The sequence below is a fragment of the Microcaecilia unicolor genome, unplaced genomic scaffold (genome assembly GCF_901765095.1).
Source record: "Microcaecilia unicolor unplaced genomic scaffold, aMicUni1.1, whole genome shotgun sequence".
NCBI lineage: Eukaryota > Metazoa > Chordata > Amphibia > Gymnophiona > Siphonopidae > Microcaecilia > Microcaecilia unicolor.
Genome location: NW_021963407.1, coordinates 34,704 through 103,309, shown reverse-complemented (window position 1 = coordinate 103,309; position 68,606 = coordinate 34,704). Strand labels below are relative to the sequence as shown.

The 68,606-nt window shown below is 41.4% G+C and overlaps 1 protein-coding gene across 1 annotated transcript; it reads right to left on the bottom strand.

Annotated features, from left to right (window-relative positions):
* Positions 1–9,072: 9,072 nt before the first annotated feature.
* LOC115459301 (vomeronasal type-2 receptor 26-like) lies at positions 9,073–58,196 on the bottom strand (the record flags this gene model as incomplete). Its single annotated transcript, XM_030189146.1, has 4 exons — positions 58,167–58,196; positions 13,000–13,101; positions 12,403–12,526; positions 9,073–9,668 (listed from the first exon to the last, which is right to left on the bottom strand). Coding segments are annotated over exons 1-4 (852 nt in total), but the record flags the coding sequence as incomplete, so codon positions are not given.
* Between the last annotated feature and the right edge of the window lie 10,410 nt (positions 58,197–68,606).

Below are 68,606 nucleotides of genomic sequence, written 5' to 3'. Positions count from 1 at the left end.
TAGTTTCTTTGTTTGCTTTCCCTTGTGTCTGCTTTAACCCTTTGTGTGCTGTGTTTATTTGGCTATTTTGAGCACTACTTCTTTGCTGACTTATGTATTTAGAAGCACATTTTCATTTTAGTCTGCTTTAACCCTTTGTGTGCTGTGTTCGTTACCTGGCTCTTATCAGCACTACTCCTTTGCTGATTTGTGTATTAGAAGCAGCCTTTCCCTTTAACCTGCTTTAACTCTTTGTCTGCTATGTTTGTTTCCTGGCTGTTGCGAGTACTGCTCCTTATCTGACTTGTGTATGTCCTTTCCATTTTGCTGGTTTTTCCCTTTGTCTCTAGTGTCTGTTATTTGACGCTGTGGCATTGCCTTATGTATTCCTATGTGTGGCTTCCCTTTATCCTTGAGTGTGTGTGACACAGCCTTGTGTGTCCCAATGAGTGGCATACCTTTATCCTTGAGTGCTGTGTGGCACAGTCGTGAGTTTTCCTTTACTACGGCCGTGTGGCCCTGTCTTGAGATTTCCCGATGTGATTTCTGTTTGAGTTCTCTCTGTTTGGTTCTGTTTGTGATTGAGTGGGTTGCTCTTCTGTTTAGCTGTGACTACTAGCACAGCCCTGAGTGGCCTCTCTGTTTGATTCTATTTGAGTTTGAGTGGGTTGTTCTTCTGTTTAGCTATGACTACTAGCCCAGCCCTGAGCTACCTCTCTGTGTGATATTCTGTTTGAGTTAGTTAGGACTATTCGTCCATATAGCTGTGGTTCTAAGCATAGCCCTGTGCTGTCTCCCTTTGTGGTTTCCCCTATTATCTTTTACTTGTTGATTCTACTATGTGAGCCTGAGTGGGGTTATCTTTTCCCTTCTGTTTCTTTGTGCCTGTTTGTAGGGTGTTTTGACCTCCTGTTTGTGGCACTGCTTAGTGCAGTATGTGAGCACTGATTGAGTAGTACTTGCTCAAGAGATTCTGTTCTGTTTCTTTTCCCTTCCCTCTAGTACAAGTGGGTTCCAGTTTGGCCTTACAGCCCGTCTGCTTGTCCTTCCTTTGTTCCTGGTTCCTGCATTAGTCAAGCTCTATTCCTGGTTTTTGCTTTAGCCAGGCTCTAGTTCTACCTTGCCTGGAGTGTGTACTGTTTATTTGCTATGTCTTGTATCTCATCTGGATTAAGTGTCTGGCCCGCCTCTGCTCTGTGCCTTCCCAGAGGTCTTGTCTGCTGCAGTCCTGTCTGCAGTCCAAGGGCTCACCATCCCGGATTCCATGACATTTATGTTCTGAGCAAATGTCCTTAAACCTTACAGTGCAGGTTAATGTAATTCCCCCTTCATCAGCCTTCATTCTCTTCCCCTTTTTTAAACTCTTTTTTACATTTTCATGTTATGACAAACCCAAAAGTGAAGTCAATAATTGAGATGTACTCGAGTTTTCATAGTCTGCATATACATGCAAGTCAGAAAATGTGTGAAGTATTGTAATGAGTAAATAGCTGTGTGTCTCTACAGCTAACTGACTGGTGAGGTGAAGTTAGGTCTTGATAGGGATTTGCAAATGGGAAATATTACTTGTCTTCATTATGTATGCATTATAATTGGTTAAGATATGTTGTAATGCAGCAGCAATAATAAATTCTACTTCTTCATACAAGAGTCCTATGTCTCAGTGATTTATTTTGAAAAGGGAGAGATTGATGGTAGATGGGTGAAAGGACAAGAAAGAAGGATAATACAGCATGGGAGGAGTGGGAAGTGTAGCCCCTGGTGTTCCTTGCCCCTGCCTGTGAATTTTACATTTTCAAATTGTTAAATATTTCAAAGATTTCGAATCAATAAGAGTGTTCTAATGTAAGAACTGCTATAAGACATTTTTACAATTACAGTAATTAATTTTAAATGTATAAATTTTAATTTTCTCAAAGTTAAAGAGTGCATAACTCAACATTCTTTTGATTCAGTTAATAAAAATAAGAACAGCATTAGCTTGGGGTAACTTTTGATCTCAGAGGGTATGGCAAATTTCTTGACCCTTTGACAGTTAACAGGTGTAATTATAGTACCTAAAAGTTGTAGATGGGAAGTAGGACATTAAAGATGACCTGAAAGCCAACAGGTTATGGTTTTGTTGATCACATACAGTTTTATTTTCCTATTACTAAATAGGTCAAGGAATCCTTTGACTTTTTGAATTATATTTACTGTTAGTTAAGAGCTGGATGACAGCACATAGATTGAAACTCATGGAAAAGAGCCAAATTCTGTCTGACCAAGCTGATAGGACTTGCCCTACTGTATTAGGTTATCAATAGAAATCAAACAAAATAAAACATGGAAAAGAAAATATGATGATACCTTTTTTATTGGACATAACTTAATACATTTCTTGATTAGCTTTTGTTGAATAAAAGCATGAAAGATGGGGAGTGGAAAGCTCCATGATTACAACAAGCTGTTTCAACACTAAATCTCCTGAGGCATGAGAAGAAGGTGACGGACATTAAACATCAGCCAAAGGCACGGCTCCAGAAAGTCTGTAAAGAAGGGGGAGCAATAAGGGAAAACAGATGTAGCATGTTCTGCACATGATTAACAGCGTTGTGGTATTCAGAGACTTGCACAGGAATGTTGTATGAGAGAATTAGTCAGATGCCAAAGAAGAATGGTATAAAAACAGAGTGGAACAAAGAAGTAGTAAGCATTCTGACTGCTTTGTCTAGATATGCTTCCTGAATACCTCCATTGAAGGTATCCGGTAGAAATGTAAATAAACTTTTTATATTAAATATGAAATTCGTCTAGCCTTTTCTTCAAAGTGGCGACCACGGCAGGACTGAAGATTTATGCCGCACACGGAAAAGAAAGGGCGAGACGAATGACAAATTAAGTTTTTGTTGTTAATGAAAGTTTTTACAGGATTTGGAGAGCAAGCGTTGTTTAAGCCTGATTTCTGTGTACCACTGATTTGGGAGTGATCAACCTACTGACGTGGACATACAGGTGACGACTCCTGGGCTTGCTAAAAATAAACGAGAAGACGCGAGTAAGCTTACATTGTGGACTTATTAGTGGTATATTTGTTTAGCTTTGTAGTTTTCTGTTTTGTATATTTCCTCTGTTTAGGTGCATTAGTATATTTTTGTAGATTGTGGCTTTATAGGAGAAATTGTAATAGTCAGAATAAAATGGAAGGGAAAGGGGCAGATAAGAAAGAAAAAAACCCCTGTATATACTTTGTATTTAGATTTAGATAGTTCAAAAAATGCACCCCTTTGCAGCATGTCATAGAATTATTCCCGTTAGAAAAAAAACAGATTGAAGAAACACATGAGAAATGGGTCAAATATGATGCAAAAGATTCTTTTTTGAGCTGGTCTCAGTATGGATCGTTTGATCGTCCAAAATTATTATCTCTCCTGAAATACATACAAGAAAATAAAAATAAGCAGAAAAGTTTAGAGAAACATCTTACAATTTGGAACTTATTTTCTGTAGCAGCAGATCTTTTTCATGCTGATGTAGATAGAATACAACAAGAGGCAGAAATGTATAAAAGAAATAATCCCCCGTCGTATGAATCTAGCAGGGACACGTTGTGCCCCCTAAGGGCGACTGATAAAAAATGAAGGAATCAAAGCCAAAGCGCCCTGTGCCATGCGCTGGGTATTCGGCTCTTGATGACCCCCCCAGTGATTCAGAAAGTGAAAAGGGAGGGGATAATGAGGACAGTGATGTGGGGACTAGAGAACAGAAAAGAGAAGCAAAACGAGTAAGAAAAAAAGAAAAGGGGAAAGGTAGCACAGAGGAAGGCAAATATCCCGATTTGAAAACTCTGGCTACGTCTGAAATGTATGATTTGGCCACACGGTGTCATTGTTTGTCTATGTAGATGATATTCTACTGTCTGCTGAGACTGAAGCAGAATGCCTAGAATGGACTAGAAAATTATTTTTGTTATTAGGAGAGTTAGGATATAAATGTAACAAGGAAAAATGTGTTATAGCTCAGTCTACTGTCACCTTTTTAGGACAAAATGTTTCTGCAGAACATAAGGTCATTATACCGGAGGTTATATCTATTTTAAATGAGACTCCGGTACCGCAAACAGTTACCCAGTTACGTGCTGTTTTGGGAATGTTAAATTACTGCAGACAATGGATACCAAATTATACACAAAAAGTAATGAGACTTTATAAACATTTGAAACTGCCCGCAGCCACACCAAAGACTCTGATTGTGTTGGACGAGCAGGATAAGATAGTATTGGCTAAGATTGTGAGGGATTTGTTATCCCCAGGACCCTTAGCAGTAATAGATATCCAATCACCTGTGCATCTGTGGGTAAAAGACATGGGAAACAGTTGGGCAGCTATGATTAATCAAATAATGAAGTAAATACACCAGTAGCTTTTTTATCAGGCTCTTTTAATCATGTGGAAAAGGGAATGAAAGAAATACCAAAGTTACTGACAGCTATAGTGGCTGCAGTAGGCAAATGGAGAGCACAAATGCCTTTTGTTCCTATTGTAATACATACCAACCACACGATTAAAACGCTGTTGAGCCCTAGCCAAACAGCATTGACAGCCACTAGATTTGGAAAATATCAAGCAGTACTTTTAGGACAAGATATAAGAATAATACCATTAACTAAAGAACAGAGAAATAAGATAGATCTGCTTTTTCCTGTCGATCAAGAGATTGAGATTGATACTATAGAAATCCCTACATTTCACTGTCTTACTTTTGAACCCTTATCTGATGGGTTAATATGGTTTACAGATGGAGCTTGTGAAAGGACTGTTGCAGGCTTTGCCTGCGTGCAGGTAGATGAGAATCTAAGAAAGATAATGCAAGTACAATATAAAACCCCTCCTGACCATACTGCACAGCATGCTGAACTTTTGGCTGTTATTACGGCCTTACAACACACTGATATGACTCAAAATGTCACCATATATACTGATAGTGGTTACGTTGCAAGTTCACTACAGTATCATATATTAAAATGGCAACGTAGGGGGATGATAACCAGTGCAGGTAAAAATTTACAACATTACACATATTGGAAATTGCTGTTTGAAATTTTGGCAAGAAGGGAACGTGAAGGTAGAAAAACTGCAGTTGTGTGGACCCCGGCCCACACTGAAAGGCCAACCTTTGAGGCACTAGGTAATGCAATGGCTGATGCAGCAGCAACGGAGGTGGTTAAGCAAAGTGAAAAGATTTTGTATAATACTAGACAGACACAGGAAGGGCCACTTACGAATGTAGATAAGATTGAAATGTGGCAGCCAGAGGAACAGGAAAGTGAAAAATGGTTGAAGAAAGGATGTATGAAATTGGGAAGTGAATGGTTTAATGAGGAAGAAGGATTACCTTGCATGCCAATGAGCCAGGCGATTAAGGTATTGACTGGGTGGCATGCAATCATGCATTGGAACAGAGAAACAATGAAACAACAATTTGAACAAAGATTTTGGACTTTGAAAATTGATAACTTGATTCAACAGGTTGTGCAAAATTGCATGGTATGTAATACTAATATACCTAAAAGAGGCCCTAAAATATCGCCTGGGACACTTCCAATACCAGAAGGCCCAGCAAAAGAATGGTATATTGATTTCACTGATATGATTGTTCCAGTGCAGGGAAAAAGATATTTGTTAGTTTGGGTGGATGCTTTTTCAAGGTGGATAGAAGCATTTCCATGTAAGAGGGAGACTGTGCATGAAGTTGTGCAATGTTTAATAACACATATTTTGCCAAGACATGGTTGTCCAACTAAAGTGATTTCTGATAATGGAACACATTTTAACAACGCTATTCTGGAAGAAATGGCAACAGTCATGCAATTGACACACAGAAAGATATCAGTGTACCGTCCTACCTCCAATGGACTGGTGGAACGATACAATGGTATATTGAAAACTAAATTGAGAGTATTACTGAAGGCTTTAAACAAGGAAACAGCAGGTAAACCATATACCTGGCTTGATTTGTTACCATTAGCTTTGATGGTTATGCGGGCTCAACCTAATACCCGTACTAAATTGACCCCATTCCAAATTCAGACAGGACGTCATTTCTTCCCAATGCAGACGGCAAGTACTGATAATACAGCTCAGTACTGGCAAAAGCTACAACCAATGTTGAACCTGACGAGTGATATGATCCGAACAAATGTAGCATCACAGGCAGGGACTACTAATGATGTTTGTGCTTTTAAAGTAGGTGATCTAGTACTAAGAAAGAACTTTATACATAAAACGTGGAAGGATCCTGTGTATGTAGGGCCTTTTGCTATCACGGCCCTTACTCAGACCGCTGCCCGTCTGGAAGGTCATACTTCTTGGATACACTTATCAGATATTCGACGAACTAATAATATTGAAATGGACAAAGAATAAACAAACATCATGTCCCTCAACATGATGGTATTGGGATGTTGTTGTTTGTTAATGGACAATGAACACATATGAGAATAAACTTGTTACAGCGGCCAAGATGTTGAATTTGACTGATTGTATCATATGTGCCCACATCCTTGTCCTTGCCAGCTATGATATATGGGACTACAATGATAAAGTTGGGTGGGCACCGTTATCCCAATAATACCTGTGTAAGGGATGGTGCAAACCTTCATTGGACAAATGAGACTATTTATAAGCAAGCCTTGCTTATGGACAAGTACCCACAGACATCATTTTGGTGTCTGATTAATAGTATGACAACTGGAAACATTCCCCCGATAAAGTGCAATTACACGCACAATGTTGTAACAGGTAATTGGTCTATAGAAGGAAGTACAGTGATTGTAAATGTCACAGCCACCAAAGAAAAGTGTGGCAATAAAACAAGCTGCAATAACACTTTAACTCAATGGTATGTAACAACTGATTCAAGGAATGTTATGCTTTTAATTTGTGTAATTTTTAATGCCACATCAGCTAATGAAAAGTAAGAATGAATGACAGTGTATTCCCCTTTGATGAAGCTCACTGTCCTATAAATTATATACCTCAAGAGATATAAATTTTGTACCCTAGTACAATTGAATCTGTTTAATGCTGTGTAACATGTGTATTAGCATGTTTGCAAAGATGTGCCAGGATGCTTTTAAAATGACAATGGTAACTGAAATCAGAATAGAACTTTAATATGTCAGCCAAAAATATTGAAAAAGCGTGCAGAAACTGAATGACACAAACAGGGGGGAGGAGATTTAGAAGGGAGGTAAAAAGAAACAGACTGGAGCTGAAACAGATGTATGAGTCCTGGAACACACCAGAACTCAAGGGAGGATTTGTTGAATAAAAGCATGAAAGATGGGGAGTGGAAAGCTCCATGATTACAACAAGCTGTTTCAACACTAAATCTCCTGAGGCATGAGAAGAAGGTGACGGACATTAAACATCAGCCAAAGGCACGGCTCCAGAAAGTCTGTAAAGAAGAGGGAGCAATAAGGGAAAACAGATGTAGCATGTTCTGCACATGATTAACAGCGTTGTGGTATTCAGAGACTTGCACAGGAATGTTGTATGAGAGAATTAGTCAGATGCCAAAGAAGAATGGTATAAAAACAGAGTGGAACAAAGAAGTAGTAAGCATTCTGACTGCTTTGTCTAGATATGCTTCCTGAATACCTCCATTGAAGGTATCCGGTAGAATTGTAAATAAACTTTTTATATTAAATATGAAATTCGTCTAGCCTTTTCTTCACTTTCAAAGGTTGCCCTTCTTCGTGTATTGAAACTAGGAGAGACAACTATCCCTATTGTACGAGAAGTTAACCAGTTTTGAATTATTCTTGATTCTACTCTTTCTTTAAAAAGAAAAAAAATTGTTGATCCTTGGTTAAAAAATAACGGTTGTAAGAAGACTAAATGATTTGTTGTCTGAGTTAAATTATAGAAAAGTAGTGCAGGCATTAATTATGCCATTAATTGACTACAATAATTCTTTACTTCTAGCAGTTTTGCTGAAACATTAACAGCACAGAATGCTATAGCTAGACTTCTGTCTAATACCTTGAGATTTGACCATAATTTCCCTAGCGCTACAAACATTTCACTGGTTACCTGTTGGTCTTGATTTTCAAAGCAGTAAAAAAATGAAGTCCCCCTGCCTTTGGAAACAGTACTGAGGGTGTTTTGTCCATCCTGAGCATTGTGCTCTGTAGAGAAACTTTTACTAGATGTTCGAGCTTTCAAACATATCAGACTAGATGATTACAGGCAAATAATATTTTCCATAGAGGATGCTCAATTTTGGAATATGTTTCTAGTACAGTTGTGTAGAAGGAAAACATACAGCTTCAAAAACAATTTTTTGTTTCAAAAGGCTCTTAATTGAAGATGGTGATAGTAATGGTGATTTGGTCATGCTAGAATGATTTTACTATTTATAAGAAGTTAATAGGTTTTAGGATGTCTTCATTTTAGCTATTTTTGATAAATATGTGTATAATGATATAACCCTCCTAGTATCTAGGATAGTGTGGTATAGAAACTGTGAAATAAAATAAATAAATACTGAGCAGATAGACTGTTTTGGAGCCTGGTACTATCTGTATAGGGGATGAGCATTTATGAGTAAAGAACTTATAAGTTTGACAGCAGCAAATACATTTTTACCATCCTTTGAAAATTTGCCTCAATGTTTACAGACTATTTTAAAGGTATTCAGAGTTCAAAATTCAATCATTTTTAACAATGTTGATCAATTTTCAACTTTCCTCATGGGGCAGGGACACAAGATCATGATAAATAAATCCTCCTCCTTATGGTATTTTTTAATGATATTTCTTTTCCTATTATATGTCCCCTTGTATTCAGGTCAGGTCTGAGCAGAATAATGTAACACTTGGGGATGAATATACAACCCAGTAGTCCAGCACTAGAAGCCAGAATTGCAAATATCTCCACAGCCACCATGGATTTGCCTTTGGTGCTCAGGTATGATGGGATGAAGGATACCCAAACACTACAGAACACCAGCATGCTGAAAGTGATAAACTGAGCCTCATTAAAACTATCTGGAACCTTCCTTACTAGGAAAGCCACACTGAAACTAAGAAATGCCAAAAAGAACATGTACCCAATCACTATAAAATGCTGTAGTGGACCCCTCATTGCACTGTAAAACCATCTTTCCAGTAACAGATTGTGTGTCAAATTCAGGGAACGGAGGAGAGATGAGCAGCCATACAGTGCATATCACAATTTCACCAGAGGTGCAGAGAAGAACTAGATAGGACACTCTTGTCCCAACCCATTTTCTTAAATTGCTGCCGGGCTTGTTGGCACCAAAGGCAATGACTACTGTAACAGTTTTTGCTAATACAGTCGAAACAGCAATTGTAAATATTATCCCAAAAGCAGATTGCCTGAGAAGACAGGTCAATGTCTCAGGCTGACCAATGAATACCAAGGCACAGAGGAAAGAGAACATGAGGGAGATGAGGAGGATGTAGCTGAGGTTCCGGTTATTGGCTTTCACTACTGGTGTGTCCTGATATTTAATTAAGATTCCCAACACTAGGACAGTGATAATGAATAAGAGAATAGAAATTGAAGACAAAGTTTCACCCAAAGGATCATCATAGGACAAGAAATCAATGTCTCTTGGTAAACACTCATCCTTCTTCTCACTGGGCCACCGATCTTCAGGGCAATTCAAGCAGTTCTCTGCATCTATGAAACATAATTTCTTAAGGATTAATTTGTAAATATTTCATTACCAACAAATCAGTGAGAGAGTTGGGAGAGAGTGTGAGGGGAGATATAGGATTTGAGGGGTGGCAGGGTACTGGGAGGGCCAAGGGCATCACCACAAATCTCACCTCAGGTGGCAGACTGACTTGGGCCATCCCTGTGCACAGATACACAAAGGTAAGAATGAAAGGCATAAATTAGTTGGGTCATTTTTTTAACAATAGTTTGCATATGCTTCCACTATAGAATGTGGCTGTTTTATTTTTCCCCAGCTAGGTCTGTGCACACAATCACCCCTATTCTATTAATGAAGCTCAAAACTGTGTGTATAGAAATATGGATATTTGCCCAATTTGTGCACACAATTTAACAGAGCAATGAGCCAATTAGTGCCAATAATTGAGTGCTAACAGTTGATTACTGGTCTTAATTAGCCACATCTAAATATTTTGACATGGATCCTTGTGCTAAGCGCTATTCTATAAATGGCACCCAATTCAGAATAGAGAATATTTATTTATTTATTACATTTGTATCCCACATTTCCCACATATTTGCAGGCTTAATGTGGCAAACATAGTACCATAGGTGTTTGCCAAGAACGGCAGAGAAACAAATACAAGGTGATATTGTGGGCAAGTAAAGGGTCCATTTCTTTCAGGCATAAGGGATCAGAGAGAGGGAAGGTTAAATAGTGTCCAATACAATCACTGGATTTGCTGCATTGCAGGGCGTTGGCACCTATGTTGGGTCAATAGTTTATGCCTTTCTAAATAGGTAGGTTTTTAGTGATTTCCTGAAGTTTAGATGGTCGTAGATTGTTTTCACTCCTTTTGGCAGTGCATTCCATAGTTTTGTACCTAAATAGGAGAAGCTGGATGCATAGGTTGTTTTGTATTTGAGACCTCTGCAGCATGGATAATGGAGATTTAGATATGTTCGAGATAATCCGGAACTGTTCCTATTTGGCAGGTCTATGAGGTCAATCATGTATCCTGGGACTGCGCCGTAGATAATTTTGTGGATCAGGGTACAGAATTTGAAGGTAATGCGCTCCTTAATAGGGAGCCAGTGCAGTTTTTCTCAGAAGGGTCTGGCACTTTCGAATCGGGTCTTACCGAATATCAGCCTGGCTGCTGTATTCTGGGCTGTCTGGAGTTTCTTTGTGAGTTGATCTTTGCATCCCGCGTAGATTCCGTTACAGTAATCTGCATGGCTTAATACCATTGATTGTATTAATTTACAAAATGTTTCTCTGGGAAGAAGGGTTTTAGGCATTTAAGTTTCCACATTGAATGGAACATTTCTTTGTTGTGGAGTTTACTTGGCTTTCAAGAGTAAGGTTGCGGTCAATTATGACGCCGAGTATTTTTAAGTTATCTGGGATAGGGAGGGTATGGTCTGGGTTGTTTATGGCTGTGGGGGTGAGCTTATTGTATTGAGATGATAAGACAAGGCTGTGTGGTTTTTCAGAGTTCAATTTCAGTTGGAAGAAATTTGCCCATGAGACCATTGTGTTCAAGCCGAGCTTCATTTCATTGGTAATTTCTGCCAAATCATATTTGAAGGGAATATAGATTGTAACGTCGTCTGCATAAATGAACGGGTTGAGGCCTATGTTGGATAAGGCTTTGGCCAGTGGGATCATCATTATATTGAAGAGTATTGGTGATAGTGGAGAGCCTTGAGGTACTAGGCAGTCAGATTTCCATGGAGGCGATATGTTTGAATTTGATTTTACTTGATATGTTCTGGTGGTTAGGAAACCTTTGATCCAGTTAAGTATATGTCCACCAATCTCGAAGTGATCTAATAGTTTTAGTAGTATGTTGTGGTTTACCATATCAAAAGCGCTTGACATGTCAAATTGGAGGAGGAGGATGTTTTTACCTGTGGCTATTTCCCGCTTGAATTTGGCCAGAAGAGTGACTAGTACAGTTTTGGTGCTCTGAAGGGGGCGGAATCCTGATTGTGACTCATGTAAAAATGAGAACTTGTCCAGATATTCAGTGAGCTGTTTGGTAACTAGGCTTTCCATCAGTTTGACTACTAATGGGATGCAACTGGGCGGTAGTTGGTGAGATCATTTGTTTTTTTTCTTGGTGTCTTTTGGTAAAGTGGTGAGTAGGATGTTGCCGTATTCCTCAGGGAATAAACCTTTTTGTAACATGTAATTTAGAAAGTGTGGTCCGCTAAGAAACAGTTGGGTGCAGATTTAAGTAGATGGTGGGGGCAGATGTCCAGTTTACAGTGGGTATTGGAGAACCTATAATTCGCCTGTGTGACTGATTCAATGGTGAGGAGAGCAAATTTTGTCCATGTATGGTCTGCTGTGTATTCGCAAAAGGTTGGGTTCATTCCATTGATGAAGTTAAAGTTATCGAGGTCGGTAGTGTGCTGAGGGAATAGTGTGCTAGAGAATAGCTTTCAGTGCTCAATCTTTGGCACCTGAATTGGTGCCATTCACTGAATCTAGTCCAATATGTGTTGCTACATAGAATGCTACATTGTTTCAGAAGCTAAGAGGCCATAGCCAAAAATTACCTTTATTGCATAAATCTGAATATTAAATATGATGTAGGATGCATAGAAATATTTATCATCTTGCTATATCAATGTATTTTCTAAGTTTCCAGTACCTATAGATGTATATCTGGTTCACATCAACATTAGGTATTTTATATTTATAAAACACTGTGATGTGTTTGTCTACCTGTGGTATTAGAATACATCCCTTCAGAGCAGGGGACACAGTCAAAGCAGCAGACCGGCTTCTCAGGATCAATGACTTTCCTGTATCCAGGAACACAGCTCTCAGAGCACACAGAGCGGGGGACCTAAGGAGAGGAAGAAAGAGAGAAATAGTCATATTCCCAATCAGCAGTTGCCTCTCTCTATAAGAGAGCTTGTCTGCTATATCTGCTTCCAATACTTCTGATGTACTAATGACAACATGCTAAATATCCCCCGGTAAATAGAGCATTTCGGAGGTATCACACAACAGTTACATGAGAAGTAATTTAAAGACAGATTGGGAATGTTTGCAACAAAGAGCAGGAATATTTATTCTATAATTATAAAAACTTGTGATTGCAAACTTTTTCAAATCCTTTTCTTCCTCTGCCTTTTCTAAGCTGCTCTGTTCCCACGTTATAAACCCTACTACAAACAGGATGGTGTCAGGCCTGGTTAAAGGGAGTTTTCCATCTGATGGCGGTAAGGTTCACAAAGAGTTGCTTGTCCTTGGGAGCTGAGGGCTTGAAACTTCCAACATGGATCCAGGCGGTGGTCAATTAGGGAACTGAAAGACCTGCATGATGTCATAGTGAGTTGCAACATGTCTTTTGTCATCAAAGAAGATTTCACGTCCATCTGGGTTGTTAAAGTGAACCTCTTTTAGGTATTGGTTGAGCTAGAAAGATAATGTATAGTTAGAAATATTTTTTTTAGAGAGGGCTTGTCATGGGTGGAGAATGAACATAGTGGCATTAACCAGGTTGTGCTTTCATATTAGCAAATACTAATTGATTATCAGACACTAATGGACCCTTTTATAAAGGCGTATATGTTTCTACACGCGTCCAGTACGTGTCAAATTGGCATTACTGCCTGGCTAGCATGTACGCCTGATGGTAATTCCAAGTTTGGCGCATACCCAAAACACGTGGTAGAAAATAACTGGCAGTTGGCACATGCATGGATAACACATGAGCTCTTACCACTACGTCAATGGGAGTCATTAAGGGCTCAGGCTGTAAATAGACATGTGCTGGTTTAAGTTTTGCCACACATCCATTTCCTGCCCCCCCCCCCAAAATACATTTTTTCCAGACGCAGTGGACAAATGGTTCAATATGAGCAGACAGAGTACCGTAGGCCACTTTTTGGTGCACCTTTATAAAAGAGCCCCTTAATTTAAGAGCCTTTAGTGCATCCTAAATGGAAGGTATTAAAGGCTTCCACATTAATTTTTTTTCAATCACTGCCTTCTAATTCAAATATTTGCGTAAGGTCAGAAAAATATAATTTTAAAAAAGTATATTTTATGTCCACTCTAGAAATGGGATTAGTTTGGGGAAAGTGCCGCATTAGCACTCCTTATGTCTATTTCTTAGGGCAGCTTAGTACAAAGGCCCCTTAACTTATGACTGCAAGGTGGCATTCACAAGAGCATGGGTATGTCATGGATGTGTTGCTTAGGGCTCCTTTTACTAAGTGGCAGTAAACCCAATGCAGGCTTACCACTCGCTAAACAGGAAGTACAGTGCAGCCATCGCAGCAGCCCAGCGGTACTTCCCATCCCTAGCTCGCTGTCATTTCTTTCGCTACAAAAATGTATTTATTTGTTGTGCCAGAGTGTACCCGGTGGTACTCGGGCAGTGCCACGTGCTGACTGGTTACCACCAGGTTATCGCGGGAGCCCTTACTGCTTCCCCCAAAATGTCTGCGCTGCAAGTGCTTTACTTGCCATATGGCCATTTCGTGCAGGAAAGTGAGACTTCCTTTTACCAGGTGCGGTAAAAGGTGGCATTGGCACGAATGAAAAACACAGGTCGACGCCACTGCAGACACCTCTTTGCCGCAGCTTGGTAAAAGGGGCCCTTAGTGAGGTGCACAAATTATAGAAGACGTTTTACATAGCACATTACAAGCTTAGTTGAAATTTCAATAAGAAATCTCACCTAAATTTTGGTATGCAAAAGTCGATTTATGTTTGTATTTTATAAGTGATTTATGGAATAGTTGTTAAGGTTGATTTTTGTGTCATCTAGATTTTAGCACCATTCTATAGGTGATTTTTTGGTTTCTTTTTGTTCTTTTTTTGTTTTTTTTAAAGTATCACTCTGCGTCAGACCAAAAGTTGGTGGAGTCCAGCATCCTGTGTCAAGTGACATTTTCGAACGTGGACGACCATCTCTAAGGGGGCCCATCTGTAAGGATGATGCCACAAAGGGGCGGGGAAACCCGTATTATCAAAACAAGATGTGCGTCCACCCACCCCTAGGACAACTCCTCATTTATAGTCAGTTATTGTAATTAGGGTAACAAGTAAGGAGTGCTCTTATAGAGTTTTAAATACATTTCATTACCATCTAAGAAGGAAATACTATATAAATCATACAATACACTATATAAAGTAAAAGACACTTTTATATTAGGCCAATATCCTTAATACTGTAGCAAGTTTTAAAATATTGGAAAACTCAAAAACACTAAGATGGAGTCAGCAGTTCAGCAGAGAGAGGGTGCTATCCAGTCTTTTGCATTGAGTGTCACATGTATGATTATCTCCCAGTTGGTGAGATGTCATATGTTTGCGCCCGATGCAAAGAACTTCTAGCTCTTAGAGAACGTGTCCGTTCTCTTGAGGCTAGAGTAGCAGACTTGGTGGAGCTGAGGGAGACAGAGAGGTACATAGAGCAGACCTACAGGGATGTTGTAGAGAGGTCCCACCTCCACTAGTAGCCCTTGTGCTACCTTGGAGGAGGGAGGTCTCCTAGAAGGAGAGCATCACCCTGGTGAAGTAGGAAGTACTCCTGTAGCCAGGACCTGCCCACCAGGGGATGTACTATCCTCTCACACTGAGGATATGTCTCCAAGTGCTGCCCGGGAGGGAAAGGTTAGGACAGCTGTTGTAGTTGGTGATTCGATCATTAGGCATATAGATAGCTGGGTGGCTGGTGGACGTGAGGATCGCCTGGTGACTTGCCTGCCTGGTGCGAAGGTGGCGGACCTCACGCGTCACCTAGATAGGATTTTAGATAGTGCTGGGGAGGAGTCCGCTGTCTTGGTACATGTGGGTACCAATGACATAGGAAAATGTGGGAGAGAGGTTCTGGAAGCCAAATTTAGGCTCTTAGGTAGAAAGCTCAAATCCAGATCCTCTAGGGTAGCATTTTCTGAAATGCTACCTGTTCCACGTGCAGGGCCCAAGAGACAGGCAGAGCTCCAGAGTCTCAATGCGTGGATGAGACGATGGTGCAGGGAGGAGGGTTTTAGATTTGTTAGGAACTGGGCAACATTCTGGGGAAGGGGGAGCCTATTCCGAAAGGATGGGCTCCACCTTAACCAGGGTGGGACCAGGCTGCTGGCGTTGGCATTTAAAAAAGAGATAGAGCAGCTTTTAAACTAGAAATGGGGGGAAGGCCGACAGTCGCTCAAAAGCGCATGGTTCGGGAAAAGGTATCTTGCAAAGATACCTCACAAACAGGGAAGATAGGGTTTCTGGATAGTGAGGTTGCACAACAGACCGTGGTAGGCCAGGTGCCCTAAAATACAACTAAAGATCAGACAAAAGATGTCAAATCAATAGTGTCAGGTACTAAGCATCATGCAAATAAGAACAACAAACATACTCTGAAATGTCTATATGCAAATGCTAGGAGTCTAAGAAATAAGATGGGAGAGTTGGAATATATTGCACTAAATGAAAAATTGGATATAATAGGCATTACTGAGACCTGGTGGAAGGAGGATAACCAGTGGGACACTGTCATACCGGGGTACAAAGTATATCGTAATGATAGGGTGGACCGGACTGGTGGAGGGGTAGCATTGTATTAACGAGAGCCTTGACTCAGATAGATTACAAATTCAGCAGGACACAAATCACACCTTTGAATCACTGTGGGTTGAAATTCCATGTATAAAAGGGAACAAAATGGTGATAGGAGTGTACTACCGTCCGCCTCGCCAGGATGAGCAGGTAGACACAGAAATGATAAAAGAAATCAGAGACGCGAACAAAATGGGCAATGTGATAATAATGGGTGACTTCAATTATCCAAATATAGACTGGGTAAATGTAACATCGGGACATGCTACAGAGATACAATTCCTTGATGAAATCAAGGACAGCTTTATGGAGCAACTGGTGCAGGAGCCGACGAGAGAAGGAAAAATTCTAGACTTGGTCCTTAGTGGAGCGCATGATCTGGTGAGGGACGTTATGGTACTGGGGCCGCTTGATAACAGTGACCATAATATGATCAGTTTTGACATCGACCTTGAAGTAACTGTACACAGAAAGTCAAATACGTTAGCGTTTAACTTTAAAAAAGGAGACTATGATAAAATGAGAAGAACGGTAAAAAAAAAACTTAGGGGGGCAACTGAGAGAGTAAAAACTGTACAACAGGCGTGGACGCTGTTCAAAATACCATCCTGGAGGCCCAGGCCATACATATTCCGCAAATTAGAAAAGAAAGACGGAAGTCCAAAAGACACCCGGCCTGGTTGAAATGTGAGGTGAAGGAAGCTATTAGGGCTAAAAGAAACGCCTTCAGAAAATGGAAGAAGGAACCGTCTGAAAATAACAAGAAACAGCATAAGGAGTGTCAAAGCAAATGCAAGACGCAGATTAAGAAGGCCAAGAGGGAGTATGAAAAAAAGATAGCATTAGAGGCAAAAAAACATAGTAAAAAAATTTTTCGGTATATTAAAAGCAGGAAGCCGGCAAAAGAATCGGTTGGGCCGCTGGATGACCGAGGGGTAAAAGGGGCGATCAAGGAAGACAAAGACGTAGCGGAGAGACTGAATGAATTCTTTGCTTCGGTCTTCACCGAGGAAGATTTGGGTGGGATACCGGTGTCGGAAATGGTATTTCAAGCGGACGAGTCGGAGAAACTTACTGACTTCACGGTAAACCTGGAGGACGTAATGGGGCAGTTCGGCAAACTGAAGAGTAGCAAATCTCCTGGACTGGATGGTATTCATCCTAGAGTACTGATAGAACTGAAAAACGAGCTTGCGGAGCTACTGCTAGTGATATGCAACTTATCCTTAAAATCAAGCGTGGTACCGGAAGATTGGAAGGTGGCCAATGTAACGCCCATTTTTAAAAAAGGCTCCAGGGTAGATCCGGGAAATTATAGACCGGTGAGTCTGACGTCGGTGCCAGGGAAAATGGTAGAGGCTATTATTAAAAACAAAATTACAGAGCACATCCGAGGACATGGATTACTGAGACCGAGTCAGCATGGCTTTTGTGTGGGGAAATCTTGCCTGACCAATTTACTTCAATTCTTTGAAGGAGTGAACAAACATGTGGACAAAGGGGAGTCGGTTGATATTGTGTATCTGGATTTTCAAAAGGCGTTTGACAAGGTACCTCATGAAAGGCTACAGAGGAAATTGGAGGGTCATGGGATAGGAGGAAATGTCCTATTGTGGATTAAAAACTGGTTGAAGGATAGGAAACAGAGAGTGGGGTTAAATGGGCAGTATTCACAATGGAGAAGGGTAGTTAGTGGGGTTCCTCAGGGGTCCGTGCTAGGACCGCTGCTTTTTAATATATTTATAAATGATTTAGAGATGGGAGTAACTAGCGAGGTAATTAAATTTGCTGATGACACAAAGTTATTCAAAGTCGTTAAATCGCGACAGGATTGTGAAAAATTACAAGAGGACCTTACGAGACTGGGTGGCTAAATGGCAGATGTTTAATGTGAGCAAGTGCAAGGTGATGCATGTGGGAAAAAGAACCCGAATTATAGCTACGTCATGCAAGGTTCCACGTTAGGAGTTACGGACCAAGAAAGGGATCTGGGTCGTCGTCGATAACACACTGAAACCTTCTGCTCAGTGTGCTGCTGCGGCTAAGAAAGCGAATAGAATGCTGGGTATTATTAGGAAAGGTATGGAAAACAGGTGTGAGGATGTTATAATGCCGTTGTATCGCTCCATGGTGCGACCGCACCTTGAGTATTGTGTTCAATTCTGGTCGCCGCATCTCAAGAAAGATATGTAGAATTGGAAAAGGTGCAGCGAAGGGCGACTAAAATGATAGTGAGGATGGGACGACTTCCCTATGAAGAAAGACTAAGGAGGCTAGGGCTATACAGCTTGGAGAAGAGACGGCTGAGGGGAGACATGATAGAGGTATATAAAATAATGAGTGGAGTGGAACAGGTGGGTGTGAAGCGTCTGTTCACGCTTTCCAAAAATACTAGGACTAGGGGGCATGCGATAAAACTACAGTATAGTAAATTTAAAACAAATCGGAGAAAATGTTTCTTCACCCAACGTGTAATTAAACTCTGGAATTCGTTGCCGGAGAAAGTGGTGAAGGCGGTTAGCTTAGCAGAGTTTAAAAAGGGGTTGGACGGATTCCTAAAGGACAAGTCCATAAACCGCTACTAAACGGACTTGGAAAAATCCAAAATTCCAGGAATAACATGTATAGAATGTTTGTACGTTTGGGAAGCTTGCCAGGTGCCCTTGGCCTGGATTGGCCGCTGTCGTGGACAGGATGCTGGGCTCGATGGACCCTTGGTCTTTTCCCAGTATGGCATTACTTATGTACTTATGTACTTATCTTTCATTTCGATAATACAGTCGGGGACGCCCAAATCTCAACATTTAGGTCGACCTTAGAGATTGTTGACCTAAATGTTGAGATCATCGCCCTTAGAGATGGTTATCCCCAGTTTTCAGCAATAATGGAAATCGAGGACGCCCATTTCAAAAACGACCAAATCCAAGCCCTTTGGTCATGGGAGGAGCCAGCATTCGTAGTGCACTGGTCCCCCTGACATGCCTGGACACCAACTGGGCACCCTAGTGGGCACTAAAGTGGACATCAGAAATTGCTCCCAGGTACATAGCTCCCTTACCTTGTGTGCTGAGCACCAAATTCCACTCCCCACAACTGTACACCACTACCATAGCCCTTAGGGATGAAGGAGGGCACCTACATGTTGGTACAGTGGGTTTTGGGTGGGTTTGGGAGGGATCACATTTACCACCACAAGTGAAACAGGTAGGGGGAGGATGTGCCTTGGTATCCCAATTGATTTCTAGTTTATTGGACCTACACTCCCAGTGGTCCCACAATTACCAGAAAGCAATCACAAACCCAACACACAAACCATCAGGATTCTTTATCAGTCCAGACAGATAGAAAAAACAAACAAATGTGTTTATTCTCACACTGGAACAATAAACAAAAATGTGCAAAACATACAATAACAGGTAGCTGAAATATGGATCTTTATAACACTATCTATATATTTGCATACTAGCTAAACAATACCTGGGAAGACCAGGACATATAATTCACTGAGCCTCAGCAAAGAAATCTGTCTCTCTTTCTTTCTGGCTAGGACTGAAGCAATAGCTAGCATCTGCTGGATAATAATTTTCAAAACTCCAAGCCTATGAGAGCCCAGAACAGTCAAGTTTCAAATAAAAACTGGTTACATCACTACAGCCACTTCCTATTACCTGTGTGCCAAATAAAGAAAGAGGAGTCAGTTCTCTGTAATAGCTTTAAGCAAAAAAACCATGCACCATCTGCTGGCCAAACAGGAGAAATACACTTCAGAACATAATGCAGGAAAATATTCAATACATTTTACATTTAGCTCACACCTTTTTCAGTAGTAGCTCAAGGTGAGTTACATTCAGATATGCTGGATATTTCTCTGTCCCAGGAAGGTTCACAATCTAAGTTTGTACCTGAAACAATGGAGGGTTAATTGACTTGCCCAAGATCACAAGGAGCAGCAGTGGAATTTGAACCAGCCACCTCTGTATTTCAAGACAGTTACTTCAACCACTAGGCCACTCCTTCACTCCTACATGTTGAAAACACACTGTTTCTACACACCTCCCTCCTAAAGAGGGAAACCCTTGACTGTGGCCTCCACAGAGTACTCATTGGGTCTTGATAATCCAGTGTTAGGGTGGTTCTGATTTTTCTTTTCTAGAGAGGCCATCAGCATTACCGTGTTCATTGCCTTTCCAGTGCTGTATAGTGAAGTTGTATATTTGCAGGGACAGGCTCCATGAAGTAACTTCCAATTCGCTCATTCTGCCTCGCCTCACCCTATGCTTGGAACAACCTTCCTGAGCCCTTACGCCAAGCCCCCTCCCTGCCCATCTTCAAGTCTTTGCTTAAAACCCACCTCTTCAATGCTGCATTCGGCACCTAACTCTTACCGTTCAGTAAATCCAGACTGCCCCAATTTGACTGCCCCTATCAGACTGTCCGTTCACTTGTCTCTTAGATTGTAAGCTCCTTGAGCAGGGACCGTCCCTCTATGTTAAATTGTACAGCGCTGTATAACCCTAGTAGCGCTTTAGAAATGTTAAGTAGTAGTAGTAGTAGTACTTGCTTTTTATTTTGGGAAGTGGGCCAGTTTTGTATAGCTTCCACCTTCGCTGGTTCAGGCTTCAGCTATCCACATCTACTCTGTGCCTAAATATTCACTTCTGCTGTTCCCATCTGCAGTGGCGTTCCTAGCCTGGCTGACACCCAGGGCGGATCGCCGATACGCCCCCCCCCTGGGTGCATTTTTACCTGCCTGGGGGGGGGGGGGGTGCCGCACACCTGTTAGTTCTGAGTCTGCTCGTTCCCTCCCTGCTGCTCCCTCTGCCCCGGGAACAGGAAGTAACAGGCGCGTGGCACCCCCCAGCAGTGTGCACCAGGGGCGGACCACCCCTACCGTCCCCCCCCCTTGGTACGCCACTGCCCATCAGACATTTGCTGGGTTTTATAGTCAGCCAGGCCTCCCTAATCCAGTCCAGTATTCCACTTAAATGGATCAGGAGGTCATCCCAAGTCTGACTGTACACAGCAATATCATCAAGATAAGCCCTAGCATGCTCCTGGAGTCCATCTAACAGATGATTCACTAAGGACTAAAATGTACCAGGGGTATTTTTCATTCCAAAAGGCATTACAGTAAACTCATACAAATGAAATGGGGTAATAATTGCTGATCGCTCCTGAGCAGTAGCTGTTAAGGGGATCTGCCATAGCTAAGGTCCATTTTCGTCAGTTTCTGGGCCCCAGCTAAATGGTCTAGTAACTTGTCCATGTGGGGCATCTGATAGGCGTCAGATACAGTACAATTTTTTTTATTTTATTTTATTTATTGCATTTGTATCCCACATTTTCCCACCTTTTTGGGGGTTCAGTGTGGCTTACAATATGAGTTGAATGTTGGAAATACAATTTGTTACAGATAGTTATGGATTACATTGTGCAGAGTTATGCGAAACAATTGAGGTGTCGTTAAGGAATGTAATAATGGAACATAGACATTGCAACTTTGGAAGGAAACAATGGGAGCTTAGAGGGCGATAAAAAGGCATGAAGGCGTATGGTATATATCTTTCTGTGAGTAAAGGTATGAGTGATGTGATAATATGGGAATGAGAATTCAGAGGTGAATGTATGATGCATTAGTGAACAGTAAGTGTGGACTTTATGTGTTTTGTTTCTTTCCGTAAATTTTTCGAAAACATGGGTCTTCAATAATCTGCGGAAGGAAGCTTGCTCGTTGGTTGTTCTTAGGTTGCGCGGCAGTGTATTCCAACACTGCGTGCTCATATGAGACAAGGTTGACGCGTGTAGCGCTTTGTATTTCACGCCTTTGCAATTGGGGAAGTGGAGGTTAAGGAAGGTTCGGGATGGTCTTTTGGCGTTTCTGGGTGGTAAGTCTATCAACTCAGACATGTAGGCTGAGGCTTCGCCGTGAATGATTTTGTGGACTAATGTGCATACTTTAAAAGTGACGCGTTCCTTGAGTCTCCTGTAAATCAACACAGAAAAGGAGGTTGTGCCATCTTTCTTGTGAACAAGAACTATGGGAGAGTCCCAGGAACTATCAGACTTCTTGATAACTCCTAGGGCTAGCATCACATCAATCTCCTGCTTCATTTGCCTCCCCACCTCAGCAGATATTCAATAGGGACCCTGCTTCAGCAGGTCATGGCCACCTGTGTTTACATTGTGATTAGCTAAATAGGTAAGTCCTGGTTTAGTGGAAAACACATCTGCATACTTTTGCAGTACTGCTTCTAACACTATCTCTGGGTGGTGGTGAATTGCTCTCCCACTACAATTTATTGTATAGATCCCTCGGGTAAGGTCTCTGCTAAGAGGTCAGGTATGGGCTCACTATCCTGACACTCTTCCGGTAGACTGCAAACAGCTAGCACCATAGCTTTGTGATTTGCATAGGCCTTTAACTACTACTACTAACTAGCATTTCTAAAGCGCTACTAGGGTTACGCAGCGCTGTACAATTTAAACATAGAAGGACGGTCCCTGCTCAAAGAGCTTACAATCTAAAAGACAAGAGAACAATCTAAAGACAAGTGAACAATCTAGAGGACGAGTGAACAGTTAATCTGATAGGGTGGATAGATTGGGGCATTCTATATATCTCGAGCGGTTAGGCGCCGAAGGCAGCATTGAAGAGGTGAGTTTTAAGCAGAGATTTGAAGATGGGTAGGGAGGGGGCATGGCGTATGGGTAAAGGAAGATTGTTCCAGGCATAGGGTGAGGCAAGGCAGAATGAGCGGAGCCTGGAGTTGGCAGTGGTGGAGAAGGGTACTGAGAGAAGGGCTTTGTCCTGTGAGCGGAGGTTACGGTTGGTTACATATTTACACTGCTTTCTGTGTTGAGAGTCCATAGATATAACATAGTCATTCAGGCGCCTTATCACCTTGTAAGGTCCTACCAATTAGCTTGAAGTTTATTCTGACAAACTGGGACCAAAACAAGTACCTGCTGGCCCTCATAAAACTCTCTATTTTGGGCCATATGATCATATCAGGTCTTTTGCTTAGTCTGGGCTGCCTGCAAGCTATCTCTAACAAAGCCCACAAGTTCTTCTAATCTCTGCCGCATATTAACTACATATTCAATTACAGGGGTGTCAGAGGTATCAACTTTCCCTTCCCAATGTTCTGTTATTAGGTCAAGGGACCCTCTCACCCTCTGGCCATAAAGCAACTCAAATGGGAGAACCCTGTAGACTCTTGAGGTACTTCTCTGTATGTAGGGTAAGTATTTTCTCAGTCTGTCTCCTGTTTCTACAAAAGTCTTTAAAATGTGTTTTAACGTACCATTAAATCTCTCCACCAACCCATTAGTCTCAGGGTGATATGGTGTGATATGTACAGATTTCATTCCACAGATTTTGGAGCAGCTCAGACATAAACTTAGTCCCTTGGTCTGAGAGTATTTCTCATAGATATCCTACCTGGGAAAATGTTTCTAACAGCACAGTGGCAGTTTTCTCTGGAGGATAAGGCTACTGCTTCAGAGATTTGGTAGATATACATAGTTATTCAGGTGCCTTATGACCTTGTAAGATCCTACAAATTAGCTTGAAGTTTACTCTGACAAACTGGGACCAAAAGAAGTACCTGCTGGCCCTCATAAAACTCTCTATTTTTGGGCCTTATGATCATACCAGGTCTTTTGCTTAGTCTGGGCTGCCTGCAAGCTTTCTCTAACAAGCCCACAAGATAGTCCTTGAAATGCCTCAAGCATAGGCGGTCGGTGGCCCAACTGTTTGGGGAGGCTAAAGGGGGTGGGGTTAGGGTGGGGCCAGGGGTGGAGCTTAAATCCATAATTGTCTGATAACACACAGAAAAAATAAAAAATAAAAGTCACTAATACCTTTATAAATTTAGATATTAGATATGTATCATATGTCAAAGAAAGTGGTTGCTCAAAGCATATACTAACCACAATCGCTCAACTGTAAAACACTATGCACAAATTTGTGCAAAAACACACTCAGAACCTTATTGTACCATAACACTAGGCAGACCCTAATACACCAATATACCAATCATATTTTTTATTTATTTTATTGCTTGTGTATCCCACATTTTCCACCTATTTGCGGGCTCAGTGTGGCTTACAATACATTGTGATTGATGGAAGTACAGCTTGTTACAATTCAATATTGGGTTACATTGTGGAGAATTAAGGGAAGACAAAGTCAATTCGAATATCATTTGGGGGATACATCAATGGAATGTAACAAAGGGGGATGATAAGACGATAGAACAGTAGCCTGAGAACGTTAAGGTGTAACAGTTTTATCTGTGGGTGGAGCTTTAGGTGTGGTGAAAGTATGGGGAGGAGAATTCAGGGGAAGTGTATTGATGCATTTCTATTAGTGTGTATGGACTTCATGTGTTTGATCCTTACGGTAAATTTTCTCAAAGAGATGAGTCTTCAATAGCTTGTGGAAATCGGTTAATTCGTAGATCGTTTTCAGGTTGCGTGGTAGTGTATTCCAGAATTGCGTGCTCATATAAGAGAAGGTTGATGCATGTAGTAGTTTGTATTTTATGCCATTGCACTCAGGGAAGTGGAGATTGAGGAAAGTTCGGGATGATCTTTTAGCGTTTCTGGGTGGCAGGTCTATTAAGTCAGACATCTATGCAGGGCTTCACCATGAATGATTTTGTGAACTAAGGTGCATACTTTAAAGGTAATATGTTCCCTGAGTGGGAGCCAGTGTAGTTTCTCACGTAAGGGTTTTGCACTTTCGTATTTTGGTTTTCCGAAGATGAGTCTGGCTGCAGTATTCTGGGCTGTTTGAAGTTTCCTTAATATTTGCTCTTTGCAGCCTGCATATAGTGAGTTGCAGTAGTCCAGATGGCTGAGTACGAGTGATTGCACTAGGCTGCGGAAGACAGATCTCGGAAAGAATGGTTTAATTCTTTTCAGTTTCCACATGGAGTAGAACATCTTTTTGGTTGTGTTGTTCGCATGAGTCTCAAGTGTTAAGTGGCGGTCGATAGTGACTCCAAGGATTTTTAAGGTTTCTGAGATTGGTAGTAAGTTTAGGTGTGTTAATTTCGGTAAATTTTTTCATGTTGTATTGGGAGGTAAGTATGAGGCATTGAGTTTTTTTTCTGCGTTCAGTTTCATCGGAATGCATCTGCCCAGGTGTTCATGATGTGTAGACTTTGGTTGATTTCGTTGGAGATTTCATTAATGTTGTTTGAAAGGAATATATATCGTTACATCATCGGCATATATGTATGGGTTAAAGTTATGGTTCGATAGAAGTTTTGCCAAGGGAACCATCATTAGGTGAAAATAGTTGGCGAGGGGGGATCCCTGTGGTACTCCACATTCAGGTGTCCATGCTGCAGACATAGTTGAATTTGATGTGACCTGATATGAGCGTAAGGTTAAGAACCCTTTGAACCAGTTTAGGACATTGCCCCCGATGTCAAAATATTCGAGTATGTGTAGTAGGATTCCATGGTCAACCATATCAAAGGCACTTGACATGTCGAATTGTAAGAGGAGTATGTTGGTGCCGGTTGCGATCATTTGTTTAAATTTGGTCATTAGGGTAATTAATACTGTTTCTGTGCTGTGGTTTGACTGGAATCCTGATTGGGCGTCATGCAGCACTGAGAACTTGTTGAGATAGTTTGTGAGTTGTTTGGTTACCATCCTTCGGTTATTTTGGTTATTAGTGGTATTGATGCCACTGGCCTGTAGTTAGTTATTTCGCTTGCATGTTTCTTTGTGTCTTTGGGTATTGGGGTGAGTAGAAACTTTCCTTTCTCCTTTGGAAAAAGTCCATTTGTACATGAAGTTCACATGGTTTGTTAGATCCATTATGAATTGTTGAGGAGCTAACTTCATGAGGTGTTTGGGCAAATATCTAGTTTGCATTGGGATTTAGTGAATTTTAAGTTTTAGAGATGAGGTCCTCTGAAAGTAATTCGAATTCGGTCCAGATCCTGTCTGGGATATATTCCTTCTTCTGGGTCTAGACAGTTTAGGAGTGTGGAGTATTCAGGAGGGCTGGTGGGTATTTTGAGTCGCAATTGTATAATTTTCTCCTTGAAGTATTTCGCGAGGTCATCGACTCCTGGTGTATCTTTGCTGTTTGTAACTGGTGTGTGGTGTCTAGTTTATTTACAAGGTTGAAGAGTTTGTGTGTGTCTTTATAGTTTGGTCCAATCATTATTTTGTAGTGAAGTCTTTTAGTCTGTTTTATAGTGTATTTGTTTTCCTCCGAAGTGATTTCCAGGCATTCAGTGTGTGTTCATTTCTTTTTGTTCCATGTGCGTTCTAGTTTTCTGACTTGTGTTTGAGTTCTTTCAGCTCTTCTGTGAACCATGAGTTTGATTTTTTCCTATGTGATGTTCTGGTTTGGATTGGTGCGATTGAGTCTAATGTAGTTTACATATTCTTGGAGGAATTGAACGGTGTCAGTGTATGTTAACCATTCGTTTTGGTAGACCTGTTGCCAGAATGTTGTGGGGTCTATTTTTCCTCTTGTGGTGTATGTTGTTCGTTCATGTTTGTTGACTGCGTTTCTGTGTATTTTTCACCAGTGGAGGAGACGTGTGCTTTGTGGTGGTCTGTCCATGGTGGGGTGTCCATCTTGGTCTGTAAGTAAGAGAGTTGAGTCTGGGTCGAATTTGTGTGTAATGATGTCTAGTGTGTGTGTCCTTTTTCGTGTGTTGGTTGATTATTAGGTGCGGTGTAGATCCCAGAGTTTAGGAATTCTTTGCATTCTTGTGTGCCTGTTGAAGTGTCGTCTTCAAGGTGTAGGTTGATGTCTCCTATTATGAGGATGTTTGAGGCTGAGACACATGTGTTTGAGATGAAGTCCATGAGTTGTGTTTGGGAGTCTTTCCATTTTCCTGGTGTCTGTAGAATAGGATTGTATTGAGGTGTCCTTGTAAGTTCGGATGGGTGATTCTTTTAAGGCGATTTTGAGTTGTGGTGAGGTAGATTAGCCAGTGGTTGTGATGATGAACTTGGATTTGTAGATTATGGCTATTCCGCCACCTCTTTTTCCATTTCTTGTCCAGTGGGTAATTTTGTATTCTGCGGGCAAGTCTCTATGATGGCGGGATCTGTAGGACTGTGGAACCATAAGTACATAAGTACATAAGTAATGCCATACTGGGAAAAGACCAAGGGTCCATCGAGCCCAGCATCTTGTCCATGACAGCGGCCAATCCAGGCCAAGGGCACCTGGCAAGCTTCCCAAACGTACAAACATTCTATACATGTTATTTCTGGGATTTGGATTTTTCCAAGTCCGTTTAGTAGCGGTTTATGGACTTGTCCTTTAGGAAACCGTCCAACCCCTTTTAAACTCTGCTAAGCTAACCACCTTCACCACATTTTCCGGCAATGAATTCCAGAGTTTAATTACACATTGGGTGAAGAAAATTTCTCCGATTTGTTTAAGTTTACTACACTGTAGTTTAATCGCATGCCCCCTAGTCCTAGTATTTTTGGAAAGCGTGAAAGATGCTTCACATCCACCTGTTCCACTCCACTCATTATTTTTATATACCTATCATGTCTCCCCTCAGCCGTCTCTTCTCCAAGCTGAATAGCCCTAGCCTCCTTAGTCTTTCTTCATAGGGAAGTCGTCCCATCCCCGCTATCATTTTAGTCGCCCTTCGCTGCACCTTTTCCAATTCTACTATATCTTTCTTGAGATGCGGCGACCAGAATTGAACACAATACTCAAGGTGCGGTCGCACCATGGAGCGATACAATGGCATTATAACATCCTCACACCTGTTTTCCATACCTTTCCTAATAATACCCAACATTCTATTCGCTTTCCTAGCCGCAGCAGCACACTGAGCAGAAGGTTTCAGTGTGTTATCGACGACGACACCAGATCCCTTTCTTGGTCCGTAACTCCTAACGTGGAACCTTGCATGACGTAGCTATAATTCGGGTTCTTTTTTCCCACATGCATCACCTTGCACTTGCTCACATTAAACGTCATCTGCCATTTAGCCGCCCAGTCTCCAGTCTTGTAAGGTCCTCTTGTAATTTTTCACAATCCTGTCGCGAGTGTTAACGACTTTGAATAACTTTGTGTCATCAGCAAATTTAATTACCTCGCTAGTTACTCCCATCTCTAAATCATTTATAAATATATTAAAAGCAGCGGTCCTAGCACAGACCCTGAGGAACCCCACTACTACCTTCTCCATTGTGAATACTGCCCATTTAACCCCACTCTCGTTTCCAATCCTTCAACCAGTTTATAATCCACAATAGGACATTTCCTCCTATCCCATGACCCTCCAAATTCCTCTGTAGCCTTTCATGAGGTACCTTGTCAAACGCCTTTTGAAAATCCAGATACACAATATCAACCGGCTCCCCTTTGTCCACATGTTTGTTTACTCCTTCAAAGAATTGAAGTAAATTGGTCAGGTAAAATTTCCCCACACAAAAGCCGTGCTGACTTGGTCTCAGTAATCCATGTCCTCGGATGTGCTCTGTAATTTTGTTTTTAATAATAGCCTCTACCATTTTCCCCGGCACCGACGTCAGATTCACCGGTCTATAATTTCCCGGATCTCCCCTGGAGCCTTTTTTAAAAATGGGCGTTACATTGGCCACCCTCCAATCTTCCGGTAATACGCTCAATTTTAAGGATAAGTTGCATATCACTAGCAGTAGCTCCACAAGCTCATTTTTCAGTTCTATCAGTACTCTAGGATGAATACCATCCGGCCAGGAGATTTGCTACTCTTCAGTTTGCCGAACTGCCCCATTATCCTCCAGGTTTACCGTGAAGTCAGTAAGTTTCTCTGACTCGTCCGCTTGAATACCATGTTTCCGTTTTGAATAGAAGGTCTAGATTCTCTGTGGTAATCCAGTAGTATGTCTACTGAGTTGCTTATTGCTGATCTAGCGTTAATGTATCCTATTCGGATTGAGCGGTATGCAGACCGTCAACAATATGAAACAAGGGATCATAATATCACAATTCTCATGTAGAGCCACAAAACACCCTTTAGGGTGGATAGTGTCACAATGAGCTCCTTTTATTAACGACATATGTAGATCCTTCAAGAGGTAGTGTGTCGTGATTTAGGCTCTAAAACCCTTTCTGATGTTTTGGTGCCACCTCAGTAAGGCCAATACACAATCTCTCCACTGCAAAACACTATACACAAACTTGTGCAAAAACACACTCATAACCTTAGCAAACCATAACAGCACTAATTCCAAGGACAGGACGAGCTACAACCTTATGCATGGAAAGGCAGCACTGTAATTACACCGGGCTCTAAAACCTAGTGAAACAAAAAAAAAAAAAAACCAAAAAGGGCTGTAAATACTACACACTAGTAGAATACTGCACCTTGATTACACATGAAAAACACATGACACAACAGATATGAAGGCAAACTGGAAAGTTACCTCAAGAAGTCAGACTCAGCATGCAGCAATACTAGAAAAATTGAAACTTACATGCAAAATATCACAGATGCACATTTCCAAAAGCTGACATATTCCAGTTAATAAATTCTGAATAAAATACTTTTTCTACCTTTGTTGTCTGATCATTAGTTTTTCTATTCGCTTGGTCCCAGTGTCTTCTTTCCATTTGATATTTTTCTCTCAACATGTCCACCATCCTCCTGGTCCTTATGCGCCTGTCTACCATCTGTAGCCCTGTCCCTATCCTTTCTCCAGTTTCAGCATCTGCCCTCAAAGTGTTCCGACTCAGCCCTTAAATTCAGCAATTTTCCCCTCCATCCATATCCAGCATTTCTCCCCTCCCCTCCATCCATGTGCATGTACTTCCTTTGTCTTTCTTCCTTCCCCATCCTTGTCCAACATTTCTCCTCTGTTCCCTCCCTCCATCCATCCATCCATCCATGTCCAGCACCTTCCCTCTTTCTCTCATACCCTTCCATCCAGTGTCATCCCCTTTCTCTCTTCATCCTTCTACCCATTACCCTCTCCCAATCCTTCCGTCTATTGTCCCCTCTTTCCATCCATTGTCTCCCTCTATATCTCCTTCCTTCTAAACAGTCTCTCTTGACCCTTTTCCATTCAGCATGTCCTCTCTATCCCCATCCTTCCAGTGTCTTTCCTCTTTCCCTCCCTACCCTTACGTCCAGTGTCTTCCCTCTTTCTGCCCCCTCCTTCCAGCTTTCCCTCTTCTCCCTCCTTTCATTCAGCATTTCTCCATCTGACAGCTAGGGTCTCCCCCAGTTTCTCCCCAGCAGCTTCTCTCTCCTGTCCATGTCCCTCTTTCTCCCCCTATCTTTCCACTAATCTGTTTCTCTCTGTACCCCTCTTCCATCCAGCATCTTCTCTCTAGCTCTCCCTGCTCTTTTCCATGGCCCTCTTTCTCTCCCCATCTTCTCTGCTCTTCCCTGCTCTTTTCCATGTCCCTAGCTTTCCCCTGCTCTTTCCATGCAGGGCCGTGCCAAGGGTCTGTGGCGCCCCCCTGCAGAAGATAAGTTGGCGCCCCCAGCGCCCCCCGCAGATGAACAGTTGGCACGCGCTCGCCCCCCCCCCCCCGTGAAAATGATCGCTGCCCCCATCCACGCTCCTCTCTCCCCTGCCCTCCCGCTCCCATGTCCCAACTGCCCGCCCTCTTCTTCCCCCCCAAGATCCCTTTTAAATTTACCTCCGTCCGGCAGCGAAGGCGCAGGTCAGTGAAGGAGGCAGCGCTCCGACGCTCTACTAGTCTTCCCTTCGCTCAATGTCCTGCCTTCTTCTGACATCATTCCTTGACATCAGAAGATGGCGGAACACTGAGCGAAGGAAGTCTAGTAGAGACGTCGGGAGCGCCGCCTCCTCGCTGATGCTGTACCTTCGCTGCCAGACGGAGGTAAATTTAAAAGGGATCTTGTTGGGGGGGAGAAGAGGGTGGGCAGTTGGGACATGGGAGCGGGAGGGCGAGGTAAGCATGTTGTGGCGGGGCGCCCCCAGAGGATGGCGCCCTCCTGCCGTGCTACCTCGCTTACCGTGTTGGCACGGCCCTGCTTCCCTGTCCCCTTTTTCTCTCCCCATCTCTCTCTGGCTCTCCCTGCTCTCTTCCATCCCCTCTTCTCTCCCCATCTCTCTCTGGCTCTCCTGCACTTTTCCACTTTCTCCTCTCTCCTCCAGCATTCTCATGCATCTCTCCTCTACTGCATCCCACCTTTCTCTTCCCTCCCCTTCTTGCTTCCATCATTCTTACTCCTTTCTCCACCCCCTTTTCCCATTCCCATGCCCTGCCATTGCTTTCCTTCCTCTCTCTTCCCCTTAGATGTGGCATCTCACATCCTCCTCTCTCCCACTCCCCTTCCCTTTGGTCGGTCTGTCTGGCACGCTTCCCTCCCCCCCCAGACTAGTGCGGTACTATATCGCTCTCCCCTCCACTCCTGTCACGTCGTCTTTCAACTTTGAGGCTCCTTCCCGTAGCAGCAGCAGCAGCAGCATCAGCAATGATGTACGCGCCATTGCTTTCAGTCTGCCCGGAAGCACTCTCTGTACAGCTTCCCGCGTAGGAGGGACGCTGTCCAGAGAAGGCTTCCAGGGCAGGCTGAAAGCAGAGGCGCTTACATCATTGGCTGATGCTGCTGATGCTACAGGAAGGAAGCCTCAAAGTTGAAGACGACGTGACAGGAGCGGGGGAAAGCGGCACCGCACTAGTCGGGGGGACGGGGGGTAAAGATCGGGACCGGCACGCACCAGTCGGGGGGAGGGAGCTGGAAGTCGACATGACAGGAGCGGAGGGGAGAGCGATACCGCACAAATTGGGGGTAAAGATCGGGGACCGTCGCGCACCAGTCCGGGGGGAGGAAGCCGGGAGGGAGATGTTCACGAGCTGCACCTGCCCCGCCCTTGCTGCAAGCTCTTATACCGGGCACCTATGGCCTCAAGTGCTCTCTACCAGTGATCTTTCCTCCCAGACAATGCACCCAATCTTCTGAGGAATCTCACTGAGGCGGCACATTTTTTCAAAAGCAGTTAGATATCCATCTATGTCTCCTCTTGTACCATCAAACTGTGAAAACAAGTTGGGTTCAATTCAGGTTGTGGATCCTGTCTCGGCCCTTGGCACAGGGGTTGTGCTTGAACTTGGAGGTGAGCCATTTCCATCTCTTTAATTTCTGCAGCTGTAACTCCCACTCCTCATGTTGCTGTTCCCACTCCTCTCGCTGCTGGCGTTTTCCAGATCCTCTCACTGCAGCGGGTCTAGTCGCTGCCACTTTAATATGGTGTGGCATTGGGCCCTGCGAACTCTCAGGTCTTAGCCCAAAAGGGATTCTACTCTTCCCCCAGGAGAACTCTGTGCAGGCCTCTCCTGCATCTTCTCCCCACTGAGGTATTCGGTTGCTCTTGTGTTAGGTTAGGCATCTCCAGTGTCTGCAAGCTGTTGCCAGCACCATCACACAAGCTAATCTCATAAAACTACCAAAAAAATACTTGAACTGGAAGGGAAATGGGGGCCCAGCACCGGGGTCTTTCTCTCTCCTACTCCTGATGGGACCAAATTGTTTGCATCCCAACAGCTTATCCTCCTATTGCAAAGATTTATTACTTGTTACTGGGTGTAAAGAGAATTTGAATCAAGCAGTAAGAACGGAAGAGCCATTAGAGGGTTATGGATTTTAATTTAACCCAAACTTTAGAGACGAAATAAAAGATTGACAACAGCAACACTGATTGTGACTTTTATATTACACCAGATAGAGATTGGATATTAAAACATTTTTTCTTACAGAGACAACGTTTCCTGATTACTAAGGTCAGATATTCCCAGATATTTCCAGGGTTGCTCAAAGAAACGACAAGAATTTCTTAAATTTCCTAAAGGACAAGTCCATAAACGCTACTAAACGGACTTGGAGAAATCTAAATCCCAGGAATAACATGTATAGAATGTTTGTACGTTGGGAAGCTGCCAGGTCCCTTGGCCTGGATTGGCCGCTGTCGTGCACAAGATGCTGGGCTCGAGGACCTTGGTCTTTTCCGTATGGCATTACTTATGTACTTATGTGCCCAAATCGTGCCAAACGAATCTCATTGAATTCTTTGACTGGGTGACAGGAGCATTAAATCAAGGACGTGCTATGGACATAATTACTTAGATTCAGCAAGGCTTTTGACACGGTTCCCACAGGAGGCTCTTAAAAAACTAGACGGGCTGAAGATAGGACCCGAGTGGTAAATGGATTAGGAACGGTTGACGGGCAGATGCCAGAGGGTGGTGGTGAATGGAGTTCGCGGAGGAGGGAAAGGGGAGTAGTGGAGTGCCCTCGGGATCGGTGCTGGGGCTGATTCTTTTCAATATTTTGTGAGTGACATTGCCGAAGGGTTACAAGGTAAAGTTTGCCTTTTTGCGGTGACACCAAGATTTCAACAGAGGGACACCCCGGAGGGAGTGGAAAACATGAAAAAAGATCTGAAGAAGCTAGAAGAATGGTCTAACGTATGGCAATTAAAATTCAATGCGAAAAAAATGCAAAGTGATGCACTTAGGAGTAGAAATCCAAGGGAGACGTAGTGTTAGGCAGGGAGAGTTGATAGGAACGGACGGGGAGAGGGATTGGGGTGATAGTATCTGAGGACCTGAAGGGAGATGAAACAGTGCGACAAGGCGTGGCCGTAGCGAGAAGATTGCTAGGCTGTATAGAGAGAGGAGTGACCAGCAGAAGAAAGGAGGTTTTAATGCCCCTGTATAAGACGTGGTGAGGCCCACCTGGAGTATTGTGTTCAGTTTTGAAGGCTGTATCTTGCGAAGGTGTTAAAAAAATGGAGCGGTACAAAGAAAAGCTACGAGGATGGTATGGGATTGCGTTCCAAGACATATGAAGAGAGACTTGCTGACCTGAACATGTATACCCTGGAGGAAAGGAGGAACAGGGGTGATATGATACAGCATTCAAATATTTGAAAGGTATTAATCCACAAACGACATCTTTTCCGGAGATGGGAAGGCGGTAGAACGATGAGGACATGAAATGAGATTGAAGGGGGGCAGACTCAGGAAAGATGTCAGGAAGTATTTTTCACGGAGAGGTGGTGGACGCTTGGAATGCCCTCCCGCGAGAGGTGGTGGAGATGAAAACGGTAACGGAGTTCAAACATGCGTGGGATATGCATAAAGGAACCCTGTGCATAAGGAATGGATCCTCAGAAGCTTAGCTGAAATGGGTGGCGGAGCAGGTGGGGGAAGAGGGGTGGTGGGTGGGAGGCTAGGATAGGGGAGGGCAGACTTACACGGTCTGTACCAGAGCCGATGATGGGAGGCGGGACTGGTGGTTGGGAGGCAGGAAATACTGCTGGGCAGACTTATACAGTCTGTGCCTGAAAAGGACAGGTACAAATTCAAGGAGGTATACACATATGAGTCTGTCTTGGGCAGACTGGATGGACTATGCAGGTCTTTTTCTGCCGTCATCTACTATGTTACTATGTTTGCAACTGGGAGCTTTATTTGGTTCAATTCCATCTAAATGTGTATTAAAGCTAAACTAAGTAAAATATGTATTTAATAATGCGTAAACAGTTAAGTTGTTCGTTGATTCTAAAACGGTGACTACACCTAAGTCAAACTAAATAATTGTATTTACGTCAACTCCGTGATTTAAGTAATTAACCTGGAACCTTCCCCTCTAAGCCTCTAATTGTGAAAACTTGTAGAGTTAATTTCTATAATTTCCTAGAATGAGAAACTGCCCCTGATAGTGGACTATAGATGAGTGGAAGATTGTGATCTTGTAATATTGAGTGTAAAGAATATGTAATTATATGGAATAGTCATCTTTTCTGTAAGATTGTTCTTGGAAATTTTACAAAATGAAAAAAAAACGCTGTTTCTTCACGCTCCCCCTACCTTTTGATATAGAAACTCCTCTAAATGTGAATTTTTAACTTATTTTGTAATGAGACAAAATTAATAAAAATAAGAAACTACAAACATAGTAACATGCTATGAATTCTTAAGGCAATGATCACAGAGTCTGAAAAGATGGTTAAAGAAAAGAAACAATCTCCAAATCACCAAGGTAGACATATTGTTAGCAACAACGTTATGAATAGAAGAATCACTTTATGACAAAGACCATTAGTGCCCAATGTTCCCATAATAAAATCCCATATGGGAACGTTGGGCACTAATGGGTTAAACTTTAAAGAAAGAGTAAAATGGACATAAAACCATTAGGTATGAATGAGTATAAGTCCATGCAGTATACCTGAGGATTCAAAATTTAGTGCGATGGTCAGATCAGATAGCAGAACTGGCAAACATTCACTTCACAGTCTATTCCAGCACAGGACACGCAGTCCTTTGAGTTCATTTTATCAACCAAAACTCCAACTGAAGGGTATTTTACTTTTCATTTCTTGTCCTTTCCATCATCTCAACTTGGTCTCTCAGCTGTCTGCCTCTTTCAAATTCTACATCTCTGAAAATGCAGCTCTTCCTCACAGGCTGAAACCTCCCCTAGCATCGTATTTAATTATTCCTTGGTCTTAAATTATCTCTCCCTTGTCATTGCAAAAACCCACAAATTTTTTAATTGCCCTTTTAAAAAGCTTAGGGTATGCTGAGAACCTGTTTTATAACTATGAGCTTCTTAGCATTAGTAAATACTCATTTCGCTAGTGAATGCTAAGTTTAGAATAGTAAAAGGACCCTGAAATTCTAAACAGTGCCTGATTAAATATGTCTTCTCAGGTAGGAGAATTGCTGCATTCTGCATCCTATTGGTCAACAAACTACTCCCTCTGTAAAAACCGAAGCACTTCCTGGAGTAAGTGACTGTCAGTGTCCAGTTGTAGCCATTATCTCTTGCTGAATTCTCAAGGGATTAAGCTGGAATTGTTAGTCTTACCTATTATGCACAGGGTTACAAGGGACAATATCTTTATCTATCTATCTCTCTATCGAGGATTGTAAAAAAAATTTACAAGAGGACCATATGAAACTGATAGTCTGGGCATCTAAATAGCAGATAACTTTTAACATGAGCAAGTGCAAAATGATGCATCTGGGAAAGAGGAACCTGTATTAAAGCTATGTAATTCAAGCTTCACATTAGGAGTCACCGACCAGGATAGGCATCTAGGTTGTCATCATGATGATACATTGAACCTCTACTCAGTGTGCAGGATGGATAAGAAAGTAATAGAATGGTAGGTATATTAGGAAAGGAATGAGGACATTATAAAGCCTTTGTAACTCCATGGTGTGGACCGCTCCTCAAATATTGCATTCAATTCTGGTCACCGCATCTCAAAAAAGATATAGAAGAATAGAAAAGATACAGAGAAGGGAGAAAATGATAAAGGGGATGGGGTGTCTTCCCTATGAGGAAAGGCTAAAGTGGCTAGGGCTCTTCAGCTTGTAGAAAAGAAGGCTGAGGGGAGATATGATAGAGGTCTACAAAATAATGAGTGGAGTTGAACAGGAAGATGTGAATTGCTTGTTTACTGTTCCAAAAATACTAGGACTAGGAGGCATGCAATGAAGCTATAAAGTAGTAAATTAAAACAATCAGAGAAAATATATCTTCATTAAATGTGTAAAGTCTGGAATTCACTTCCATAGAATGTAGTAAAAGCAATTAGTTTAGCGGGTTTAAAAAAGGTTTGGATGACTTCCAAAAGGAAAAGTCAATAGACCATTATCAAATGGACTTAGAGAAAATCCACTGTTTATTTCTACAATCAGCAACATAAAATGTATTGTATTGTTTTGAGATCTTGCCAGGTACTTGTGACCTGGATTGGCCACTGTTGGAAACAGGTTGGGGCTTGATGGACCTTCGGTCTGTCCCAGTATTGCAATACTTATGTACTTATAGATACATTTGATCTATACACCTGTGTACCCTAGGTAGGGTTACCATATGGCTCCAGAAAAAGGAGGACGGATTGAGCCAGCCGGGATTTACTTCCATTGCTTTCAATGGAAGTATTGAGCCAGCCGGGTTTTACTTCCATTGCTTGAAAGCAATGGAAGTAAAACCCGGCTGGCTCAATCCGTCCTCCTTTTCTGGAGCCATATGGTAACCCTACCCCTAGTGGTAAGTATTATTGTTTTAGGGCAATGTAATCTATAGTGCATAAAAATTTTGCAACATTGAGATCTATTTCAAAACAGTGAAAACTAATTTTGAAAAGTGTATACTACTAGGGTGAAATGGTGCATATTATTGATGATTTAAAAAAACATAGAAAGTCAGGGATAATGTGAGTATTATATTTCTCATTTCACAACTGATATCCTGTATAATTGACTATATATCTATCTGAAGATAAACTGAGAACATTTGTCCCTTAAAAAAAGGATGGGGGAGAGTATGAACTCAAATATAACAGGGGTTTTATTCAAGTATTCCTTTCTTCCCTCCCTCCCCCATAGTATCGTGTATTCCTCACCTCCTCTTCATTCCCCTTTCCTGCTTTCCCTGAGGTGTCACTCCTTGGCCATCCCAACCAAATCAAAAGGTCTCTCACTTCATCCCTCCCTCACCCCATACTCCTGAACTCAGGAAACCCCCTCCCATACACACCTTAGGCCCACCTCCAGCCTATTATAGTGGTGGTCTGGTGGACAGTCATGGCAAGGGTGATCCCAGCTCACTGCTGCCAATGCTGTCTTCCTTAAGCAAAATGGCTGCCGTGACTTCCAGCAACAGCTTTGCAAGATTGCTGCAGAAGTTGGTGGAAGCCATTTTGAGATTGGGGCTGGCACGAAAGGAATGTCCTGCCTGTGATGAATCCAACACCAAAATGGCTGAAATGACCTCCAGTTTGAAAAATGCCAGACAACATGGGGGAAGGCTTGAATATAAACTATGATATATTTTTGACAGTTTATTTAAACTAAAGAACTTGTTTTATAGCTGAATATATATTGTACATCCATACATAGGCGGTCGGTGGCCCAACTGTTTGGGGAGGCTAAAGGGGCGAGGTTAGGGTGGGGCCAGGGGTGGAGCTTAAATCTATAATTGTCTGATAACACACAGAAAAAATAAATAAATAAAATAAAAGTCACAATTAATACCTTTTATTAAATTAGATTTAGATATGAATCATATGTCAAAGATTAAAGTGGTTGCTCAAGCATATTCTAACCACATCGCTCAACTGCAAAACACTATGCACAACTTTGTGCAAAAACACACTCAGAACCTTACTGTACCATAAATATTACACTGGGCATAAGCTAATACACCAATATACCACCCATACGGAAAATGCAGACCATAAACATTATGAAACAAGGGATCATATCATCACAATTCTCATGTAGAGCCACAAAACACCCTAATTCATGTTTAGTGTGGGATAAAATGCCATAAATAAGTAAATAAATATAATTTTAATGTTGAGCACCTGATTCTCGAAGTGGACATTCCAAACACTACAATGAAAATAAAATGATCTTTTCTACCTTTGTTGTCTGGTGACTTTTTCTGATCATGCTGGCCCGTATCTGATTCTGCTGCTATCTGTCCTCAGTGCACGTCAGGAAGTCATCTTCGTTAAATATCTCCCTGGCAACCCGGACACCTCCAGCACAACCCCCTGCTCTCCCAGCAGTAAGGTAAACAAATTAAACCAGAAACCAATTTCTACAACTGGTTACACAGGCTAGAGGGCTTTCACTGCAGCTCCTGCTGTGAGGATGGAGGTAAATTAACAATTTAAACCCCTCAGGGCAGCGGAACTCCATAGCTGATCCATCCTGCTGCAGCAGGGGAGGCTTAGCCTCTCCAGCCTCTCAATACCAGATGCCTATGCATCCATAGACTCATTAATATTGCTCTGCTTCATTAGCTTAATCTTCCACAGCTCAGTCCCTCTCAATTCTCCATGGCTCCTTGTATCTGTTAGACACTTGGGTCAAAAGACAGCTGTGCTCCCCAGAGCCCTAGAACCCCCCTTTTCCCTTTCTCCAGTGTGCAAAAATGAACAGAAATATGGCTCCAGGCTACATACTTTTCATCTCTATCCCCTAGTTTTTATATTTGATTTCATCTCTTTTTAATCTTTAGAAAGATTATTTTGTAGTCTTCATTTACAACCAAACTAAAAATTTAATTGCAGCTTTCCATATGGATTTATATTAAAATTATATATTGTGTTATGTACATTAATAATCTACAATACTTAGGCCAATAATTCTATATATACAATACCAAAATATCAGCACTGAAAACCAGCTACACACTTAAATTTAAGTACCATTTATAGAATAGCATTTAACACCAGGATCTGTGCTGATTTTTGGCATGAAGATTAACACCAAGTTAAACCTGCTGTGTATACTCACACCTACATTGGGTGCGTATCGCTGTTATTCTGAATTACTGTGGCAAATTGGAGGAACAGCCCTGATCCACCTATAACCCTCCTATAGCCACACCCCCTTTTTGGATTTACAATTTAAATTTACATGCTTATCCTGGTGCTTAAGGAAGCATGTGCAAATTTAAATTAATACCAATTAGCAACAAAATTAGGGGTCTGTTTACAATACAGTGCTAGCAGCCGTCCATACGCTAGTTCCGACGTGCCCTATTCAAAGTGGGCTATATCGACACCAGTGCATGGACAGCTGCTAGCGCTACATAGTAAACAGGAGCATTTGTTTATGAGTACCTAATAATCAGCACTAATTGGCTCATTTGGCAATTAAATTGCATGTGCAAATTGGGAGTGTGCCAAAATTTGCTTTGGCAATGTTGGGTACCATATATAGAATTTGGGGGTTAGCGAAAATGGATATTACTGTAAGCAAAAAAAAAACATTACATTTGCTAGAAAAAGTAAACCTGCAGATTTTACCTGCCATGGCTTAAATTCCATTTAAGACTATTTCCAAGTTGGGACTTTGCTGTATAAAAGCTGTGTAAGCATGAGCCAGGGCGTAGATCATATTATAAGATTATATGGGAAATTATCCGTATCAAGTCCTGTGCCATCAGTGTTAAACAGCGTCTTCGAAACTGTGATGTTTGCATGGTTTTTGAGCAAATCACAATTAAATACATCTTTGAATATAGATAAGAAATTTGGATCCAGGAATGTAGAGGAGTTGAGATTTTGGAAGCAATGTTCAGAACCTGGAATATCTCCTTTTGGGATTGAAAACCTTAGGGAGCCATTCAATGGAGTACATATTGCAGGTGCAGTATTAAGAGATATGCTATTAAGAGAAAGAAGTCTCCACAGAGAAGATAAACAGTTTCATATCAGTAAATTATCAGGGATGAGACAGAATACTTCTATTGTGAATATGTTGTAGTGAGCATAATAATAACATTGGCCTTTGATTTGTAGATCTTGTTGAAAATCTCATGAATCTTTTCACTATTCCTTTAGAAGAGGAAATCATAAAATTTGGAATAGATTCCAAAAAATCTACACAGCCCCCACCCCTGATAATCTGTCTCTTCAGTTCCTCACTGTACATTATATCAGTCTCATCAGTTGAGGTGAGAATCCCCACCCAACTCCATCCAAAGAGTCTCAGAAGTGGAGTCAAACCATGGTAATCAGAATAATCTTTGGAAAACTATGATACAAGTATGGGAACTCAACTTGTTCATTCAGTGATGTTTCTGTCAATCCATAACTGATCTAGGATGGAAAGGTCAAAGGATTTCAACTTTATAGATTTTAACACTTATTTGAGAGACTTATACAAAACACTCAATTTGTGCAGTGAATCAGACAATCCAATGAAGGGTCACATAGAAAAAATTAACCCATCTCTGTACAATTTATAGAATACTAGGGTTTTGTGTGTTAGAACTACTGTGCTAAGTAGCATGATATAATTTACACAACATGATATACACAACTTGTAGAACACATAAATGAAAGAGCGCATTTAACGATGAAGAGTATGGGTAGGTATAACTTTACAGAATACTGTGAGATACAAGCCACAGTGCCACATTTAGGTGTGAACATTTACCTCTGTCATTGATTTTGCTGTACAATTGTTATATTTCACCCCAAGTTTATAAACGTAAGTGAGTGCATTCTGCTCTCTGTATATCCATGGCGCAACTTGAAGGTGAAACATGGCCACATTAGGCTTTTAAAAAATGGCTTGTTTTGTTCTTCATAATACTAGTGTTTTTTAACTGTGGTATTCATATCTTTTTATCCATTTTATTTTGTTGGACAGACTGGATGGGCTGTTCAGGTCTTTATCTGCCGTCATTTACTGTGTTACTTTTACCAAGCTGTGGGAAAAATAGCACTGAGGTGGCCATTGCAGAGGCACCTTTACAACTGGGGGAAAAAGACTTCTTCCAGTGCAGGCCCATTTCCTGAGGAAGGCATTAAAGAATCTAGCGTAACCTTCAGTGGTAGAAACACAAAACAATTTTCTAGCCCGAGAAATGGTGTACGGTGGGGGACCCCACAATTATCTAAAATATGAACAGGTCAAAAAACGCAATACCAACATAAATGTTTATAAGTTGGAACATAAATTTTATGCGACCTATTTCAGAATTATAAACATTTATTGTTCTTGATGATGTCACAGAGTTAGGTGTCCATTGCTAGATTCATCATGGTTTTTTGATGGCACATCAACCAATCAAAAATTAAGGGGACTTTGATTTTTATGAACATAGACATGCACTCTATTTCTTAACTGAGTAGTACATATTTAATGTTTTAGCTCCGCCAACAACATGCCCAACCACACGCCAATGACAAATGCATGTTTTTTTTGTTGTTTTAGATGATTATATCCCAAATGTTAAAAATTAATTAGCAAGATAATTCTTTTCAAATAGAAACTTGAAAACTGAAAAGTAATGAATAAAAGAAATTATAATTTATGTAACAAGTGGATTTTTCAGAGGGGCATTTTCAATGTGATGTCCAGGTCCAACTGAAGAATTGTTGGTGAAAAAAATCTAAATATTTTCACTCTTTACATAGCAATGTTCAAGTTGGAAAACTGTCTATTTGTATGTTTCAAAAATTACTAATTTCTAGACATTTTTGTGCTCAGTATTTCTTTAGTTACTATTTTCAGAAACAAAATGTCCTAGAGAAAAATGTTCAAAAAGAATTCATAAGGAAGGCTGTGTGGCACCATTTCTAGTAATCTGGCCACACAGTCTTCCCAGAAAAGCAGAGGGGCAGTCTAATGGTCAGTGCAGTGGACTTTACAGAAAGGGATTCAGGTACAAATTCCACCTTTTGTTTTAGAGCCCTCCAGGACCACCTGTAGGCCTACTTTACTTAACTATACATCACTACAAAAGCCTTCATGTCTGATGGTGTCTCCTATCTATAGTTACAGTTGGTATTTTGTGGGTTTTGGAAGGCCCACAATTTCCACCACAAGTGTACTAGTTAGGGTGGGATATATACCTTGATCTCTTTCTCTATAGTCTGTGGTGCTCTAATAGAAGAGGCCATGATATTTGAAATGGTCACAGACCCTGGTATCTACATCTTTGAGGGGGGGGGGGGGGCTGACAAGTGCAGTATTCTGAGAACCCGGGAATGTGGGTTCAACAAGCCACAGGACCGTCTATCACCCCAGGTATAAAATAAGTACCTGTATATATATGTAAACCACTTTGATGATAACCATGGAAATTCAGTATATCAAATCCCATTACCCCATTTTCCCTCTCATGCCCCAATATCTCCAGTGGTCTGTTAAGCCAATCTTTTGAGATTTAAAAGGTACATATAAACAAAATTCCCTAGATACTTTTTATTTTGTTCCATTATCCCAGGAAAATATCCAAAGTCAGTATCCACCCAAATCCCACCTAAAACATGCCTCAGCACATTCCCAACACACCACCACCCATCTTGTGAAATAGATTAAGTGCATAGAAATTAGTCTCAAATCTGAGTTTTGAAAATCACATAGAGGGGCATAATTGAACGAAAACGTCTATCTCCATGGGCGTTTATCTCCAAGAACGGGTCCGTGAAGGGGCAGACCGAACCGTATTTTCGCAAAAAATAGATGTCAATGTTTTATTCGACAATTTGTGAGCTGGGCGTTTTTGTTTTTCAGTGATAATGGAAAATGAAAGCGCCCAGCTCAAAAACGAATAAATCCAAGGCATTTGTTCGTGGGAGGGGCCAGGATTCGTAGTGCACTGGTCCCCCTCACATGCCAGGACACCAACCAGGCACCCTAGGGAACACTTTTACAAAAACAAAAAAAAAGGTTAAAGAGCTCCCAGGTGCATAGCACCCTTCCCTTGTGTGTTGAGCCCCCCAAATCCCCCTCAAACCCCACTGCCCACAAGTCTACACCATTACTATAGCCCTAAGGGGTGAAGGGGGGCACCTACATGTGGGTACAGTGGGTTTGGGGGGGTAGGACGACTAAGCATTAAGCAGCACAATTGTAACAGGTAGGGGGGGGGATGGGCCTGGGTCCACCTGCCTGAAGTCCACTGCACCCCCTAACAACTGCTCCAGGGACCTGCATACTGCTGCCAGGGAGGTGGGTATGACATTTGAGGGTGAAAATAAAAAGTTGTGAAACATCATTTTTTGTGGTGGGAGGGGGTTAGTGACCACTGGGGAGTCAGGGGAGGTCATCCCCGATTCCCTCTGGTGGTCATCTGGTCATTTAGGGCACTTTTTGGGACCCTATTCACGAAAAAACAGGGTCCAGGAAAAGTGCCCTAAATTCTAGCTACAAACGCATACTTTTTTTCCATTATCGGTGAAATGCGCCCATCTCTGTTCGGCCGATAACCACGCCCCAGTTCCACCTTCGCCACACCTCTGACACGCCCCCATCAACTTTGTCCGCATCCGCGACGGAGTGCAGTTGAAAACGTCCAAAATCAGCTTTCGATTATACCGATTTATTCGTTTTGGGGAGATAAACGTCTATCTCCCGATTTGGGTCGCAACATAGGCGTTTTTCTCTTTCGATTATAAGCTGGATAGTAACATAGTAGATGACGGCAGAAAAAGACCTGCACGGTCCATCCAGTCTGCCCAAGAAGATAAATTCATATGTGCTACTTTTTATTTGTACTGTCCTCTTCAGGGCACAGACCATATAAGTCTGCCCAGCACTATCCCTGCCTCCCACCACCGGCTCTGGCACAGACCGTATAAGTCTGCCCAGCACTATCCCCGCCGCCCAACCACCAGCCCCAGCACAGACCTTATAAGTCTGCCCAGCACTAGTCCCGCCTCCCAACCACCAGCCCCAGCACTACCGTATATGTCTGCCCAGCACTAGCCCCGCCTCCCAACCACCAGCTCTGCCACCCATTCTAGGCTAAGCTCCTGAGGATCCCTTCCTTCTGCATAGGATTCCTTTATGTTTATCCCACGCATGTTCCGTTACCGTTTTCATCTCCACCACCTCCCGCGGGAGGGCATTCCAAGCATCCACCACTCTCCCGTGAAAAAATACTTCCTGACATTCTTCTTGAGTCTGCCCCCCTTCAATCTCATTTCATGCCCTCTTGTTCTACCGCCTTCCCATCTCGGAAAAGGTTTGTTTGCGGATTAATACCTTTCAAATATTTGAACGTCTGTATCATATCACCCCTGTTCCTCCTTTCCTCCAGGTATACATGTTCAGGTCCGCAAGTCTCTCCCCATACGTCTTGTAACGCAAATCCCATACCATCCTTGGAGCTTTTTTTGCACCGCTTCAATTCTTTTTACATCCTTAGCAAGATACGGTATCCAAACTGAACACAATACTCCAGGGGGGCCTCACCAACGACTTGTACAGGGGCATCAACATCTCTTTTCTTCTGCTGGTCACACCTCTCTCTATACAGCCTAGTAACCTTCTAGCTACGGCCACCGCCTTGTCACACTGTTTCATCGCCTTCAGATCCTCAGATACTATCACCCCAAGATGCCTCTCCCCATCCGTACCTAGCAGACTCTCCCCGCCTAACACATAAGTCTCTCGTGGGTTTCTACTCCCTAAATGCATCACTTTGCATTTCTTCGCATTGAATTTTAATTGCCAAACCTTAGACCATTCTTCTAGCTTTTTCAGATCCTTTTTCATGTTTTCCACTCCCTCCGGGTGTCCACTGTGTTACAAATCTTAGTATCATCCGCAAATAGGCAAACTTTACCTTCTAACCCTTCGGCAATGTCACTCACAAATATATTGAACAGAATCGGCCCCAGCACCGATCCCTGAGGCACTCCACTACTCACCTTTCCCTCCTCCGGGCGAACTCCATTCACCACCACCCTCTGGCGCCTGTCCGTCAACCAGTTCCTAATCCAGTTCACCACTTTGGGTTCTATCTTCAGCCCATCCAGTTTATTTAAGAGCCTCCTGTGGGGAACCGTGTCAAAAGCCTTGCTGAAATCTAAGTAGATTATCTATTGCACGTCCACGGTTCAATTCTCCGGTCACCCAATCAAAGAATTCAATGAGATTCATTTGGCACGATTTCCCTTTGGTAAAACCATGTTGTTTCGGATCTTGCAACTCATTTTCTTCCAGGAAATTCACTATCCTTTCCTTCAGCATCGCTTCCATTACTTTTCCAATAATCGAAGTGAGGCTTACCGACCTGTAGTTTCCAGCTTCTTCCCTATCACCACTTTTGTGAAGAGGGACCACCTCCGCCGTTCTCCAATCCCTCGGAACCTCTCCCATTTCTAACGATTTATTAAACAAATCTTTAAGAGGACCCGCCAGAACCTCTCTGAGCTCCCTCAATATCCTGGGGTGGATCCCATCTGGTCCCATGGCTTTGTCCACCTTTAGTTTTTCTAGTTGTTGATACACACTCTCTTCCGTGAACGGTGCTATATCCACTCCATTCTCAAATGAACTTTTGCCAGTCCATCGTGGTCCTTCTCCCAGATTTTCTTCAGTAAAAACAGAACAAAAGTATCTATTTAGCAAATTTGCCTTTTCTTCATCATTATCTACATAGCGGTTTGCAGTATCTTTTAGTCTCACAATTCCCTTTTTAGTCATTCTCCTTTCATATACCTGAAGAAATTTTTGTCACCCCTCTTTACCTTTCTAGCCATTTGTTCTTCCGCTTGCGCTTTCACCAGACGTACCTCTCTCTTAGTTCCTCCGGTATTCCTCCCTGTGTTTCCTTTGAGTTTTTTTTTTTTTTGTATTTCTGGAATGCGAACTCTTTAGCCTTTATTTTCTCAGCCACTTGCTTGGAGAACCATAGTGGTTTCCTTTTTCTCTTGCTTTTATTTACTTTCCTTACATAAAGGTTTGTGGCCCCTATTTATAGCTTCTTTCAGCCTGGACCACTGTCCTTCCATTTCTCGTACGTCCTCCAGCCCATCAGCTCCTTCCTTAGGTATTCCCCCATTTTACTAAAGTCAGCACGCTTGAAATCCAGGACTTTGAGTTTTGAGTGGCAACTCTCTCTTCAGCCGTCATATCAAACCAAACCATTTGATGGTCACTGCCACCCAGGTGGGCACCCACTCGGACATTTGACACGCTATCCGCATTTGTGAGCACCAGATCCAGCGTCGCTCCCTCCCTCGTGGGTTCCATGACCATTTGTCTGAGCAGAGCACTTTGGAGAGCATCCACAATCTCTCTACTTCTTTCCGATTCCGCAGACGGAACCTTCCAATCTACATCCGGCAGATTGAAATCTCCCAGCAACAGCACCTCTCTCTTCTTTCCCAACTTTTGAGTATCTGCGATCAGGTCTTTATCTAATTCTTCCAATTGTGTTGGAGGTCTGTAGACAACACCCATATCGCTTCTTCCTTACCCCAGGTCCCTGTCATTTCGGTTGCTGTGATATCACTTCTCACATATAGAGCTACTCCTCCACCTTTACGACCCTCTCTATCCTTCCTAAATAGATTATAGCCTGTATGTTTGCATCCCATTCATGGGAACCATTGAGCCATGTCTCTGTGATTGCAACAACGTCTAAGTCTGCCTCCAACATCAGGGCTTGAAGGTCATAAACTTTGTTGCCAAGACTGCGAGCATTTGTGGTCATCACTTTCCATTTACATTTCCATTTCCTGGTATGTGTTTCAACATTTGATATTTTGGTGTGTTTTCTGTTTGGGTCCCTCCATATCTTTTTGTTCCACCTTAATTTCTTTTGCTGTTTCTTCTGGCTCAGTTCTATTTTTAGGAACCTCACAGAGCTCTAATGGAGCAAAACAATTCTGTAGGGGTAACACTGTGAGGGTGTATGCCTCTGTGTCACATGACAAAGTCTGCCTGAGCCTACTGTGAACCATCTATTCTTAGGTGGTTTTATCCTTTGAGGCAGTGGTGTGAATTTGGTTTGATTTTGTGCAGTCTTAGAAGTTGCTTTAAGTGCATCTAATTCCTGCTTTAATTTACTGACCTCTTGTTTTAAACTAGCGAGCTGATTACAGATAGGACAAGCCTTAAGTTTCCAGATGATTGGCCTTGAAACTAAAGCTCCACAATTATTACAGAGAATAAAAGTCATCTTGATTTGTTGAATGGGTATGATAGGTATTTTATGATGAGGCTTGACAGTGTGCAAGATTAACTTTACTCCTCAGCAATTTGAGACAGTTGTAATTCGGGTGGAGTTAAGTTGTGATAAGTAGTATAGTTAGAATAGGGATTTAGGAAGTGTCAGTCTTGGGGTGGGTGGGTATAAACCTAAACTTGTGGAATGTGTTTGCTGTAAAACCTATCTTAGGCCTGTATTAAGCCTCTTTTCTACAAAGCTGATTGGGACAAGGGGAAGACAAGGATAGTAGGTAGAGATGTGCAAAAAAACACAGTTCTAGGGTAGGAAAAGCCACAAATATAGCCACACAAATCTTATCTGAGTTTCTCCCAGCCAGAGACCAGCAACACAGCTCTCCACAGAAAACACACTTGTGCTTTTAAAATGGCTGCAGAAAAAAAAAAAACAGGTGAACTGAGATAGATGGGGTGGGGGAAGGAAGGAGCTCAGAAACTTGGCAAAAGAAAGATTTCTAATACTTGCTGGCAGTTTGAAATCAGAAATCTAGTTTTCAGATTCACAGATATCAATAAACCAGTTTGAAACACAGTCAGATTATACAATCTTGGACATCTCCCAAAAAAAACGTCCATCTGGGGCTTTGTGCAACATTAGAGATAATGTTTTTTTTTTTTGAAAATCAGCACCTAGGTATATTAATTTCCTTCAAGAAATGTGTACCAATTCAATGCTGTAGAAAAACATTACTTTCCTCCAACATAAATGCTAGCTGTCTGATAATGAACTGGGGTGGTCAGAGTTGAAGCATGTGACATTGGGTAAAACAGAACCCAGTATATAATGCCAGTAGGTAAACACAAGCTGACAATGACAGTCCAATTTCAGGGCTGACCCAAAAGTACATTCAGACTATGAACTGATAGCAAACTGAATAACATTGGGCATGTGTTTTTGCTTTCTTAACTTTATCAGTTTTGCTATCTAGTTAATAGTCTGGTTAAAGCAGCTAAATAGTTAACCTTTGGTAATGTTAATGCTCTGCTATGTTCTGACCAAGAACTGTCTGGATACCACCAAGGTGGTCAGAGAAAACTTTCAACAACAGCACCATCTCATCAGTGACTGTGAATATCCTTCTTAATAACACTTATAGGATTAGCAACACCTGCAAATCTGCTAAATGCCTTTGAGTATCACCCCTAGAATTAACATTCGATATACTAGGGAGTTCTACATATGGTGCCTAACAGTATGTGCTATTTCTGCATGATTGTTTGGCATGGAAAAGCATTAGAACAGAAGCAAGACACCAAAAAGGGTCAAAAACTGCAGATCCACACAGAACTATACCTACACGCTCTGTTATTTAATAGCGCCTATTAAAGATGGGAAAATGGTCAGGTCAGAGTCCTTCCCTTAAAATACACACAGTGTTAAAGAATTACTGGGATCCACATCCTATTTTCACACTGGCATTTACACCTGGTTTCAGTTGATATAAATCCTCATTCCCAAAGTTGGGCATGAATTATGGAACTATTGCTATTCTATAAAAGGTCCCATCCTTAAGTGCCCTTTACAGAATACAATTTAGCACTATTTGTTTTCAACACCAATTTTTTGGCGCTATATATATATATATATAAACTAGCCCATAATATAGACAAAGGCCAAGAGAAGTCTACATCAACATATCTCAGAAGAAATTTACTCAATTATTAACCTTGTCTTTGGCTTTCTTAATTCTCTTTGGGATCTACAAGTGATAGATTATTAGAAAATAACCAAAGTTACAAGTACTGTATATTTCTCAGTATTATTAAGAGATGATTGAAGAAAAATTAAGAAGAAAAATTCACTAAAGCTGTAATACAACCATATATTGGCAATATTTAGTTAATCCCTGCAAACAAATTTAGGTTATTTCTGCCAATTTCTTGTGAATCATTGTGACTTATCCAAGGCATACTTTTCTGTAAGGAATTTCCTGTGAATTCTGTTCAGAGATTCATGAGAATTTGACAAGTGTTGAATTATTTCAATTCTAATATCCCAGTAAGATATCAAACCAAGAAACCCAACAGCAATAATCCAGGATAACAAAAGATGAACAGGGGAAAAGAGAAATTAACACACCAACATTTTAGAGATTATAAACTGAGACTGGCTGTTGCTATACCTGTGGGTATCTATAGATCCCTGTGAGTGTGGCAACTGCATGTGATGCCAATGAAGGGAGGCTTCCAATGAAACCCACAATATGGCTCTTCGGATAACATGTATAGCCTGGAACGAATTCTTTGTTTCCAGATAATATGCTCAGAATACCACACAGTGAAAACCAAGCATCAGAGCAGGAGTCAATGATATGGAAGCCCAGGGTGATATTGGGTAAGATTTCTGCATTTTGGTTGATCTTCGATGGCAATAATAAAGGTCAAGAGATGTTGAAGGTGACTGAAGGGATCGACTCTGTGAGTAAACAAACACATCTGAGAAGCGTAAGCTATATATAAACTATACAACGGTGTATCATATCATACCTTATGCTATGAGTTTATCTTGTTGGTAACACTGGATGGACCAAACAGGTCACTATCTGATGTCATCTACTATGTTACTATATAAATTTATACTAACTCATATATTCCTGTTTTACAGGAACCCCTCCTTCTCCACTACCAAAATATATCCAGCAATTCTGCCACTGAATCTAAGCTAAACCCTGGAAGATCTTATATTTGTGTAGTACTGAGATATTCCAAAGATCTGCTGAAACATATTAATCATTAACTGCTTAACCCCTGAATATTTTTTGTTACATTTGTACCCCGCACTTTCCCACTCATGGCACGCTCAATGTGGCTTACATATTATATACAGGTCCTTATTTGTACCTGGGGCAATGGAGGGTTAAGTGACTTGCCCAGAGTCACAAGGAGCTGCCTGTGCCTGAAGTGGGAATCGATCCCAGTTCTCCAGGACCAAAGTCCACCACCCTAACCACTAGGCCACTCCTATGCAAGCATACACTCAATTCTAACTTGCAGTAATGGTTGATCTTTCCATGAAGGATCATAAGCCTCTCACTCCATTGCCTTCAGTAAGACATCATGTACCAGGCTATTTTGGGACTTGGGGTTAGAAGCAGGGATGGAACTCATGAAAGCTTAAAGTCAAAAGCAGCCCAAGAGTTCCAATAAGATTGAAACAGGATATTACTATGCAAAGCAGAGAGCTTGTTTGGGAAATACGTAGATGACAATGGTTTAAAAAGATCAGGTAAAAAACCGGGTAGAGTTATTTTGGGATCATTTTTTCTGTAATTTGGCAACATATGTGCATAAATAGCATGTTGTAATATCCTGACAGGAGTAAAGGAATGTGCATTGACATAATGCTTGTCCCTTCTGGTAGATGAATACATAAGTGTGGTTAGAGTTTGCAAGTACACAAGTAGATTTTAAAATATGCTATATGTGTAATATTGTAGGATAGACATTTAGTCCAGCATTCAGGCAGATGTAAGTATTTACATCTCCAATGTAGGTGCGATTTCTACCTCATGGAGATCCTCATACAGCTTAAGCTGCTTCTGAGATAGATTTCATTCAGGCAACTTTAGGAAGTTAAACACATATGTAAAAAGTATAAATGGCTTAATAAATTATTCTTTCTATACAGCATGTCTTGCTATCATTATGTGAAGAACAGAAAAACAACTGACAAGGCAATGTGGTGCTATGATATCTTTTGTGCAGACCATGGCCATTTCCTGGTATACCACTTGAGGTCTTCCATATTTTGGAGCAGGAATAATCAAGGTCAATTATTTCCTATAACAATCTATACAATGGCTATTTACTTTTCACCCCAGTGTTTGATGATATCTTCTTTCTTGCTTTAAATGCTTTTGGCCAGTTGATATACTGCTGTATTAATTACTAAGCGGTAATTCACAAATAGAGAAGTTGAATGATCCAGCCAGGGCTTATGGGAGACTTATTAATGAAAACAAAACCACAAAGAGTGAGAAAACAGGATCCGCTACGTGGATAAAATAGAACAGCAAAAAAGTAGCAAGAGCACACAACACTTCCAAGACACCATGGGTACGTAGTAATAAAATGTTAATTAGAAGAAAATTTAAAAAGACTCACATCTAGCCGTATATTGGCGAAAAATGCCTGCTTCAGGAGTCTACAAGTTAAAGAGAGGTATACAATTATAATACATTCAAATAAATAGAACCTAGAACAGTCATATAAACAGCAGTACACAAAAATGTATAAACTTAGAACAATCATATAAATGGTAATGACTGATAAAAACAATAAGTTTAAAAAAAACGGGACATAAAAACCATGTTTGAAAAGATAAACATCCAAAGAAACTGTAAATCACATGAGAATAATAAGATGAAATTAAAGAAACTCTAAATTGGACCATGAAATAAATAACAGTATAAAATTGTAAAAAACAGAACTGTAGTTTCATTCTGTTTTTTTACAATTTTATACTGTTATTTATTTCATGGTCCAATTTAGAGTGTCTTTAATTCATCTTTTGCTTCTCATGTGATTTACAGTTCTTTGGATGTTTATCTTTTCAATACATGGTTTTTATGTCTCCGTTTTTAAAAAAATCTTATGTTTATCAGTGATTACTATTTATATGGACTGTCTAGGTTCTATTTATTTGACTGTATTATAATGTGTACCTCTCTTGATTTGTAGACTCCTGAAGCAGTGTTTTTCGCCAAAACACGGCTCCGGTCGAGTCTTTTAAAATTTTGTTCTAATTAAACATTTTATTATTCGTACCCACGGTGTCTTGAGAGTGTTGTGTTGATCTTGCTACTTTTTTGCTGTTCTTATAGATTTATTAATAAGACAGATCCCACTTGGAAGAATTTGTCTCCCTGCAGGTGCTTTTTAGAGTTAGAATATCTGGACTTTCAAATACTGGTTATATTTGATTATTTTTTACTATAATTTTAGAAATTCTTTTGAAGAAGTATATAGGGTTATTTGTTTTAGCAAAAACAGTAGATCTCAAAACTCCAAGGTGTGCAAGATGTACATTTATTCACACAAAAATAATACCTAAACAATTAAAAGCCCAACATGGTCATGTTCATATGCAAAAATCATAAATAATTGTTAACCATTCATATGTGTGCTATGCCTTATATAAATATATCTTTAACATACATACCCCAGTGGTGTTGACATACTGGTTTTAAACTACTAAAAACGAAAGAGAAATTATAAATTTTTTGAAGATAATTGAAAAATAAATAATAGTAAAAATTACACACTAAATAATATTGTGATTGTGCTATGATAGAGGCATCCTATTGATTCTCTGAAAACAGCATATGGGACAGAGGAGATAATACACTTATCAAACTAATGTACTTCTATTCCCATTGTCAGAGTTAAGGCACATACTCAAAATTTACAAAGTCAAATGAAACCTCATTACAGCAAAGTACTAGTGTTTCACCTACTTAATACATAATGTTCCACTTACTGATAGCTACAGCAAACCCACAAAATCAGAAAGCAAAGCAATAATTCTACCAACCACATTTCCAAAAGCACAAAAATGGTAGTGAATGTAACAGAACACAGATACAGCTTAATAAAAGATCCTCAGGAGTTAAAGCAAATAAAAAACTTAGAGCCCTGTTTACCAAGGTGCGCTTGAGCCATGCTAGCGTTTTTAGTGCACATTAAAAACATTAGCACACGCTATCCATGTAGATGGCCATAATATGCACGGTTAGCATGTGCTACAATGCTACTGCACCTTGGTAATAGGTCCCTTAATATGTAAAGCCGTGGAAAACAAGGTACGACCACCTAAACTTCCGGAAATCACTAAAACCAACTTGTTCAAAAAGGCATACCCCACCAATCCTACCTAAGTGCCTAAACCCTGCATCACAATGAAACCAAAGCCTGTAATGAACATTGCATAACTCTTCCTATCCATGATTCCCCCAATGAGTTTATAACACGTGAACCTTATTCGACCACATCACTTTGTATTTGTTTCTTTACCGGAGATGGCGAACGCCATTACGGTACTATGCAAGCCACATTGAGCCTGCAAATAGGTGGGAAAATGTGGGATACAAATGTAACATATAAATAAAATAATAAATGTTCCAATTGCTGATAGCTAGAGCAAACTCAACAAAAGCAAAAAGCAATACAAACAGTTCTATCAAACGTAATTCCAATATTGCTATGAGGATCCTTTATTAAACCAGCTGTTGATGTGCTTTGGTAGGTTAACCACTGTTGCTGCTGCTGCTTTTGATGGGAGATGTATATGTGAATGATTTGAAATATGTTTGAAAGAACTGTTTGTATTGCTTTTGTGACATTTTCTATAGCTATTAGCAAGTGGAACATTATATATTAAGTATTTGAGACACTAGTACTTTGTTGTAATGAAGTTTAATTGACTTGTAAACTTTGAGGAAGATGTGTGCCTTAACTCTAGAGAGTCCATCTTTTATCAGACATGTGTGAATAGAAGCGCATTCATTTAATAAGTATATTATCTCCTTTTTCCATAGGCTGCTTTGACAGGATAAATGTAGGATGCCTCTATCATAGCACTATCACAATAATATTTAGGGTCCTTGTTACTAAGGTGTGCTAGGTTTATAGCATGTGCTAAATGTTAGATTGTCCATATATTCCTATGAGTGACTTAGCATTTAGCACATGCTAATCAGCGCATGCTAAAAATGCTAACGCGCCCTTTACCACGGCTTACGAAACAGGGCCCTTAGTGTGTAATTTTTTTTTTTTTTTCAGTGATCTTCTATAAGTTTATAATTTCTTTTTTGTTTTCAGTAGTATAAAACCAGTAGGTGAAACGTTTTATCAACTCACTGTGATACGTATTGTTTAAGATATATTTATTTAAGGCATAGCATACACACGGATGGTTAAATAATTATGTTTTTACATATGGTCTGTATTATAATTATTTAAGATATTCTTTGATTTTATCATTTATACTAATATGTTTTTTTATGCTTATTGATATTTCTGTTTCAAGCCCTGACACAGCCTTTGAGAGGGTTAGACATGGGCTGTGTCGGGATTTTAATTATGCATTATTATGTTAGTGGTGAATAAATTGAACATTTTGTACATTTTGAACATCTTAGGGTTTTTTTTCAAGATCTAATGCTTCTTTTTTCCATGATGGATCAATTTGATATTTGTTTCTTGAGTTTTTTTGTTTTTGCATGAGTCCTAAAAGTGGGGAAGTGGGCTATAAGCTAATATAAATATACTTAGACCACAGTCACTAACACTAGTTACATTTTCTACATTGCCTACAGATGATCCATGTCACGAAGCTGGCAACTTCATAGGCAGGACCCAAACTTCAATTTCTTGAATAGTTTCAGAAAATGTTATGATTTGCTTATTTATAAAAGATTAAAAGCTGTTCTTTAAGGCATAAGTACATAAGTAATGCCATACTGGGAAAAGACCAGGGTCCATCGAGCCCAGCATCTTGTCCACGACAGCGGCCAATCCAGGCCAAGGGCACCTGGCAAGCTTCCCAAACGTACAAACATTCTATACATGTTATTCCTGGAATTTTGGATTTTTCCAAGTCCTTTTAGTAACGGTTTATGGACTTGTCCTTTAGGAAACCGTCCAACCCCTTTTTAAACTCTGCTAAGCTAACCGCCTTCACCACATTTTCCGGCAATGAATTCCAGAGTTTAATTACACGTTGGGTGAAGAAAACGTTTCTCCGATTTGTTTAAATTTACTACACTGTAGTTTAAATCGCATGCCCCCTAGTCCTAGTATTTTTGGAAAGCGTGAACAGACTCTTCACATCCACCGGTTCCACTCCACTCATTATTTTATATACCTCTATCATGTCTCCCCTCAGCCGTCTCTTCTCCAAGCTGAATAGCCCTAGCCTCCTTAGTCTTTCTTCATAGGGAAGTTGTCCCATCCCCGCTATCATTTTAGTTGCCCTTCGCTGCACCTTTTCCAATTCTACTATATCTTTCTTGAGATGCGGCGACCAGAATTGAACACAATACTCAAGGTGCGGTCCGCACCATGGAGCGATACAACGGCATTATAACATCCTCACACCTGTTTTCCATACCTTTCCTAATAATACCCAACATTCTATTCGCTTTCCTAGCCGCAGCAGCACACTGAGCAGAAGGTTTCAGTGTGTTATCGACAACGACACCTAGATCTCTTTCTTGGTCCGTAACTCCTAACGTGGAACCTTGCATGACGTAGCTATAATTCGGGTTCTTTTTTCCCACATGCATCACCTTGCACTTGCTCACATTAAACGTCATCTGCCATTTAGCCGCCCAGTCTCCCAGTCTCGTAAGGTCTTTTAAGGAAGAGACAGTTAGCATAAATCTGTTGAATGTTAGTGATCTGTTGAGTCAAGACTCTGGAGGAATCTACTTTATTAAGTGTGCACTCTCTTGGTAGACTTGTGTATTTTTGTCATGCATAATAGTGAAAGTTTTTACTTTGTTTCAGATGATTCTATGTAAAAAAAATGCAAGTTAATACTTACAATCTGCAGGATTCAGTTTCATTGATGTTTCTAAAGTTTAAGGATGTCTTCCATGCAGGGAGGCTGATCTTAATTATTCCACCCAAGATCAGGTCACCTTCTGAAAGTAGCTCTCTTCTGGATGATAACCCTTGCTCATTCATAAGGTTAGTTGTCTGGCATCGGCTAACTATTGCATACACTGTCATCAAGACCTTACTCAATCCTAGAAATAAGAGACATAAAATCATTTTCTCAATCAAAAGTCTTCTGTGCCAGCTCTAGTTGTATCTACATCAAAGCTTTTTTGTAACTTTGTCTTAACAGAGTCATCCTTTACCGAATGCAGAAGGAATACAGAGCTGCCCCTTAAAATAATGTGTTCTGCTGTCTCCCTTGACTCCAGTGATTTGTTACTTGGTCTGAACAAAAATCTATTTCAGGAGAAAGTATTATTAGTTTCTCTGTCCTTGGTCCATGGTGCCCTCTAATTGCAGGCCACATGTATATAAAAATACAGAGCTGTGATGATACATTGGTTCAGGTCTCCTGTGGACTGGTCTAAAATAGAGTAATATAATTGTCCATTTCAGCTAATTCAATAGAGGGAAACATGAACTTCTTAACTTGTTATTGATCCTGTGTTCCCATAATTATGTTTGAGCGAAGAATGACACTGTGAATAAGAAAGTTGAGAAAAACAACTCTCAGAAAATGTCACCATACCATACCATCATTTGGTTACTTTAAAGGGTTCTCTAAGAAAGAGAAATATTTAGAATAATTTTCTTTTCATCAACAACTTTGCACAACTTCTTCTCACCCTCATGCACATTCAGTCACATCTCACTCTTACGCTTTTACAAACAGCTCCATTTTTCAGTAACCTTTTAAACACTTGCAATTTCTATATATCAAAATAACAATCTGTCAAGTTCAGCCATATTCCAATATGTTGATTTTTAGCTGCCCAAAAGTCCCCACACTGAGAGCAGTACTCTAAATTGCATAACATACAGTGAGGGGCATAATCAAATGCGAACGCCCATCTCCATGGGAGTCTATCTCCGAGAATGGGTACGTGAAGGGCCGGGACAGACAGTATTTTCGAAAAAAAATGGGCGTCCATCTTTTTTTTTTTGATAATACGGTTTGTGCCGGGCTAATGCATCGGATTTGTGCGGATTTGAGCTGGGCGGTTTCGTTTTTGAACGATAATGGAAACCAAAGGTGCCCAGCTCAAAACGAACAAATCCAAGGCATTGGGTCGTGGGAGGGGCCAGGATTCGTAGTGCACTGGTCCCCCTCACATGCCAGGACAACAACCGGGCAACCTAGGGGGCACTTGTAACAATTAAAAAAAAGTAAAATACATCCCACGTAGATAGCTCCCTTTCCTTGGGTGCTGAGCCCCCCAAATCCCCCCAAAACCCACTGCCCACAACTCTACACCATTACACGTATGGCTGAAGGGGGCCACCTAGATGTGGGAACAGTGGGTTTTGGGGGCAGTTTTGAGGGCTCCCATTTACCACCACAAGTGTAACGGGTAGGAGGGAAGGGCCTGGGTCCACCTGGCTGATGTCCACTGCACCCACTAACAACTGCTCCAGGGACCTGCATACTGCTGTGATGGAGCTGGGTATGGCATTTGAGGCTGGCATACAGGCTGGAAAAAAAGTTCTTAAAGTTGGGAGGGGGTTAGTGACCACTGGTGGAGTCAGGGGTGGTCATCCCCGATTCCCTCCGGTGGTCATCTGGTCATTTAGGGCACTTTTTTGGGACTTGTTCATGAAAAAAGGGTCCAAAAAAGTGACCCAAATTTGCGCTAAAAACGCCTTTCTTTTTTTGATTATCGGCCGAAGGCGCCCATCTCTCCTCGGCCGATAACACGCCCCAGTCCCGCCTTCACCATACCTCCGACACGTCACCGTCAACTTTGCCCATTTCCGCGATAGATTGCAGTTGAAGACGCCCAAAATTGGCTTTCGATTATACCGATTTGGGCGCCCACGGGAGAAAGACACCCATCTCCCGATTTGGGTTGAAATATGGGCGTCTTTCTCTTTCGAAAATAAGGCTGATTGTGTTAAAAATGCAAGACAACATGTAAAATCTTATATCAACGTAAATGTCTAATATTTATATGCAAATAACTTGGGATCAATATTCAAAAACCTGCTAAGGTCAGACATTAACTATGGTAGTTAGGGGGACTTATACATATTAGTCTGCCACTTAACTTAGAACAGTCTTTACTATGAAAAGCCTTATGCACAAAAGTTTAGAACCATGTCAAGAAATGCTTCCAACCCTGATTCTACTGTACTTATTGATCAGGAAAACACAAGAGATCAATTCTGAAACACACCTATTTGGTAATCAATTACACTTGTCAGATAAATGCAATTCTTTGTAGTTTAACATACAATATTGAATGAATACCATAGTTATTAATTTAAAAAGTGTGGTGGATGGACTTGGGGCATTCTGGGACCAACCTCACTTAGAAATATATTGGTCAATATTCAACCAGTACCAGTGGGCCTTTTTTCTTTTTAACTGTTGGCTGAATTCAACCCAGATATCAAGTTCTGGTCCGTGTTTAAGAACTGGCATTGACGATTAAGACATGACCAGACATTTGTTTCCCAATAGCAGTTAGATAGGTCCTGGCTGATATCATTACCCACATAGTCCTGCCTGAATATTGATAGGACTACACTGAGAGGGATCAGGGAGTTCCCCTAAACCACCCTATTTGGTTCCAATCCACCTTGGTCCTTAGCCCCTATTCTAATCCCCTGCACCTGAGCATTTCTCCATCCGATCCTCTGCTTAAGTGTGAAACTCTCCTGATGTGGCACCCCCTGGTTCTGATTCCTGCCCCATTTCTGATCCCACCTTACCACTGCAATCTGGTCCCCAACACCTCAGCATCCCCAGTGGTGCATTCACTGGCTTACTCAGCAGACCCAGATGTTGACGATGTCAGTCCATTGGACCAGAAGTGGGTGAACAGGAGGGGGTTCCTTTACCCCTCTTATCACTATATTTCCTCTTTCTCACCATTTGAAATCAGGACAAAAATCAGCAGGAAAATCATCAAGTATTGATGTTGTCATTAATTTTGACTTACATGCAGATCTGCCTAGAAGCTAGAAGCTTTGAAAATCATTGAGAGGACATTAAGGGGCAGGATCACCACATGTCACCTTCCAAACAGGTTCATTCATATGTTAGCCACCATTGCATTGACAAAGAATTTCTTTGCATTCCAGGGCACATTTTTCTAGCAATCCAAAGGCACTGCTATGGGGGTATCCATGGCACTGGACCTGGCAAACCTGTACGTTGCTCATTTGGAAGATAGTCTGTTAGAAACGTATCTGTTCACCTATGAGGTCTGATTTTATAAATGGTACGTTGATGACATTATCATATGGAAGGGATCTATTTCACCTGGCTCAACTCCAGAAAACAACATTTGAGATTTCATATGCAATACCATCATGACACCGTTTCTCTTTTAGATATTTTAATTCACAGAACTCCATATTCATTCATTACTACCATATATAGAAAACTGACAAATAAAAACACATATCTCCATTTTGAAAGCTCTTATCAGTGGGCATTGAAACATCATCCACCATATTCACAATTCCTTAGGTTGAGACGACTGTGTACAGAATTTTGGTGACTTCAAAGTGCATCCTATAGAGGATACCCTGAGAGGTCAATTAGAGAAGGATATCACAAAGCCTTCACAACCGAACGTGAAACCTTACTTGCATCACAAGAAGAGAGATCACTGCCAGACCTGGTATGCACTCTGAAATTAGTTCATTTAACTCACCACATTAAAAGGATTATTACAAGATTTTGGTCAATTCTTGAAAATCACTCATGTTTGAAGGATAAAACCACTGTTTTTGTACAAACTCATAACAAGAACCTTTGAGAGATTTTGGTACCATCTACATTGCCTGATATTATACCTACTTCCGTCAGCATGAAGGGGCATTATCTGTGTGGACACTGCTCAATTTGCACACATTCAATGAAGATTACAGATTTAACAGATCCAGAAACCAGCAAAAATTTCAGCTTAAAACATTGTTCAGATTGTAATACTTCTTTTGTAGTTTACGTGATCATATACCCATGCAATAAACTTTACAATGGAAAAACTAAAATAAAATGGTCCTAACAAGAATCATAGAAGTTGAATAAAACACTGTATCCAGTCTGCACCACTCACTGAATATTAGCAAACAGCTGACCACACAATTGAAGATTTAAAAGTTTTTCTTTTAAAACATCTGACCAACAAATGGCACCAAGGTGATGTGGAGGGGCATAATCAAACGGCGCCGGCCATCTACATGGGCGGCCATCTATATGGCTGGCGCCGTTAAGAGCAGTCCCGAACCATATTATCGAAAAAGATGGCCAACCATCTTTCGTTTTGATAATACGGTTGGGGGTGGCCAAATGCCTTGGATTTGGCCGGGTTCAAGATGGCCGGCTTCAGTTTTGCCGATAATGAAAACCGAAGCCGGCTATCACAAACCCGGCCAAATCCAAGGCATTTGGCCATGGGAGGGGCCAGCATTCGTAGTGCACTGGTACCTCTGACATGCCAGGAGACCAACCGGGCACCCTAGGGGGCACTGCAGTGGACTTCACTAATTGCTCCCATGTACATAGCTCCCTTCCCTTGGGTACTGAGTCCCCCCAAATCCCCCCAAAACCCACTCCCCACAATGGTACACCACTACCATAGCCCTTATGGGGGAAGGGAGGCAAGTGTAACAAGTGTAACAGGTAGGGGGGGATTGGCCTGGGTCCGCCTGCCTGAAATGCACTGCAGTACCCCCTAAAACTTCTCCAGGGACCTGCATACTGCTGTCAGGGAGCTGGGTATAACATTTGAGGCTGGCATACAGGCTGGCAAAAAAATTGTTTTGTTTTGTTTTTTTTTGGTGTGAGGGGGTTGGTGACCACTGGGGGAGTACATGGAGGTGATCCCCAATTCCCCCCGGTGGTCATCTGGTGATTTGAGGCACCTTTTTGAGGCTTGGTCCAAAAAATAAAAGGACCAAGTGAAGTCGGCAAAATGCTTGTCAGGGCCGGCCTTCTTTTTTCCATTATCGGGTGAAGCCGGCCATCTCGTACCCACTCCCCCATCCCGCCTTCTGTAGGCTGCCGACCCAACCCCATGAGCTTTTGCTGGCTCTGCGACGGACTGCAGTTGAAGCCAGCCAAAATCAGCTTTCCAATAAACCAATTTCGCCGACCTAGAGAGATGGCCGGCCACCTCCCGATTTGTGTCGGAAGATGGCCGACCTTCTCTTTCCAAAATAAGCAGGATAGAAACCATACTAGAGAAGAACAGAAATTCATTTTCTACTCAGTAGTTTATATCCTGTGGGTTTGAAGTATGAAATCGATTACATCCTGTAGATCTGTTTTTGTCATCTACTGTATAATATGCCCATGTGAGAAGCTTTATGTAGGACAAACTTCACGTCCATTATATGTAAGACAGGTGGAACACAAGAGTGCTATTAGGACCCAGAAAAACACTTCACTTTTAGCTAATCATTGTGTCATGTTTAAACATGTGTTTGAAATGCTTCAGTGTCTTATGTTACAACAGATTAATGTGTTTCTACATTAAATAGAGCAAAATGAAAATTTGAATAAACCACACAAGAAACTAAGGGGTCCTTTTATAAAGCTGAAGTAAAAGTGGCCTGTGCTAGTGTGAATGCATGGCATTACTGTGCACCAAGGCCACTTCTTACAGCAGCTGGAATTGTCCTAAAGGGAGATCAAAATAAAAATATTGGCAAGCAGCGATTTGCTGTCTGAGCCCTCATCACCACCTATTAAAGAGGAGGTCAGGGCTCACGCACTAAACAATGGTAATTGGCCATTTAAATTGCTTTGAATGTCAGAATAACATTGTGGTAATGGAAAAACATTGGTATCTTCACCGTAAGAGAATTATGGAGACTCAAGAAATTATAATTACCTGGGAAATCCCCATTTCCACAAATAAAAACAGTTAGATGCAAGGAACTCATATATAATGACAAAAGACCAGCATTGATGATAGAGGTGTTGGCTTCAAGCAATTAAATCTGTGAATTAGATGGAGAGGGACAAGGCCCTTAAATATGGTTTATGATATATTTAACTTAATATACTGCCATTCATGTACACACAGCAATGTGGTTAATACTAAATACTAAAAACTACATTCAGATACAAAGACAAAGTAGCAGAAAGGTACAGAAATATTTTTCATTGTATTGGGAGCAACAGGCTTGATTTAAATTTCAAGCAAAGCTAGATAGGTTATATATATATGTTACATCTAAGCAGTGGATTTTCCTCAAGTCCATTTTAATAATGATCTATGGACTTTTCCTTTAGGAAGCCATCCAAACTTTTTTTAAACCCCGCTGAGATCATATTTCACATACTGTGACTTAGAAATGGTGTCATGGTATGCACAAAATTAGTAAATTTGTCAAAATTAACAGATATCCCTGGAGAGTTCTGCCGTAAAAACTCTATGGCTGCACAGAACTCATTGATCAGTCAATGGAATGTTTGCTCTTTTAAAGTCTGAGGAAAACAATTCTACTACTGAGATGGAAAACAGATAAAAAGGCAGAGACAGCTCAGAAATGGATGCCTGAAACATGCTATATCTTATTGACAAGATATATTTTACAAGGTAAAAAACCAAGTTCTCTTCAGGGAGTTTATCAGGCCAAGTACTGACAGAAAACAAGATGGAGAAAGTTTCAAAGCTAGAACAAGGGGAAAAGCAGGGGGGCTCCCAAGCCCAAAGAACAAGAGCATGAAGACCAATGAGACAGAGCCATCAGGTAGCAAGGCAGTCAAGCTAGGCTGAGAAGGAGAAGAGGTTCAGGCAACATTACATCAATGATAACAGTTTTTAAACAAATAGACAAGTGTGTCTGCACTATCTGTGAACTATATTACACATAATGCATTGCTCCTCTAACTTACAGACAGATCTGCAGCAACACATTAAACACATTTCAGGAACCTACTATAACTAAGGCAAGGCTGTCAATGGACAGAACACTCCCCGCCTGGTATCGGTAGACACCACTATCAATATTATCACAATTTAACAGCTTAATAACATGCAAAGTCCATTATCTGAACTCAGTCAATCCGTCAGCTGTAGGGTCATCTTCTTCAACACTGAGGACCTTCAACGAGAGGCAGACAACAACAACAACACTAAACACAAAAGAGAGAGAGAGTCTAAGTCTCTGTATTCATAGATGGATGCTGGCTCTTTGTGCTTGCGTTTCTTCATGTGGTACGAAAAGCACAACTTCAGTGATGGGTCTGCAGAAGTTCTTTGCTGTTCCTTGTTTCACAGTTCTAACTTCAATCTTTCTGACATTTCCATCTTTGCTGGGAATAGTTTTTGTGACTAATGCCAAGGGCCAATCATTGCGTTGAGTCTGGTTGTCCTTGAGTAAGACAATGTCGGCTTCATGAATGTTGGCCTTACTGGTCTGCCATTTGTTATAGATCTGTAGGGTCGGGAGGTACTCTCGTCTCCAGTGGTTCCAGAAGGTGTTGGCAAGGCTCTGAACTTGTCTCCATTGCCATCTGCATAAATCTTTCTCATTAAAGTCTCCAGGCGGGTTTGGAGGCATACTTGTTTTTTGTGTTAAGAGCGTGGCTGAAGTCAGGACCAAAGGCGATTCTGGATCAGAGGACACTGGGATCAAAGGTCTTGCATTAATAATGGCGGACACTTCTAGCAGCAGTGTGGTTAGAACCTCATGGGTGAGGCGGTTAGCCCCTCTCTCTGATAGCATAGAATTAAGGATGTGACGAGCAATCCCAATCATGCACTCCCATACTCCACCCATATTTTGAAGTATGGGAAGGGTTGAATATCCATGTACAGTGGCAATCGCTCAGGTATCTTTCGATGGCAGGAGTGCTGATCTTCTCTGAGTTTATCTTGAGTTCTTTGCAAGCACTCACAAAGTTGGATCCACAATCTGGATCTGTTTTGCTGGACCACGGATCGAAAATAACCTTCTGAGTGCATTTATGAAGTTTAACGTGTCCTTTGACTCTATAACTTCGATGTGGACATCACGTATGCTCATGCACGTGAACATAACGGCCCACCGTTTGCTGTTCACACTTCTTCCTCTGGTCCATCTCGAGATAACTGACCATGGCCCAAAGATGTCTAGCCCCACATAAGTGAATGGTGGGTCAACGCTCAGTCTTTCATGTGGTAAGTCTGTCATTCTTTGGTCTTGGCATTTGCCACGCAGTTTATGGCACTTGACACATCTGAGGATCATTGCAGTAATTCAACGCTTAGCCCCAACGATCCACACTCCTGTGGTCCAAATTGCTCCTTCGGTAAAGTGTCGACCTTGGTGCTTGACTCGCTCATGGTAATGGCACATGAGAAGGGTGGATACAGGATGTCGACCTGGAAAGATCAGAGGATTCCTTTTGCTATTCTCTGTCTTGGCATGGGTAAGACAGACGCCTACTCTTAACAAACCATCCTCATCCTTGAAGGGGTTTAGCTTCCAGAGTGAGCAGCCTTTCAAAATATTCTTTCCTTTGCTGAGGCATTGGAGCTCTGTAACAAATGTTTCTTGCTGCACACAACGCAGAACCACCTTTTTTGCTTGGACGAACTCTTCTGCTGACAAAGGCTTGGTGCAGAGGTGCCAGTGATGACACTTACTCGATTTCCTATCAGGTCTTTGTTGTAAAGAACGCGTGATATGTATAAGGTGGGCTATGGCTCTCCTCGATGTCACCCACCGCAAAAATCGGTTAAAGCAGTGCGTCCCCAAGTTATTTTTAGTTGAGATACTTCTGGTGAGGGTCGTCACTATCGAGCAAACTTTGACATCGTCTTCTGGGTTCACCAGTTCAAAGGAGTTTGCAATAGTTAAAGGGTCGCTTAATGGTTGCATAATAAATTTCGGCCTGGTTAACCAAGTAGTTTGCGTTAAGTGCTTTGCTGAGACAGCTCTTGTGGCATAATCTGCTGGGTTCTGGTCGGTTGACACATAGTGCCATTGGACAGGTCTTATGGATTTCCGGTTGCGTTCTACTCGGTTGCTCACATATACATAGAATCTTCTACTCTGGTTGTATATGTAACCGAGTACGACTTTGCTGTCTGTGTAGAACTTAACTTAATCTAAATGGATGTCCATTTTGCTTACAATCAGTTTGGCTATTTCTACTGCCAGGACTGCTCCACATAGTTCTAGGCGTGGCACAGTCTGACTGGGCCGTGGGGCTAGCTTTGCTTTGCCGAACATGTACACTGTTGTAGGCATCTATGGTTTTCAGGTATGCTACTGCAGCAATAGCTTTCTCTGATGCATCCGAGAAGAGACGCAAACCTCCTTGTGTCATGCGTTCATGAGGGCAATGGAGACGTATGTACGTGGGATATGGATTTCTTCTAGTGATTTTACAGAGTTTCTCCATGTATTCCACACTTTTTTCTCTTCTTGCAGCAATGGGGCATCCCATTCATTTGAACTTGAAGAGAGCTCACGAAGCAACGATCTCCCTTGGATAGTGATTGGCACCACAAATCCTAGTGGGTCATACAGGCTGTTCACTGTAGACAAGACGCCTTGTCAGGTATATGGTTTCTCTTGCATGCAGACCCAAAAGGTGAAGGTGTCCCTTTTCAAATCCCAATTTCTTCAAGTTTGTAGCATGATCTACTGCAGAGAACGCTTTCATTACATTGGCGCTGTTGGATACGATTTTGTGAAGCTTTAAATTAGCTTCTGCTAACATCATCTGCGTTCTCTTCAGCAGGTTGATAGTTCTGTTTCAGTGGGCAAAGATTTCAACTGATCATTCACATTGAAATCTCTTTCTATGAACTGTTTGGCATCCAGAGGACGATCCCAATTGGGACCCCTTCACACGATATCAAACATTGTGTGAACCCTTATTTGACAGTTGGACACTAGGTCCTAGCCGAACGGTCACACACATTCTGGTACTGTTTGGAGGAACCTTAGGTTTACAAATTGAACAAACCGACGACCTCCTAATAAGACCAGAAACTGGTGACGTTGTAGATTTTTGGTTAATCGCATCCGCAGTACTGGGCACTGACTGGATACCCTTCCTGTTCATTAGAGAAGTTGGATTGGGACCTTTGGAAGTATATAGTCTTTTTGAAATCCCCGACCCTACTGAAAGAGGAGCTATTAGAATTTACCCACCCTACCCAAATTCTTCCTAATGATATATCAAGCATTGGTATACGTAGGAATATTAATTATAGCAATCGCAGCTCTTGCTAAGACCCTAGGGATAATTTTGTTGCTTACCTTAATCATTAGCCGTCATTTACCCTTCGTACAATCTTGATACAGTGTTTGATTATGAAAACGATCAACATGAAGTGCCTAGCCCTTTTCTTGTGTGTGCTCACCATGCCCATTGTACATGGAGCACAGGATTTAGAAAAATTTCTGCAACAATTTACGACCACTTATGAAATAACATTACCCACCACAAAAGACACGACCACAATAACCCTTGATGTGTGTGCTTACACAATGTGTGGGGAACATCCTGTACAGCAATATTTGTCAGCTTTTGAGGTATACCTGTGTCCCTTCTCTAATTGCGGAAGTTGGGCACAAGTATGGTGGTACACAGGTTCATGGATTCCCTACTCAGGTAGTGAGATTCCAGATCTCAAAAAGAGCATTTCTATCATGAAATTGCGAGTGAATGGCCTCTGTCCAATGACTAAATGTAATCAAGTGGCTATCACTTTCAGAGGAGTAACGGCTGTTACCTACCGAACTTATTCCTTAGGAATTGATGCCTCAGGTAGAGACCCCGTTGGAAAATTCAAGATTGTTCCACCCCCAGCCCAACCAGAAAAGAATCCTTTGATGCCAACTAAAATCCCAGAAGTAAAGATTCCTTACCAGATTGTGCTGATTAATAATTCTAAAGATTTAGTGGCACTAGAAACAGGATTTGGAGAGACAAACCTATGGCTTGAATGGGCGCATTATACTACAAAGAGTTTGAATGTCTCTAATTGTTATTTTTGTTCCCATGCAAGAGCAGAACCAACTGTAGTTCCCTTTCCATTAGATCTGAATAATGATCCAGATGGGTTTTGGTGTATGCTGGAGTTACTTCAGGTAACGACTGAGGTGAATCAGTCTTGTCAACATCTTGATGAGCATCACCCCTACTTACCCCCTCGGCTGAGGGTTCCACCCGCATTTAGGATTCCAGATCCTGCTACCAGATATCATACATGTCTGGAACGATATGGGGTGAAAAATACACGGTTTTTAGGAAATTTGACCAACTGTAATACAACCCTAGAAAAAGGGACTCTACGAAATCTAAATCTCACAGACTTTTCACAAGCTAGAGCAGACATATGGTGGTATTGTGGAACCCGTACTATCCACCATACACTTCACCGAAGTTGAACAGGCAGATGTGCCTTGGTCAAATTGGTAATTCCAATTGTAATAGCATCTTTGCTCCCTCCTCATAGCAGCTCTTCCTCACGAGTGAAGAGAAATGCAATGCCTGGATCTTTTGATGATCGGGTTTATATAGATGCAATTGGAGTTCCAAGAGGGGTTCCTGATGAGTTCAAAGCCAGAAACCAAATAGCTGCAGGATTTGAATCAGCTTTCTTTTGGTGGGCTACTATAAATAAGAATTTAGACTGGATCAACTATATCTATTACAATCAGCAGAGATTTGTGAACTACACTAGAGATGCTGTTCAAGGAATTGCAACACAATTAGACGCCACCAGCAGGATGACGTTGGAAAATAGATTAGTTCTTGACCAGATTTTAGCATCAGAGGGCGGAGTGTGCCGGAAAATAGGTACACAGTGTTGCACCTTTATCCCCAACAACACTGCTCCCGATGGATCAATCACCAGAGCTTTGGAAGGTTTAACCTCACTGTCACAAGAATTAGCAGAAAACTCTGGCGTTGATACATCCTGGACAGGTTGGATGGATAGAGCTTTTGGTAAATGGAAAACATTTATCATTTCAGCAGCCACGACCATAATCATAGTGGTAGCAATTTTTGTATTAGTAGGATGTTGCATAATCCCTTGTGCTAGAGGCTTAGTAGAACGCTTAATTGAAACTGCAATAATGAAAAAGACAACAGCAGGACAATATGCCCTGTACGAAAATCTCCTTCCCAACACCACAGGAGATAACACATTGGACTATCTCCCTCTGAGAAGAACCAATCGCTATGCAACTG